We start from the raw sequence: 72,089 nt of genomic DNA, 5'->3' as shown, positions 1-72,089 counted from the left end.
ATTATTTTTCTCAGAACCAGTAGTTATCATATCTTCCCATCAATTTTCTTGATAAAAACCAATATTTCCTATAGATTCATCTTTCAAGGCATCAACATTCATGGCAGCAAGGTATTTGTTTTGTATAAAGTTGTCAATCAAATTATCTTCATTCAATTGTCTGTTGATAATTGTTGTTTATAATGCACATATAGGGTAGTGTGATGATAGACAAAGGTCTTCTTGTTATTATTATTCTTCTTCTTCTACCCAAATAGGAGAATCATGTTGAATGAGGGACTAAGAAATTGGATATAATACAAGCTATTTTTTAGGTTTCCCATTAGTTATAGTCATATTTCCATCCCTTTAGATGATGTAAGCATTAATAGTGGTTAACCAAGGTTGTACTAAGATAAGAGGTTATCCATTAAACTTGGTTTTGGGCTGAAGGACAAGGAAATATATGGGATGCTCCCAAGAATCAATGCAGGCCATAAAATCTTCAATGATTCATTCTGGCGCTACTATGAATCTATTAGCAAGTTATAACACTATGGTGGTGTTCCTTGGAGATCCCTAGATGTTGAGTTTGAGCATAGTCTACTTAGTCATGAAATTTATTTCAAATCCTAAGTCAATAAGGGTGCTCCCAGGATATAAGTACTTTGGGATGATAATTGTCCCAAGCATAAGATCAGCTAGCTACCCTATGACATTGATAATAGGGGCATCTCTTTTTCTCCTCCCCGGCCTTCTAAGACATTCCTCTTTGAAAAACTTATTTTAGATAGGAAGATGATCATTTATGGCTTGAAGGAGATGGCTATTCACACAAATATTTTTCAATTATACTAGAAGTTCAACTTCTTTTAAGGTGTGTGCTTTATGAGTGGTCAACCTTTTAGGATAGGGAGGCTTAGTCTGGGTCACATGAGGTGTGGGATCTTCCTTCTCATCTTCTATATTTTCTATTTGAGAGTTTGGGTGAGTATAAGAAAAGACCTTTCCATACCTAATGTTGATATCTTGAATATCTACAACATATGTTGAATAGGCATATTATCCATTGTAAACAAGTTGAGCATACTTATTTTTAGGATTTGGGTTCGATTTGGTAGGAATTTGAGGTTGTGTTGGAGGATTATTTTTGAGTACTTGTGGTTGAGAAGGAGGAGGCATCAAGGTAGGTGGTTGATCTACCTAAGTCCTCCATCCAGAATATGGATTACCCCATTCAGGAGGTTGGTGTGGGTATGGTTGAAAATGAGGAATGAATTTTTGGGGAGGATAAGGCCATGGAGTGGGAATAGACCAGGGTGAAGTGTTAGGAGGACAACAAGGTTGAAAATTGTGAATCGTAATTTATATTAAAAGGAGAGGGTTGGTTCATACATTTTTGAAATTTCTTTGGTTCTTGTGGCCTCTTTTGATTGACAAAGCATAGCTACTCCATGCTCCCTTTTTCTCCTTGGTATACAACATTCAAACCGAGAAAAGATGGACATTTTTCCCTGGAGTGATTTTCTTCACATATATAACATATCTTTATGAAATCTAGAGGACTCTCATTCATAGGATGTATTATAGTGCATTTAGGAAACGATATAGCTAATTCCCTTTCTACTTATTCTTGTTTCCTCTTCATCTATAGTGTATCCATATGCATAGAAAAGGTGTGTAAGAAATAAATTTTTAGGCCCTTTATCATACCTCCTATATCCTTCTTAGTAATTGTGGAGGAGGAAGAGGGACTTAACAAGCCTTTGGTTTCTCTAACTCTTTTCCTAGCAACTCTAGAATGATTTTTGAATATTTGTTTTGATATCATCATAGTTGAGTTGATAAACATATCCATTGGCAAAAAGTTTGAGTGTTTCCATCAATTATTCACTAAATCCTCATAGTTAGACTAACTTTAAGGAATATATATCAAGGGTGTATCTATGCACTCTTATGTAACTCCACTAAACTATTTCCTTGAAATCTTCCAAAGATTCATATAACCCTTGATTCATTATGAATATCTCATCTATGGTGTCTCTTGCTTTGTAATAATCTTGGTACTTGGTGCTAAAATATTCTTGCATCAACTCCCATGGTGTGATGTTATCCCCCTATAGGCTTGTGAACCAGCAAATGACTGCATCCTTAAGAGTGGAAGGGAATAGTTTGAGCTTCTTCTCATCTGTTGTGTAATCATAAGTTTTGTAAAAGACAACAAATTCAAACATGAAAGTGTCAAAATATTTAGTAGTTAGCCCATAGAACTATGGAAAGACATATGGATTGATTTTTTTCATCTTGGCTTCTCGATATGTTTCTCAATTAGCAAATATGAATACTTTAGGTTGCCTATGTTTAGCCATGGTATTAGTGGGTTGTGAAGGTCTTACAAGCTCCTCAAAGATCCTCGCTTACTCACCTAAAGAGGCCTCAATATTCCCTGTGGATAGGGTAGGAGGTTCACAGTTAGAAAAAATAGGTTGGTTTCTTGTGGAAGTGGGGTTTTTTTATAAGAAAATTCCTTATTTATCCCTAACTCTTCGAGGCATAAAAGAAAACAATAATGTTTTTCTATCTTTATAATTTTTTTAGAATGAAAATGCAATGCAATTATTTTTTGAAACTGAGGAACTCCTAATGTAAGTTTTTTTTTTTTGTAGAATATGATATGAAAGAAGGAGTATATCAACCATGGAATAAGATAGTACCTACTTTGACATGCCCCTAGAAATGGTGCCAAAAAGTGATGGCCCTTAGTATTGTAGCAATAATACTACAACTCCCAATTGTCTCAGCTTTAATTGTCAACCTGGGGTTTGTAGAAAATTAAGAGGGGTCAAGACTATGTGTTATATGGGTGAAAAAACTGGGATGAGATCTAGCTACTTAGAGACCATACTAATTGCTCCATGTCACATGAAAAATTTAGAATTATAAAAAAAAAAAAACAAAAACAAAAAAAACAAAAGAAAACAAAAAAACAAAAACAAAAAAACAAAAAGCTATGATAGGTGAAAGAAAAGAAGGAAAACCATATGAAATATTATTAAATAAAATAATTTATATTATACTATGCAATGAAATCAAAATCACAACTTAAATAAAGCATGTAAATAACAAACCCTCATTCTGCAGGAAAAAGACAATTTCTACAACAAACTAGTTCAAGGAACCTAGTTGACCTTTGGGCTTTCAAATTTCATATTAAAGGTTCCAAGGACATTATAATATATTAATGAAGGTTAAACATGAGTTGTATGCGAGTTTTGATGAGTTTTAAAAGAAAAATATGAACTATTGCAGGTCTTGAGTCCCCGTTTTGCTACAAGAGATAGTCTAGCGAGCAGTGAATGTGATAAGGACGTGGTGTGAAAGAAAATGGAGGCTAATGAAAGCTAAGTAATGATATAGTAATCGTTTACATGTCATAATGTCAGTGGTAGAATGGTTTATTGAGTAAATGAGTGACTATAGGGTCTCTTGTTGCTCTACAAAATAGGGACTATACAATTACAACACATCGTAATGATAAAAGCAATTAATTACAAGCATACAAAGTGGACTCAATGCATAAAAATAAATTCCAAATAAGAAATATAATCATTGCTAAATCTACCATAGAGTGCTTAAGAAGAAACTGTTTAAAAACGATCTATTATGCAAAGTTGAAGGTGATGGAAAAATTTGCAAGTAAAATTCTGTGTATTTTAGGAAATGGATCACTTTGCAAAACACATAAAATAATGATTTTAAAATTTAGTTATTATCATAAAATAGAGACAAATATACAATATCAGAAACACATGAAAAAAAAATGATAAAGGTGTTCAGACCTCTCCTAGACCACATCTCCTGGTCCAGCTTCCAATGTTGGGCCTCTTTCATTAAGTGCTCAAATTTGTGTTTACATGGATTTACATTGATCAAAATGTAAAACTTATGTCTCAAATGGCTCCAGAGCAGTAAAAAACTCCCAGCTGGGCTCTTGTGGGGCTTAGTTTTGTGAAAAGATGAAGAAGTTATGCTCTCTAGCAATTTTTCTGCTAACTGCTCTACAAACTACACTGGCCTGCTAACCATTCTATGAATTCTCCTTTTCTAGAACCGCAAAGCGACAATTTTTCCCGACACTGGAAAGATTCTGACCGAATTTGGTGCAATTTATTTCCTCGTTTAAATGCCTAATGACCCCCATGAGCAGGAAAGATTGGGCCACGTGCCCTCTTGTCCATCTTTGGATCCGAGTTTGGTATAACTCTACACCAACCATTATAACTCCACTCCATACTGTGGGTTGGTTATCATGCCACCTAGATGTACTTAACCACGCTATAACTAGGGTTGTGTTTATATGCAACTAGGGTGTATTAATCCTCCTCGAACCGTGGTAAGATGATATGCTACCCGAGCCCTCAACTCCCTTACTTGCAGTCTCATGGGCGTGGGGTGGTCGGGGACTAGGGCTTAACCCCGACCCCATCCCCAAAACGTCAACCTTGGAAACTTTAAAACAAATCTTTGAACTATAGTGGTTAAGATCCACTTGACAGTAGAATGGTACGGGTTTGTGCAACCACTCCATAAGTCTCGCGTTCGATTCACTCGGAGGCTCTTTCAACCATAACAAAATTTTACAAGCCAATTGGGAGGCCACGTGGCTTCCCACAATTTGCCCACGTGGCTCCCATCCATTGGGCAAACAAATCACAAATTTGACCAATCAAAAACACAAAAAATTTGACCCATTCACATGAGGCCACTTGGAAGCCTACCATTGGCCCACGAGGCATAATCAACCTACTTAGTCACCCTACCCAATCAACATACGAACTACCAATTCAGTAGTCGTGCATCTAATCTACAAATTTTTTACCTGTTTGGGAAAATTATCAGAATGCAATATTGGGAGCATATGATATCTTTTTTGAGTGATTCAAGTTTTGTTGGATTCAAGTCGTTGAGATCTACACTTCAGCACAGGTTTCAAGGACTTTTGAACAATTTGAATACTGAGCACTTTACTAATCCCTTCGATCACTCCTCTCCACTAGAAGCATTTGGACCTCCAAAATACTACTTTCAGTCAACAAACAGAGGAGAGTACAATTCCATCACCCTTATAATCTCAATCAATTTGTCTTTTCTTGGATTTGTGAGTTTGAGTCCCACATGAAGGTACTCCACGTTCCCTCTTTTTGAAGTTCTTGTTTTTCTATCAAGGATAGTGTCTTGCTAAAATTATTCAATAAATTCAGGAGTTAAATCTTCTATTGAAGGAATATGAACATGATCTCCTTGATCTTCAATCAAAGGAGGCTCATATAATCTCAAATTCTCAACATTAAAAACTCCATACATTTTCATATATGGAGGAAAATCCAATTGGAAGGAATTATTACCAATCTTTTCTAAAATCTTAAAAGGTCCATACCTTATTGGTTTCAGTTTTTTTCCTTCTCCTTTAAGCCTCTCTTTGCTAATGTAAATCTAAACTTCATCTCCAACCTGAAAACTATGGTCAACACGATGCTTATCATGCCTCATCTTATACTTGGCTTGATTCTTTTCCAATTATTCTTGAACCATCTTATGCACCAATTAAACTTGTTCAATGAATCACTTGGCCTTGTTAATTTCACTATGTCCATAAATAGAAACACCTTTCCCAAAGATAAAACCTAAAGGATATTTTGGTAAGTATCTAAAGCGTGCCTCAATTAGAGATGTTTGAGTCGATGAATGCTTTGCCTAGTTGTAAGCATGTTGAATGTAGTGTAAGTGTTCATCCCAAAGCTTAGGATGTTTACTGCAATAACCATGAAGAAGATGTACTACTATTTAGTTCACCACTTCAGGATGACCATCGGTTTGTGGATGGAACGTTGTGCTCTTTTTCAACTTGGTTTCCAAGAGTCCCCATAAGATTGACCGAAATTTCTTGAAAAATCGAGAATATTGATCAGAAATAATATATTTGGGCAACCTAAAATGCACCCATACATTTTGAAAGAACATTTGGGTGGTTTTTTCAGCTGTAACCTGCTTCTTACAAGGCATCAAAATACAAATCTTGCTGAAACAATCTACCAAAAGATAAAGATAATCATTATTTTTTTTATACATAAGCAAGCCTCCTACAAAGTCCATATAAACACTTTCATAAGGATGGAGGAACTGAAAGTGGAGTATACAATCCTAACTCTATATTGCTAGGCTTACTAGTAGCACATAAAGAACATCCTCTTACATATCGTGACATACTTTCATTCATACGAGGCCAATAACAATACCTTTGTAATTGTGCCACTATCTTGCCTGCACCAAAATGGCCAACAATAAGAGAAGTATGTGCTTCCCTTATGATGTTTACTCTTTCACCCTATGGAATGCATAAATTTCCAAGATGATACAAAAATTTATCATGAACATGGTAATCTAATTCCTCTACTCGGCTGCCTTGACAAAAAGTTGCATATACATCTTTAAAATCACCATCTAAAGCATATTGTTCAACATAGTTCTCATGCATGATAGAATTACGCTTAAGAATAAATGGATCACTAACAATTGGTTTAGAAAACATGTCAACAACTTTTTTATAGATACCTTTCTTATACCCTATCACCTAGTGGAATTTCTGCAAGAAACCCATCCGTGTAAAATACCTCACTTGTAGCTTGGTTTATGGTTGCAAGTATTGAAATGGTTGATGATCAGTGTGAATGATAGCTTCCTTTCCCATCAAATAGTGTTTCCATTTTTTCACACTTTTCACCAATGCATACAATTCTTTGTCATATGTAGGATAGTTAACTACTGCACCATTAAAAGTTTCTGAACGGTAACAAATGGGCTTAAAATATTACATCAAGGCTGCTCCCATGGAATAGTCACTTGCATCGCTTTGTATCTCAAATGGTTGTCTTAAATCAAGAAGTGCAAGAACTGGAGATATACTGATTCTCTCTTTCGATGTATTGAAATTCTTCTGCTACTTTCCTCCCCACTAAAAAACCTATTTCAAACTTGTCAGAGCATGTAATGGAGCTGCAATTGATGAGAATTTATAAATGAACTTTCTCCAATATTGAGTTACTCCCAAAAAGCTCCTAACCTTTGTTACATTATTGGCTTTAGGCCAATCTACAATGAATTTGACCTTTGAGGGATCTATCTTCAATTCACCCCCTCCAACAATATGCCCCAAATACACTAATGAGGTCTTTCCAAATTCACAATTAGACATCTTTAGAAACATTGTTTCCTTCTTCAAGACATCTAAGACTTGCCTAACATGCCTAACACGTTCTTCACGAGTTTTTATGAAAATAAATATGTCATCTACGTAGACAATCACAAAGTCATCAAGAAAATGCCTTAAGACATCATTCATAACTCTCATGAATGTTGTAGGAGCATTACACAACCCAAATGGCATAACCAACCATTCCAAAACTTGCTTTGTTTTTAAAGTTGTCTTCCATATGTCTCCTTTAGCAATCCTAATCTGATGATAGCCACTTCTCAAGTCCAACTTAGTGAAATACATATCATATTTTAACTGATCAAGTAAATCATCAATTCGAGGAAGAGGGTAATGATTCGTTACCATAATCTTGTTCAAGGCTCTGAAATCCACACACATGTGCCATGTACCATCTTTATTTGGTACTAAAACAATTGGTGACCCAAATGGCGATGTGCTTAGTCTAATTACCCCTTTATCGAGAAACTCTTGGATTTTTTTCTTGATTTCTACATTCTCCATGATTGACATCCTATACATGCCAATGTTTGGAAGAGGATAATCTTGTTGCAATTGGATCTTCAGTTGGATTCCTCTTTTAGGAGGCAATCCTTTGGGTTCCTGAAACATCTCATCATAGGTGTTAACAACCTCAATCAAATCATATTTTAATCTTGCATCACATCCTTGGAAGGCTTCATTTTCAACATTCTCTTTTTGTTTGATCATCAAGAGTACAAAATTATTACTAGCATTAACAAGCCTCTTCATTTTTCCAACATTCACAAGTGATAAATTCAACTTCTTTCTATGTGCTCTAACAATGTACTCAATCCCATCTTTAAACAAGTGATATTTTTTCTCATGGTGATGAAAGATGGCTCTCCTATCATATAGATATGGTATTCCTAAAACAATACCACAAATGTCAAGTGGAATTACATCAAGCTCTACCTCATCTATAAAGTTTACAGTGATGGACTATCTCAATTTACATCTTTTTGTCACATGCAATTTTGCATTGTCACATATCCAACCTAAAGGATAAGGTTTAGGATGAGGAGTGGTTTCCAAATTTAATTTCTTAACAATGTCTTGTAAAATAAGGTTTGATTTTGATCCACTATCAAGCAAGGTATATATCTTGGTATGTTTTGAAATGACTCTAATGTGGAAAAGCTCTATTCTTTCTTTTTCATGTTCAGTTTCATTGAGGCTGCTTGAAGAACTAGTACTTGCAATAGAGTCCTTGCCATTAAATCCCATGACTGTGATCTTTGTTTCATCCCCGAAATAGGATCCTAAATCATGTTATGTAGTTGAAACAATCTTTTGTTTCTCTTTGTTGTTAAAAAAATTGGGTCTCATCTTAGGATGAAGTTTCCAACGGTGGTTTTCATCATGGCCTTCTTTTGAACAGTGTTTAAATGTGATTTTTTATCCCTCCTTCTTGACTAAAGAATTCTTCTTCGATTTTCCTTTGAATTTCCCATTTCCTTTGTCTCCACTCTTGAATGGATTTTTTCTTCCCTGTTGAGGAATATTCCTCCCTTTTGCTTCTAAATCAGTTGCATGTACACAAACTTCATTTAGTTTTGTAGGGTTAAACATGAGCATTGTGTGTCTCAAATAACTATGCAAACCTCCAATTTATTTGAGTAGAGTATCTTGAGAGGATAAATCAATACCAAAAATCAAATCTCTTTTCCAAAATTCTTGAGTATAGCTTTGCACATTTTGAGCCTTATCTTGCCTAAAGTTTTTCCAATCCATTATAGTTTTTTGCATGTATGCTAATGGAAAAAATTGTCTTCTTATTGCAACATCAAAATCATTCCAAGAGGATAAAACCTTACCAATTTTCTTCATGTCCTCTTGAGTTTTGGCCTCCCACCAAATAAGTGCTACACTTTCCAACCTAAGAGAAGCAAGATTAATTTTGGTTTCATCATCCTTGATTCTTTGTATCCCGCAATACACTTCAATCTGATGAACCCAATTATACAATTTCTCAACATTTACCTCTCCATTGTACATGATAGGAAATTCAAACTTTACGTCAAGCTTTAACAAAGGAGTTTTACCATGTCCCTTTGGAGAATTGAAGGAGTATAAGAAGATGATGATGAAGATGAGGATGAGAATGGAGGTGAAGTTGGTGGATTGTAACCATCCCCTCCATTCCCTTATGGAGGTTTGTCTCCTTTTCCTCCATCTCCTTATGGAGGTTTTGAGCTCTGTCCTTGTAAACTTCAGTTCTGCTCCTCATAAAGAACTTTCACCATTTCAAAGAAATATTTTTTGAAATTCCTCTCATTTTCAGACATCCCTTAAGCACCTTCTTCATGTACCATGACTAGTGAAACTTGATAAATGTGTGTTCTCCTTGAAACAATTTGAGACCTTGGCTCCACAAGTTCTCCTTCTCCTCTTTTGAGCTTCAACCTTGTAAGCATCAGAACATACTTGAAAACAAAAGAAAACCTTCAAAATAACCTTGAGCTCTAATACCAAACTAATCTGTTATGCAAACTTGAAGGTGATGGAAAATTTTGCAAGTAAACTTTTATGTATTTTAGGTAATGGATCACTTTGAAAAACACAAAAAATAATGATTTTAAAACTTAGTTAACAACATAAAATAGAGACAAATATACCATATCGAAAACACATGACAACAAAAATGATAAAGGAGTTCACCCCTCCCTTGGGATACATCTCTTGGTCCAACTTCCAATGTTGGGACTCTTTTATTAAGTGCTAAAATTTGTGTTTACATGGATTTATAATGCTTATAATGTAAAAATTATGTCTCCAATGGCTCCAAAATAGTAAAAAACCCCTATATGGGATCTTGTTGGGCTAAATTTGGGCAAAAGCTGAAGAAGTTATGCTCTCTAGAAGTTTTTATGCTAATTGCACTGACCTGCTAACTATTCTACGAATATTCCCTTTCCAAAATTGCCAAGTAACAATTTCGCCTGACTTCAGCAAGATTTGTGTCGAATTAGGTGCAATTTGTTGCCTTGTTTAAATTCCCAATGATCCCTACGAGTAGGAAAGATTGGGCCACTTTCCCTCCTATCCGTTGTTGGACCCGGGTTTTGTATAAATTTGCACCAACCATTATAACTCTACTCTGCATCATGGTTTCGTTATCATACCACCGAGATGGACTTAACCGTGCTTCGACTGGGGTTGTGTTTACATGCCACAAGGGTGTATTAACCCTCCTCGAACCATGATAAGGTGATATTATACTCAGGCTTTGGGTCATGTTTAAGCCCAAGCCCTAAGCTCCCATTCCTGTGGTATCGTGGGTGTGGGGTGATCGGGGACTAGGGCTTAACCTCGGCCTCGTCCCCCAAATGCCAACCTTGGAAAAAAAATTTATTCTTTTTGGAACTATAGTGGTAAAGATCCACTCGACAGCGGAGTGGTAGGGCTTTATGCTTCCATTCCATATGTCTCACATTCGATTCACCCAGAGGCTCGTTTGGCCATAACAAAATTTTGCAAGCCCATTGGGAATCCACGTGGCTTCCCACCATTGGGCGATGTGGCTCCCATCCATTGGGCCAAAAAACCACAAATTCGACCAATAAAAAACACAGTAAATTCGAACCAATCACATGAGGCCACTTAGAAGCCTGCCATTGGCCCATGAGGTACAGTCAGCCTACCTAGTGAGTAGTCTTGCATCCAATCTATAATTTTTTTACCTGCTTGGGAAAATGATCACAACGTGATATCAGGAGCATATGATATTGGTTTTGAGCGATTTAAGTTGAGTTGGAGTTAGGTCATTTAGATCTACGCCTTGGCATAGGTTTCGAACAGTTCTAAACACTTTGAATTTTGAGTACTTTATTGATCCCTTGGATCAAAAAATAAACTAATTAACCCTACATAAAAATAATGTTCATAAATAAATTTGCAGAAAATTAACAAGTGCATAAAAGATAATAATTTAAAAGGGGTCTAGAGCATTGGGGCTGGGCCCTAAAAAGGAAAATTGGTCTAAGAAATAAAGATGTCTTTCAATAATCAAAAAATTACGTGTTCATAAAAAGTTGTGGAATTAAAAAAAACCTAAGCTCTTAAGCTCCTACTCCTTTCTCTAAACTTAACTATCTATTAGCTACCTAATGGGCTACTTGATCTCTAATGTCCTCGTTCACTTAGGAGACATAAGGGGGTGATTCCACAAGCCTAATTAGGTTCTCCTATGGTAGGGAAGGAAAATCAATCAAGGAAACACAATTTGCCTAGGAGAAAACCTTTAAAATCTAAAGGGAGGAAAGGGGACATCAGTCCTAGGCTAAGGAAAAGTCACTTCTAAATTATAAAGTGAGAAAAAGCACTAAAGTGACTTTATTAAAATAAAAGGGTAAAAGGGTGGAAAAATATTCAAGTGAGTTACAAAAAGGGGAAAATGAGGACTCTCCTCTCATTCTTGCATTTGTTCACTTGAAAAATAGAATTTTGGAGATTTATTGGGAGGGAGACTAGGGATTTGGAAACCCGCATTTTGGTTGCTAGTTTCAGTGTTGAAACTATACATCATAGCTAGTATTGGAGTAAAATCACTCACATTTCATCTTTGTACTTCATTGTTGACAAAGATAAAGACATTGGATGAAATGGAGAAGATATGAAGGTGTTATCAGTTGATTTTATCACCTGTCTTTTGGTATTCTTCATGCTCTTTATAGGATGAGTTTCCATTATCTTTGTTGGAGTATTGGCTAGGATTATTTCTATTTGGGTTGGTTAAGTTATGAGTTCTGTTGGGGTGAGATTGTAACCCTCAAAGAGGAAAATTTTCTCTCTCACATCAGACTAAGATTTCTTCTTTTGATGGACAAGTTTCTTATCAAAAATATCATCTATTTGTGGGTCGAGTTGCCTCCTATTGTTGGTTGTACAAGCTAAATGTAGGTTTTAACCCCGTACAAAAATTACCTACATACGAATTCTAAAACAAAGAAAATAAACAATGTGAGAGCATAACACATAAAACACATATACACAGAGATTTTCCCCTGGATCCCAAAACCGGGACTACTAGCTTGATTTTTCATTATGTTCCTTTCAATGTTACAATACATGTTTATACATGCCGAAGCATCCAATACCATGGACCGAAAATCATCACATCCAAAACCATGGACTGAAAACCATCACGTCCAAAACCATGTGCGAAAACCATGCACAAAAGAATAGGTAGGTCCGCCCAACATAATATAGGGTCCAAAAGAAATTTCCCACTTTTTGGCTAGTCATAGAAAGAATATAACACTACCCAACATTCTCCCACTTGTTATCTTATTTCCATAGGGGGGCACAGGAAATATTATTCATTTATCGAGCCTTGTAATTCCCATTGTTTCTCTACACCAAGAGAACATCTCAGAGCTCACAAATTTTGTCAATGCATTTGCAGTATTCTTCAAAGTGTCCACCTTTACCAGCAACACCTTTTTGTCTTTTGTCATATCCCTCAACAAGTGATACTGAACATCAATGCTATTTGTCTTTAAATGGTAAGCAGGGTTCTTTGCTAAGAAAGTTGCACTTAGGTTGTCATAGTCTATCCTTATAGCTCCCTGTACTAACCCCATACTTGAACACAATCTCTACAACCAAGTCACTTGCTTTCTTGCATGAGTGGCTGCCATGTATTCCGCCTGTGTAGTTGATAGTGCCACTACAGACTGTTTCTTACTCATCCAACTGACTACACCTACAAATAGGTTAAACACATACCCACTTGTAGATCTTCTCTAATCTAGATCTCTAACCCAGTCTGCATCAACAAAGCCACAAATATCCAAAACTCTATCCGATCCTAGTCTTCCTTGGTCGCACAAACCATAATCACTAGTTCCACACAAATACTTGAAGACCCGCTTCGTTGTTGTCCAATGCTCCTTCCCTGGTTTTGATATAAACATGCTCAATACTCCCATTGCATGTGCAATGTCTGGTCTATTATAGACCATCACATACATCAGGCTACTGACTACACTTGCATATGGAACATGGGACATGTCCTTTTCCTCTTCTTGTGTCTTGGGACACAGTTCAGCAGATAAATTTACACCTACAGGAATAGGAACCTTCACTGGATTACTATCCTACATATTAAACCTCTGTAGTATTGCCTCGACATACTTCCTCTGGTTTAACTAGAGCTTCCTCTTAACCCGATCTCTTTTAATTTCCATGAGCAAAACATAGTTTGCAGCACCAAGATCTTTCATGTCGAATTTGGAGGACAATTGGGTCTTCAAATCCTGGATAATTTCTTTGTCATTTCCAACCAGCAACATATCATCCACATACAAGACCAGATAGATAACACGGTCACTAATTAATTTAAATACACACAGTGATCTTCTTTTCTTTTGGTGAAGCCAAGTCCTCGTATAAATGTATGAAATTTCTGATACCACAAAATTGGTGACTATTTTAACCCATACAGAGATTTCTTTAACCTACATACCAGTTCTTTCTTACCCTTCACCGCAATGCCTTCAGGTTTCTTCATGTACATCTCCTCTTCCAAATCCCTGTGAAGAAAGGTTTTCTTCACATCCATCTATTCTACCTCAAAATCAAAAGCAGCAACAATAGATAACAATAATCTAATAGAATCTACCTTGGAAATAGGAGAAAAAATATCACCAAAATCAATTCCCAACACCTGGGAATAACCTTTTGATACCAACCAAGATTTGTATTTCTCCACCTTTCCTTTTGCGTTTGTATTCTTCTTGAACACCCATTTGCTGCCAATGGGTTTCCTTCCAGCCGTCAACTCCATCAAATCCCAAGCCTCATTTTTGTGCAAAGATGCCATTTAATCAACCATGTCCTCTTTCTAGAGTTTTCCATCCTCTGAATCTACTGCTTCCTTCACAGTTCTTGGATCATCATTAGTAATAGATAAAGAAAAATTTGAACAGAAATCATATGGACTATATCTTTCTGGTTGCCTTCTTTCTCGAACTGATCTTCTCACACTCAGAGTTTGTGGCTCTTCATCCTCTAATTCCTCTTCTGCTGTAAAGTCTGATTCTTCCTCGTTAAACTCAAACTCTATCTTCTCATGTTCCTTTTGTTGGACTTCATGTTTAATAACATCTTTCACCTCTCTGAACACCACATCTCGGCTATACACAACCTTCCTTGTTACTAGGTTCCAAATCTTATAACCCTTTAAACCATCCTTATACCCAATAAAGATGCACTTTTCAGATTTACTATCTAACTTGGTTCTTTTCTCCTTCGGAACATGTACATATGAATCACATCAAAATACCCTCAGATGTGAAAGAGAGGGCTTCTTTCCAGTCCATACCTCTTGTGGAGTCTTATCCTCCAACACCGATGAAGGTGATCTATTGACTAGGTAACATGTTGTCTCCACTGTCGCTGCTTAGAATTCTTGTCCTAACCCGACACCATTGAGCATGCTTCTTGCCCTTTCCATCAACGTCTTGTTCATTCTTTCTACAAGTCCATTTTTCTCAAGTTTGTATGGAGTAGTCTTCTGTCATGCTATACCACACATCTTACACAATTCTTCAAATTCCTTGCTGCAAAACTCTCCACCGTTATCTGACCTCAACATCTTTATCTTCTTCTCTATCTTGTTTTCCACCAGAGCCTTAAATTCTTTAAACCTGTCAAAGACTTCAAATTTCTTCTTAAGGAAATATGTCCATGTATTCCTTGAGAATTCATCTATAAATGATACATAGTACACAGACTTACCCAGTGATGGAACCTTCACAGGTCCAAACACATCACTGTGCAGAAGCTCTAATATCTGTTTCACCCTCTTACCACCAGAGGGGAAACTCACCTGATTTTGCTTCCCATATACACATTTTTCACAGAAATCAAAATCTAGAGAGCTATTACTCATACCTTCTACCATACCTTTACCATGAAGTATTCAAAGGCCCTTCTCTCCAATATTTCCAAGCCTTTGACGCCACAGCATGTTCTTCTCTCCAGAGACCACTAGATTTTCTACTACACTTTCAGGAACCATAGAACTGTTGCATGCATAAAAAACAATGCTACCTTGCAGCTTGTATAGAGTTCCAATCTAAACTCCCCACACCAATACCAATGTTCCCCAAACCATCTTGCAGGTATCTTTCTTGAACACTGCTTTTACACCTGTATCATCTAGCTTGCTTACGGAAATCAAATTTTTGGCCAATGTATGAATATGTAGAACACTCGGAAGTGTTCTAACCCTTCCACCTTGGAAATTCAACTTTACTTTTCCGCGACCAACAATTCTAGCCTTCCTGTCATCCCCCAAGAAGACATCACTACCATCGTATTTCTCATACGCGCAGAACCACTCTTTATGGCAAGTGAAGTGAAAGGATGCACCTGAGTCAATCAACCATGCCTCATGATCTACATGTGTACTTGAAGAAGCCAAGTACACATCCCCACCTTCATTTGAGGTGGTTTTCACCTCTGCAGAATGAGCATCATCGTATCCCTTTCCTTTATCAGGAGCTTTAGATTTATAGTCCCTTTTGTAGTGCCCTTCCTTTCCGCATTTCTAGCACACCACATTTATATGTTTTCCTGGAGATTTAGATCTCCCTCTAGATTTAGGTCTCCCACTCGATGACTTATTTTTGTTTCTATTCTGGGACCGTCCTCGTACAAACAAGGCATCACCATTCTGGCTCTCCATATTTTTCTGCCTCATCTCCTCCGTCAACAAGGATGAGATTATTTCATTGCTACCTATTGCAATAACCAGCCTATCCCATGAATATGGTAGAGAACACAACAAACTGATGCACTTATCTTCATCTGAAATTTTAATATCAACAGATAATAACTAGATTACCACAGTATTAAATGCGTTCAAACACATTGTCATCAAGTCTCCATATTTCATTCTCAATTTATACAGCTTTTTCCATAGGAACAATTTATTCACCAGAGACTTAGATTGGTACAAAGTCCCTAACTCGTCCCACAGAGCCTTAGCCGTAGCTTCCCCTGATACATTCAACAATACTGAATCTAAGACACACAATCATATTGTTCTCATTGCCTTCTGATACAACTTATTCCATTCTTCATCGGACACTCTCGTTGGTTTAGTACCTGGATCTATCGTGATCCACTGATCTTTATCCACCAATAGATCCTCCATCTTGAGTTTCCACAACTAAAAACTCTGACTATTAAATTTCTCAATCTCTATCTTTCCACTGCTCGCCATCTTCTTTCACCACCAGAATCGATCCCACAGATCTCCCACTGAACAGGATCTACCACAGGCCCAAGTGAAACCCCTCAGCAACAAAGGCATCCCCTTGAAGCCAAAACAACTCTGATACCAAATGTAGGTTTTAACCCCGTACAGAGATTACCTGCATACAAATTCTAAAACACATAAAATAAATAATGCAAGAGCATAACACATAAAACACATATGCACAAAGATTTTCCCCCGGATCCCAAAACTAGGACTACCAGCTTTATTTTTCATTATGTTACTTTCAATGCTACAATACATATTTATACATGTTGAAGCATCCAATACCATGGATTGAAAACCATCGCATCCAAAACCATGTGCGAAAACCATGCACAAAACCATAGGTAGGTCCTCCCAACCTAATATAGGGTCCAAAAAAAAATTTCCCCAGGGCACTTCCCCGGACATTGTAAAGGTGGCCTACCCACCCGCCCGCTACACAATGAAGGGGGTGCTCTGCAACCCCTCTAATCCCCCAGTTAACTATGTGGGCTAATCATGGAAAGAATATAACACAACCCAACAAGGATATTTATGAAAGTTGAGTCTTCCATTTTCATAGGTTGAGATTAGTATATTGAAGAGGCTAAGTATTATTTCTTTTTGGTTGAGTACTATCAACTAGAAATAAAGTCAAGTTATGTACTTTCCAAGGACTAAATTACAGTAAAACTTTGTGGGCATTCGAGTGGTTGTTTTAAAGATGGATGGGTTTAAATTTAGAGAGAAAAGTTATGTGTCTCAGGGACTGAATGTTATTTTGTGTATGAAGGATAAATTTGTGAGTTGTAAACTCTATATTTGAAGGTTGAACTATATTTTCATCCATCCTGAAGATATTTATCCACTGTAGGTACATTTCTGGGTTACTTCTCAATAAGAAATTAGAGTCATATAAGTATTGCTAGCATCTTACTTGAGGTATGTAAAGTTCTAAGTCTAATACAAATCATATACCATTGTTTTGAGGTGATTTAATGGTGTTAGTTGGTATTGTGTATGTTTTATTTAAATAAAATAAAAATAAATGCACCCACATCCATATGCATGAAATTCTTTTAACAAAACATCATACTAGTGACAAAACCAATAAATTTAGAATTTTTTTGTGGGAAATTTTGAGATGTTCCGAGGAGGGTATCTTAAAGTGGTATCAGAGCATGGTATTGGTAAAATGTGTGGTTTGAAGGGAAATTTATAACATCATTTTGATGAGTTTCATAGACCACTGATACATTACCTTTAAAAGAAGTTAGAAATTTATAGAACACACTCCAATTTGGGAGGTAGAAGAAATTCCTAAAGTGGAAAAGAGGAGGAAGTACAAACTAAAAAAGGTTGGACAGTCATGGAATATATGCAGAAATAAATATTTAATATCTTTATTAGCATCGTAAATTATTTTTCTAAGGGAAAGAAAGGGATGGTGGGGTTGATGGAGAAATTAGCCAATAACAGAGGTTCTACTAAGATCCCATTGGGGGAGTAGTAGAAGAATGACCTCATTAATGGTGAAGGATCTAATATTGGAGAAGGAAACCATGCATGCACAACCATGCAAAGCCACCCACACATATACAACAAGTCATCTAGACCCACTATGCCACAATTTTTAAATGAGATAACAATTGGCCAAGTGGAGCAGGTTGATCAGGATGAGACTTTTGGGGCATATTTGGAGGAATATAGGAGGCAGGGATGAGAATTTCAAGCTTCCATGACTTTCACAGACTTCTGCAACATAAAGATGAGAAACAAACCTAAAGGAAGTTAGAGGGATATGATGAAAAACTAATATCTTTAGAATACATCGGGGAAAGTGACCATCCCATGTTTTGATGAATCCTCGAAATGTTCAGCCAGAACATGGGATCAAAAGTTGGACACATATCTCCAAATCCATCAAATGATAGAGGAAAATTCCATTAAGTTGGCTACTTTACATTTGGATGGTGAGTCCCATGATTGGTGGTACCATGGTTTAGTGACCTTGGTTCATGATAGTTTAACCTCATACTATGATTTTACATTGAGGCTCATTGAACGCTTTGACGAGGACCCAAAGGTTCATTTCATAGAGTTGTCATGACTCAATTAGACCCCTAATCTAGAGCCATATATCTCATATTTTCAGAGAATGGTAGTGATGGTCACCAATATATCCAAGGCATGGTTGGTGATGTTTTTTGTTGAGGTATTATCTGAGCCTCTACGAGGTTGGGTTAAGTATTACAAACCTACCACTCTATAGGATGTAGTTAGTAGATATAGAGACATGCTAGATGTTGTTCCTAAAATCATATTTCCTCCTAAATCATCCTTCCTCCAAAATAACAAAGAAGTTAAACCCTTTCAAAAGGAGTGGAAAGGAAACCAAAGATGGATGAGAAGATCTAGAAAGAAATGAGGAAGAACAAGGAAAGGAAGGAAAAGGAAAGAAAATCTCATTACATTGTGGTTTATTCAAACAATGATAGTGATGAGGAGGATGAGGAGTCAGTATGGGAATAGGGACACCACATATCTTGTGAGGAGATATCACAAGTTGAGGCTAAAGTCCTTGCTATTTCATCCATGTCAGGACTTCCTAGATACCACACATTTAGAGTAAGGGGGGTTCTATTGGGACATAAGGTGACAATGTTGACTAATAGCGAGGCATCCCAAAACTTTATAGACATGACTATAGTAGATCAGAGGGAGATTCTGAAATAGGATTTTGAGGGCTTTGTAGTTACTAGGTGGTCATTAGATGGAGTACACTAGGTGGATTTCAAATCTGAAAATAATGATGGGATATTACGCATTGACAGATGATTTTTTGTGGTGGATGTACTAGATACCAATGTGGTAATGATAATTGAGCGGATTATTCCATTAGGAGGTAAACTATAGATCATATGAGGATGGAGATGGATTTCATAGACCATGATTGAAAAAATAATTGGTTTTATGATTCATGCATTACTATCTGCCCAAGATAGTATCATCTCATAACATGGAGAAAGTGTTGCAGCATGGAGATATAGAATGCGTAGTTGAGTGTTATATTTTTTACAGAAATCCACCAGATCATCTTTGACATTATCTAGAGGATATCTAGGAATTTCTCTAATAGAATCTAAATGTATTTGGTGATATTCCTCCAGGTCAACCACCAAATAAAGGATTTGAGCTTATCATAAAGTTATAGATGGGGGTTAAGGTAATGATAACTAGCCCCTGTCACCACCCCAAGGTATACAAGGGGGATATTGAAAGAACCATCAAATAATTGTTGAGGTTAGGCCACATTCATCCTAGTTCTATTCCCTTTTCTTATTTTATTGTGTTGGCAAAGATGAAATATGGCGCCTTGAAGATGTGTATCAATTATTGGACACTTAATAAGAAAACAATCAAGAACTGGTACCTGATTTCGAGAATTGATGAGTTGATGGATGAATTGAAGGGAGCCAAATACTTCTTGAAGACATGCATTTTATTTCGCTACCATCAAGTCAGAGTTTGGGAATAGGATATCCTAAAGACCACTTTCTAGTGCCATTATGTGCACTGTAAGTTTTTTGTTATGCCATTTGGACTAACCAATACCCCTGCTACATTTCAGTCCTACATGAACCATGTGTTAAATAAACAATTGTAGAAGTATAGGTTTTATTTCTTTGATGACATACTCTTTTAAAACAAGACTTGGAGTGATTTTATCAGGCATTCGGATGAGGTGTTGGGAATTCTAGAAGGACAACATATCTATGCCAAAGAGTCCAAATTTGAGCTTGGTATGACTAAGATACTTTATTTAGGGCGCATGATTGGGTATAATAGGGTCTAGGTACACCAAGAGAAAATTAGGACAATCATCTAGTGTCTTACCCCAAAGAATGTGACAGAACTAAAAGGCTTCCTAGGCCTTTACACATATTATTGTAAGTTTTTTAAGGAGTACTCATAGCTAACAACACCTCTTACATACCTTACTAATAAGGGAGATTTTTTTTGGACAAAGAATGAACATGAAACCTTTGAGAATATGAAACAGGTGATGAGTTCATGTCCAGTGTTAGTGTTACCAAACTTCACTGAGTCATTTGTGCTTGAGTGTGATGCATCAAGGACAGGGATATGATCTATGTTGATATAGAATAACCATACCATTCCTTTTGAGAGTCGCGAACACAGGGAATATGAGTGACATTATTTGATATATGATGAAAATAATTTGGCCATCATGCATGCAATATCCAAATTCATACAGTACTTGGTGGGGAACAATTTTAAGGTGAAAACATATCACAACAACTTAAGGTTCCTCATGGAGAAGAAAGAGTTGAGTGAGTGTTAGCATAAATGGATTAGTGTGCTTCAATATTATGATTTTGAGATTGAGTATGTTAAGGGAAAAAAAATGTGGTAGTCAATTCCCTTTCCAGAATGCCACCCACTCTCTCTCTCTCATGGAGATTTCCGCTGAGTGGAAATCTCTTCTGCTAGTTGAGTATTCCAAGAAAAAATTTACTTGTGAGATCATTGATGATCTTATTTAGGATGATAGGTACCATCATTGTTGATTTGTGTAGCTTCGAAGGTACTCCAACACTATAGGGTATTGGGTTTGGGAGAATTTTGACCCACGTGGGATTTCTAGGAAATGTACCCAAGTAATGGGTTTTACACCCAAAGTTGTGGACATGAAACAAGGTAAATATTTTGATGGTTTGTTCATTGTGGGCATGTGGGGCACCCTTAATAAGATAAGGGGAACCTAAGGAATCAATGGTGTGGCATTGGTTGGATGAAAAGAGTTTTTGTTTGATGTCTTAAGGAGTTTAAAAATATTCTTTTAGGATGGCTTGGAGTTATGTGATGACCCTTGTTGGCTAAGGGAAACCCACTAAGAACTCTATAAATATAAGACAAAGTTTAACTCATTCCACATCCATCCAAGTGCATCTCATCAAGGAGAAAGACATTTAATTTGGGCACAAACCTATAGGAGAAAATATAAGTTGAAGATATGGACGATTTGGAGTCTTTTCACATGTTTGGATAAGGCCGAGTTAGGGCAGTTTCTGGTTGAGTTGGAGAGTCATATTTGTGGGAACAAGTTCATGGTATATACTTTGTGTTCTAGGCTACAAGCTGTTCTATTCATAAGTAGAGGGCTAAGCCCTTATACCAACTAATTTGGAGGGTCATAAGGCCTAATATGTAGGTTTGAGAGGTCTGGAAAGGAGTTAAAACAAAGCCATGTCTCTTGAATATAGACCATAGGGATTTCAAGCCTTGAAGTGAGCTCTTTTCACTGTTCTAGAGGATTGTTTGAATGAATTAATGGAATTCCTATGGACATTATAGGAATCCCTAGAAGGAGGGTAAAAACCTCAATGATTTGTGCACAGAGTTGTGGAGTATAGTGTTGTTAATGACATCCTACAAAGTTATGTACTTGTCATTGTATGTTTTTGGATGTAAGGGATGGTAGGGTTGTTGTAGGATTATTTTAAACAATAGATTGAAGAAACCTATGTACATTGTTTTGGAGGGATATTAGTGGCTAACTTGTATCCCTAAGTATTATGGATGAGCAGTAGACTTGTCACGATAAGTGTGGTATACATAGTGGCATATTTCATAGATCTCAAAGGTGAAGAATTGATTATAAGAGAGCTTATTTTTTGAGCCCTAGTTATATGATTTATAGTGGGTTAAATTGTATATAAGAGGGTAGCCTCCAAGCCCTAATTATAGTCTTCTTTGGAGTAGTAGAGAGACAAGAAGTGGGAAGTAGTGAAGTCCCTATGTGCTGGTGTCTTTGAGGAGCAAAGGACAACTAGTGTGCAATAGTTGTGACAAACTTATGTCAGTGATATTTTGGAGTGGAAAAAGACATTATAGAGGGAAACCTATGTTTAGTCATATTCGATGAGTCAAGAGTGATTGATTGACATGGTTGAGGAGTTGGAGGTGTTATATTTCTAAATTGGTATAAGTTTCAGTGTTCAACATATGGGGAGGCAAAGTACTTGCTAGATGTGTTCAAGGTACATGGACTAAAAGGGTTCTAGAAGCACCACATCAGCAAGTAGGTCAAGTGTACTTTATTTAGCGAAATATTAGAAGCCATAGTTGTCGAATCTAAGACCTAGTTGTGTCCTAGTTGATCCAGGTGGCTCTAGGGACACACACAAGACAAAGAGGGCTTATGGAAGCTCAAAAGTCAAAGTGATCAGAATGCTTTCAAACTAAGACCAGAGCGTAGATCTTGTCATCCTGATTGTAGTGGTGTGAACGGTTCATCAACCCGAGCTCATATGAGGTAGAACGAGCCAGTAAAAGTTTTGGTCAAAGTTGGACTGTCGGTGAGGTTTAAGTGTCCTACAATTTGACCGACCCCGAGGCATGAAATATAGCTCTCCAAAGCGGGTGAATTTGTTGGATCGTTAATTTGTCTAATATCCCCTATATTAGACAAATTCGAAAAAATGTGTTTGATTCTATAAAAATAAAAATAAAAAATATTTTATGGGGTGGCGGGCCACCAACCATACCACCCCCCAACAACCAACATAACAAATATTAAATTAAAATATGGCCGACGGGCCATGACCCCCATCGGGCCCCAGCCAACCACCAACATTAAACAATATTAAAAAGGGGTGGGCAGGCCACCTCTGGTGGACCCAACCCATGCCCCAACCCACCATACCATATATGCCCGTAATCAAAAGCGAGGCCAATGGGGATTGAACCCACCTGGCCCACGTGGGCCATCCCCCACTGGGCAGCCCCATAATACAACCACACATCAATATATTTAATGTGCCCCCTCCAACACCGCATGTCACCGCACGCCTTTCCAAATAAAAAAAATGTAACAATTTTCGCAGCGCGTCATTTTTAATTAAAATCAAAATGGTTGAAATTAATTTTGGTAGGAGTCAGGAATTGATCCCTTGACCTACCCTCCTCTAGTGATCTACCTAAACAACAATCCAACCATGGCTCTTGTAAACTCTGCTAGTGAAATTATACTTAAGCCTTATGCACTCATTTGCATGTAGAGGAGAACGGAGGTGGATTTGAGGAATGGAGGAATGAAACCCTATTATGTAGAGAAGAACAGAGGCCGAAGGTGTGGCATAGAAACCGAGACATGTATTTTCAATTGTTTTGTAGGTGGAACCATGAACATAGGAAAAGAGTAGGTAGAACCATGATTGAGCCAAATTCTCAAGAGGGAGAAATTTTGCGAGTGTCCAAATTGGACAAACTTTATGTCGATCCTACACCTCTCAGGGACACGAACATGATGGCATTGTCAGAATTTTGATCTGAGAAACATATCTTCAGATGACCCAGAGGAGGGAATACTTGAGGAATCTAGGGGGAATCTAAAAGATAACTCTATCCCTAGATTTCCACTTTCTCAGAATTCAGAAATTTGACAGTGGGTTTTACACTATTCGACGCCACAAATTTGATGGTGCATTCATATTTTCCATTTTATCATTTCATTATTCAGCCACTTTTCAAAGTGAAGTTCAGGTGTCAGCATTCATGTATGAACAACCATCTCCATGAGATTTGACGCCGCGAGATTCATGGTATGGCCAGCTTCAGTTGTTTGACATCCTTTTCTTCAGATGGCCCCAGGATGTGAGGTATATGCAGTGTGTTCATGTACTTATTTTTCTATGAGATGCATTGTGCTGCATAGATCCTTGTTTGATTTTTGATGTGGGATCTTGTTTTCTTACTTGTTTCATGATTCCTGCTTGATGTGACGTGGAATCATATGTGTGATGTACTTGTTGCCATGATTCGTCATGGTTTGTTTGAGATCCCTTTGTTGTCATGTTGATGGGATACTCATGTTGTCGCCATGTATGTTTGACTTGAGATCCCTTTGATGCCATGTTGGCGGGATGCTCATTATTGTCATATGTGAAATTATATCATACTGATAGGAGTCATTTTTGAATGAGAGTTCCTACAGTGGAACATCGCTTGGAGCCACTCCTATGTGAGGGTATATTCCTTGTATGATAGAGAAAACACATGCATGTACATCATCACTCTTTCTAGAACTTAATGAAGTGGCCTACACAATCTTAACACCGAGGCCCAGAGATGTAGTACCTCCTGGATGAACTCCGTTATCAACGTCTTGTGTTTTATGTTGCCGATTCTTGTCATGTTCCTTATTCTTTACAACATGAATATATGTTCCTTTATGCTATTTTAAATGCAATTCTAATCACATCATGAAAGTAAAATATCTTGGTTAAATATGGGAGTTGAGTCAAATCGAATAAAGTTTGGTATCAGAGTGGTCTTTGCGTGGATGTGAATTGCAAGTGTGACCAATGTAACCTGCAGTGACAGAGGATGAAAAACGATGTACGAGACCATGCTAAAAATTTCCCAAAGGGTGGAAATAATGTATGATGCTCTACAAAAAGAGACAGAGGAAAATGAACGATTGCAACTTCAGTTGTAAGCCACAAAAGAGGCCCTGGAATAACTAAAGCACAACAACCAGAATATTCAAGAAGAGAACACTGAATTGAAGATGCTTTTACATGAAGAGAAAGAGGAAAAACAGAGTTTGCTACAACAGTTGCAAGCTAAGGACGAGGCCTTAAAAAATCTGCAGCATGACCCGTGTGAGGTAAAAGTAGTTCTCTAAATTCATGTACGTGTCCTGATGATGATTTCGCTATTTTTGAGAATCACACCACAGGAATTGGGTCCAAATTGTTGAAGAAAATGGGGTATGAAGGAAAAGGCTTAGGGATTAAAGGCTAAGGCATTGTCAACCCCATCAAAGTAGAGGAATTACCTCGTCAGACAGGACTTGGGTATGTCATAAAGAAAGTTGGGGAATGCGATGAGACAACTAGCAAACCAACAACAACAGATGATGAGAAGCCCTCATTAGTTCTTTCCAACTCGACAGGGAAGGTAAAAAATGTTGATTTCCTTTCAATTTCATCTCCACATAGCATGATTTCTATTGGAGATTTGGAGATCCCAATTACAGGGACAAACATGAGGCTCCTTACCAAGACGAGCCACGAGGAGGAAGAAGAACTTGGTTCTAATAACCAAGGCATAACTCAACCATTGGAGGTTGTGTAGAGACCTCGATTTGCAAGCTTGGGATACACCGAAGGAGAATTATCGAAGGTGTCAGATTCTTTTGAGACATTGTTGAAATTGTCGAGGAAAGAGAATGATGGGAACACATCCCCATCATCCCATGACAGTGCCCATTGAAGGGAAAGAGCTGAGGCAAGCTCTCATCGCCATACTTACACTAGAGACGACAAGGAAAGGCATAACTCGTCTCGATATTTGAATGTTCATTTCGACTATAATCATGTTGTTAAAGATGGACATAAATCAAGGAATCAATAAACATGTACCTTTTGTGGATTACATAGCCATACATTTTCTGAGTGTTGGAAAAGAATAGTGGAACACAAAAGGAGGAGGTGTGAACAACCCTCTCAACAATAGGTAAAGAAACATGTTAAGCAGATCTGGAGGAAGAATATGTATTGCAGTCATTGCAAGAGAGGTGGCCATCAAAGGGCCACATGTTGGAGGGTCCATCCAAAGTAGCACCTTAAAGACAAAGTGTCGATGCATGAACCAGGTGAAACAATTGTTTGACAAGCAAAACCACCATAGGAGGGTGACCGATGCACAGTGATAAGTGAAAAATGGTTTCTAGATATGTTAGCTTCTCATGGTCATGATTTTGTAAATCATTTGTTGCATTTTAAGATGTAAAAGTGATGATGTGTGTTCCATCACTTCTTAAGCAACAATGATGTCTGGTCTTATTTTGTGTTGCATTTTACACTTTGAAGGTGATGTTGTGTTTCCATCACTTGTCAAAGAAAAAATAGTGTTTGGCCTTATATTTGTAAATCATGTGTTGTAGTGATGATGTGTTTTTCATCACTTGTTGGAGCAATAATGATATGTTGGCCTTGTTTTTATAACTAGCGTATGGTTTCCATCTTGATGTAAACTTGACCACCGAGTATGTGTTATAAACTCGTGGCAAGTATGGGATGCTTGGGTCATTATTTGGTCATGTAAGACAAGCATGTAATTTGAAAAACAATGTACTATAGGTTCCAGAGGTTGCAGGTGTCGGCTGATCGCTTAAGGCTCCGAAGAACAAAGGTGAAGGAGATGGAAATGAGAACATTTCAGGACGCTTGTGATGTAGACAAGGTACAGAGAAGTTACAGATTATTTTTCATGCTTTTGGAGGACCAAAAGCTCCTCAGTGGGGAGGATTGATCTAGGTGGCTCTAGGGACACACACAAGACAAAGAGGGCTTATGGAAGCTCAAAAATAAAAGTGACCAGACTACTTTTGAACTGGGACCAGAGCATAGATCTTGTCGTCCTGATCACAGTGGTGTGAATGGTTCGTCAATCTGAGCTCGTATGAGGGAGAACGAGACAGTCAAAGTTTTGATCAAAGTTGCTCTATGGGCCAGGTTTAAGTGTCCTACAATTTGACCAACTCCGGGGCATGAAACCTAGATCCCGAAAGCAGGAAAATTTGTTGGATCATTAATTTGTCTAATATCCCCTACATTAGACAAATTTGAAAAAAATGTGTTTGATTTTGTAAAAATGAAAATTATATATATTTTATGGGGTGGCAAGCCACCAATCCTATCACCCCCCAATGACCAACATAAAAAATATTAAATTAAAATATGGTCGATGGGCCATGACCCCCGTCAGCCCCCAACCAACCACCAACATTAAACAATATTAAAAAAGGGTGGGTGGGCACCTCCAATGGACCTGGCCCACACCCCAACCCACCATACCATATATGCCCGTAATCAAAAGCGAGGCCAGCAAGGATTGAACCCGCCCAACCCACATGGACCATCCCCCACTGGGTAGCCCCATAATACAACCACACATGAATACATTTAATGCTCACCCACCAACACTTTATGCCACCACGCGCCTGTCCAAATAAAAAAAATGTAACGGTTATAACAACGCGCCATTTTGAATGAAAATCAAAATGGTTGCAAGTAATTTTGGAAGGAGTCAAGAATTGATCCCTTGACCTACCCTCCTCTAGTGCTCTACCTAACCATCAAGCCAACTGTGGCTCTTGTAAACTCCACCCAACGAAATTATACTTAAGCCTTATGCCCTCATTTGCATGTAGAGGAGAACGAAGGCAGATTTGAGGAACGGAGGAAAAAAACCTCGTTATGTAGAGAAGAACGGAGGCTGAAGGCATGGCATGGAAACCAAGACATTTATTTTTTAATTGTTTTTTAGGTGGAACCATGAACCTGGGAAAAGAGCAGGCGGAACCATGATTGAGCCAAATTCTTAAGAGGGCGAAATTTTGCCGGTGTCCAAATTGGAGAAACTTTATGTTGATCCTACACCTCTTAGGGACATGAACATGATGGTGCAGTTATAATTTTGATCTGAGTAGCAGATCTTAAGATGAAATACACAAGGGAATCTTTGAGGAATCTAGGGGGAATCTAAAAGATTCATGGAGCCCCAAATTTCCACTTTCTCATAATTCAAAAATTTGACAGTCGATTTTACACTATTCGACACCGCAAATGTGATGGTGTATTCAGATTTTCCATTTGATCATTTCATTGTTCAACCAATTTTCAAAGTGGAGTGTAGGTGTTAGCATTCATGTGTGAACAACCAAATCCATGAGATTCGATGCTACAAGATTGATGATACGACCAGCTTCAACATTTTTACATCCTTTTCTTTAGATGGCCCCAGGATGTGGGGTATATGCAATGTGTTCATGTACTTCCTTTTTCTATGAGATGCATTGTGCTGCATAGATCCCCATTTGATGTTTGATGTGGGATCTTGTTTTCTTACTTGTTTCATGATTCTTGCTTGATGTGAATCAGAATCATCTGTGTGATGTACTTGATGCCATGATTCATCATGTTTTGTTTGAGATCCCTTTGTCGTCATGTTGATGGGATACTCATGTTGTCACCATGTATGTTTGAATTGAGATCCCTTTGATGCCATGTTGGTGGGATGCTCATTATTGTGATATGCGAAATTAGGTCATACTAATAGGAGTCCTTTTTGAACAAGAGTTCCTGCAACAGAAGATCTCTTGGAGCCACTCTTGTGTGAGGGAATATTCCTTGTATGATAGAGAAAACACATGCATGTACATCATCACTCTTTCCAGCACTTAATGCAACAACCTACACCATCTTGACACCAAGGCCTGGGAACGTAGTCCCTCCTGGACGAACTCTGTTATCAACGTCTTTTGTTTTATGTTGTTGATTCTTGTCATGTTCCTTCTTCTTTACAGCATGCATATATGTTCCTTTATGCTATTTTAAATTCAATTCTAATCACATCACGAAAGTAAAAGATCTTGGTTAAATTTGGGAGTTGAGTCAACTCAGATCACTTGTATTAGAGCTACTTTGATGGAGTAGTGGATCAGAGTGTGCACAATAAAGCAACTTAGAGGGAGCTAAGATATTGTCTAGATCATGGAGCGTAAATTTCAACTAAGAACATGGAGATGTGGTTTCAATTGGCTAGGTGGCAAGATAGGCTGGGAGTTATGTTGTATTTAAGGAGAGCCCAGTGAACAATAATTTTTGTGTGGTAGGTTGTAGACCATGGAATTTCGATGACTTGTCATGGATTATTGGGACTGCTCATGGGGTGCTTTGGCATGGACAATTTGGCTCTATGTGAAGAGGAAGTTAATGGAAGGTGAGTTTCTTCATTGGGTTGTGATGTTAAACATTTTAGATTGGAGCCATCTGCATATGTGGTGTTTGATCCAGGAGGATGAGATTTCCTATTGTGCTCGGTTTTGGTGGTGATGTGGCCTTTGTTTGACTGCAACTTAGACTAACCTTGTAGGATACAAGTTCAATAATAGTGTGAACCAGTGGTGATTTTCTAGACTTGGGGGGATTCTATATTCAAGGGAGATGCCCTATGGAAGTTAAAAATTTTAGGTTCTAATGAGATGAGGTAGAGACACTACGGAGATAAATGTGGTTCATTCTATAAGTTATGCTATATAGGTGAACTCCATATTGGGCTAGTGTCACTGATGATGTTGATGGTTACTTCTGTGCAGTGGAAGTACCTCTCTCACTGAGAGCGAGTGTTGATTTGTGTAGATTGGGATGTACTCCCACAACTTAGGGTACTAGGTTTGGGAGAAGTTTGACCAACATGGGATTTGTGGGCAGTGTACCCAAGTAGTGGGTTTTGCACCCAAAGTTGTGGGTGCAAAACCATGTGGAGATTTAGATGGTTTGTTCATTGAGGACATGTGGAGCACCCTTAAGGAGCTAAGGGAATCTAAGGAACCATTGATGTGGTCTTAGTTAGATGAAATAATTTTTTTCATATGTATTATGGAGTTTAAAACATATTTTTTTAGGTTGGCCTGGAGTTATGTGATGACCCTTGGTGGCTAAGGGAAACCCATCAAGAACTATGTAAATGGATAAAAAAGGTTAGCTCAGTCCACATCCATCCAAGTGCATATCATTAAGGAGAAAGACATATGATCTAGCTACATATCTATAGGATCCAATACAAATTGAATAAAGGGATGAGTTGACATATTTTTCTGTGTTTGGATTGGGCCGGATTAGGGAAGATGTTGGCCGAGTTGGATAGGTAGATTTCTAGGCACAATTTCCTGCTATATACTTTATGTTCTAAGCCATAGACTGGTCTGTTCAGGAGAAGTGGTATCATCCATTGTACCAACTAGTTTGGAGGGTCGTAAGGCATATTTTGGAGGGTCAAGAGGCCTTGAAAGGATCTGAAGGAAGACCACATCACTTGAAGATACTATTGTTGGTCGCTCTAATTGTTTTCACAATTCGAGCTCCACATAAATTGTCAACCCGAGAAGGTCTTTTTATTCCAAAGGTAATAGCGCACTGGATATGCTCAATTTCAAAAAGCAGTTCAATGTCGTAGTAAAAGAAAGTCACACACATTTGTTAAATTCATCAATCTATCAATTCACAGTCTACTTAATTAAAGCTGAAGTCAATTAACTTATAGCAGACACGATTTCTCTATTACAGCAAAGGGAAATAGATGTATAAGAAAAGAAATCATTCAACCATAGCAGGAACAGGACCCTATTCCTTGGTGGGAACTTCAGCACCTGCTGCCTGGCACTAATCACACTGTAAAAGAAGTAACCTCAAGAGGTCAAGACCCTATTCCCAGGAACAGGAATCTTCAGCACTTGGCCTCTTGTTTCTAATCACACTGCAAGTAAAAGAAAGCAATCAATGGGAGCAAGACCCTATCCCTCTGTACAGGGATCTTCAGCACATGCTCTCATCATCCACTCGTGCAATCAATACATGTAGCGCTAAGAAACAGAGTATCACAAACCATGCAACTAGTGTTTCAGCAACATAATCAAATATAATGCAAATACATAAGAAATAAACAACTACAGGAATAAAGGGGTGGATCTTGTGAGGAAGGCGGGCCCTTTCCTTCTCACAAGATTCCCCAAGAGAAAGAATTAAACTAGAATGCTCAAAACAGGTCTTTATTCATCTGTCAAGAAACTGATACAGTACAAAAAGGGAGGCTAGCTCCTGTCTCTCACAATAATGTTCTGTGAATTACCATTCGATCCCCTCTAATGATGATGTCCCCTCTTTTTTAAAGAGGAGACATCATTTACAATTTTACACAAGAGCGAAGATCTCGATTCTGTTCTAAACAAAACTATTCTGTTCTTCCTTAAAAAGAGATACTGTTACAACCGAGACAACAAAAATGCTATCTTCAAGATGATCCAGGTAACCGTATCTTCTGGCTGCTGCTATTATCCACAAAAAGTTCTTCCAGAATCGCAAAAAACGCATAGCGGGAGTTGCGTGCTTTGACGGCTGTTTTAGCAACTGCGTTAGCTGTTTCAGCATCGGGACCAGCTGTTTCAGCAACGGGACCAGTTGTTTCAGCAACGGGACCAGCTGTTTCAGCAACGGAGTTGGCTGTTTCAGCAATGAAGTTCAGCTGTTTCAGCAACGACCGCTCGTTCCCAACAAGGCATATATTATCTGCGATCTTTGACTTGTGTTAGCAACAATGCACTTCAATAATTGATAAAATATAAGAGTATTATGGAATTAAATGTAAGACAGATTAACCATATAATAAAGAAGAGGTTTCCATATACCTTGGGATAAAGTGAATGAAAAAGACATTGAGGTTCATGGTTCTAAGGGTAAAGTGATGTCAAAATATATAACAAAAATGGTACATATTGGAGTCCTAACATCCCCCCCAGCTAAAAATGTTGCATGTCCTCAGGCAACCCCTTCGTCTGAATCAGAGTCTGAGTACTGGGACTGGCAATGCAAATTACTCAAGCAGTAGCTGGAGAAGGTGGCGTCTGTAGGAGCTCGGAACCCGCTGTTGGTCTGCAACTGTTGCCATGCCGAGGCTTCCTCTTCGTCAGTCAACTGGTAATGACTTTGATATTTTTCTGAAGGCAGCCATAAGATTGGAAAACGGAAATGATACCCAATCCAGTTGACACCACAATGCTGAATGCAATCAATATACTTAGGGACTCTATACAATGCAGCGTGAAAATTGAGAGGGTTAAAAGGATGATAATCCTGTCTTTCCTTATCTGATTGCTGCCAAAAGAGATCATTGGCCTTCAGTGCAGCAGGACCCTTCATTCGAATATGCTCTTGACAATTAAAAAGGACTGAAGCCTGTAATTGCTCTATGTGCTCGTTCATACCTGGCTTCTGCAAGAATTCATAGTACTGTGCTATAAACATGGCTGGGCTTACCGGCTCTGGTCTAATCCACAGGAGTTTATTCTCCTCATTATGACTGCTTGCATTGAACGCAGTCTGCCAAGTGAGCTGATTAGACAAAAATGAAGCAAATGCCCTAATTTGTATATCACCTGCAATTGGAATAAGATTAACTCTTCTTTCTTCAGGAATGGCTTCATTATGAAGGTAGAGTTCGCACAGCAGATGCTGGTCGCTTTCAGGGGCCTCCTTAAAGGTCTCAACAAACTTTTCTGAAGTCAGTACTTCATGTGGTCTACCATGTGCTATTGATTTAATTTGAAAATAAACTAGTCGTTCAGCAAGAAAAAGAGCGTAGTTTACAGAAGGTTTACGTGTAACCATCAACTTCCGCACCAATGAAAACATCAAGGCTATCCGTTCCTTAGACTGTCTGGCTTCGTTCTTATATTCCCTGTGCTCTAGCAGTAATTGCTCCCAGTTCTCCCAGTTAGTGTATACATAGTTTTGCCATTGCAACTTATGCTGTTGTAATACTATATCCTGTTTCTCAGCATGTTCCTTCTTCCATCTGTTGAATTGTTCCAATGGGTCCCATAGCCGAGTCTGTGTCTGTTTAACAAAAGTAGTAGGTTTGGACACTATTCCCTCTGTCTGTATGGCTGCCTCAGAGGGAATGCATTGGGGCATTATTTCTTCTGTCGGGATACTTGCACCAGTAGTGTGCTGAGGCAGTGTCTCTTCTGCCGAAATAGCTGTATCAGTAGTAGTGTGCTCTGGCGATGTTTCCTCAGCCGGAATATCTGCATCAGTAATCATGTGCTCTGGCAATGTTTCTTCTGCCGGGATAGCTGCATCAGTCCCCAAAGGATGAGATATCTCTTGTTCGATTTCTTCTTCTTCTTGCATCATAGGGGGTCCTACTGGTTCTTGTGGAGCAGTGGGGCATTCCTCTTGTGTTCCCTCTGTCATAATTGTCTCAGGGAGTGGAATTTCAACTACTTTATAGCCTGCATTCTTATAAATGGTGCCACACTCTTTGCACATATATTCTATACATGTCTCCCTGTTTTGCATTGAGGCTACTTGTGCTAATGTATGGAGATTGAGTTCTTTTTCAAAAGCCTCTCGAGCCATGGCTAACTCAGCTTTGTAAGCTTCTATTTCAGACTTCAGGAACTTATTTTCCTGCAGTAGAGATGTCATCGTATGTGGGCCTTGTATGCTGCTTGTTTCTGCTGGAATATTTTGCTGATGCACAGTGGTAGCTGGTTGTTGCACCACAATGGGTGCCTCTTGTGTTTCATCCATTGTGCCAGGAATGGATTCTTGTTCTCCAGTAACTAGATCAGATACCATAGTAAGTGGTCCTTGTGTCCCATCAGGAATAAGTTCTTGTTCCTCAGTGACTAGTTCTGATACCACAGTAAATAGTCCTCGTGCTCTATCAGGAATAAATCCTTGTTCCTCAGCAACTAGTTCTGATACCACGGTGAGTGGTGCTTGTATTTCCTCTATCGGACCAGTCATGAATTCTTGCTTCTCAGTGACTAATGCTGGTACCACAGTGGGTGGTTCTTGTGTTTCATCCACCGGGTTAGGAATGGATTCCTGTGTTTCGGTCTCCAGTTCTGGTACCACAGTGGGTGGTTCTTGTGTTTCATCCACCGGGTTAGGAATGGATTCCTGTACTTCAATCTCCAATTCTGGTATTTCAGTCTCCAGTTCTGGTATTTCAGTCTCTAGTTCCGGTATTTCAGTTTCTAGGCATTTCCCACTATCATCTTGCTTGTTGTGTTCCTGTGCCTCAGTGACTAGTTCTTGTGGAACAGTCACTGGGCATTCTTCAGTATTGACCTGCTCTGTAAATTCTTGTGCCTCAGTGACTGGTTCTTGTGGAACAGTCACTAGGCATTCTTCACTAACAACCTGCTCTGTAAATTCTTCTGCCTCAGTGACTGGTTCTTGTGGAACAGTCACTGGGCATTTCCCATTATCGACCTGCTTGGTGTATTCTTCTTCCTCAGTGACTGGTTCTTGTGTTGCAGTCACTGGGCAAGTGACTGGTTCTTGTGGAGGAGTCACTCCTTGATCCATAACCAATGTCGTATTATCCCGAGGCACTGATTTTTGTGTGACAGTGTCTTCGGACGAGACCGGCTGGGGAGTTCGGGATGGGGATAAGGGTTGCAATACAATAGTGGCAGGGTTAGGGAAAATGGAAGTGGATTCTGCCTCAACAGTCTTTGTCCTCTTTCTTTTTGGTAGGAAGGCAGCAAAATCGCTGCCTTTCCTTTTCCTTGAACGGGAGGGCTTTTTCTTCGGGACAGGGTTTTCCGGAGGGGTAGGAATTTTGGATGTGGACCTTGTCCGTGGTCTAGAACTTGTGACTGCTGGGGTTTTCCTCTTTTTCTTAATGGGTGAAGAAGGGGGTGTTGGAGAATCGTCACTAGGGACAGGAATAGTAGAGGGTGTTAGCTCTGCTAACTGAGGCGAGCTCGGGGTTGGGTTGACGGGAGAATTCAGGGTTTCCTCCTGTTGTTCTTTATGAGAATTTTCAGACGGTTGGGACGTTTTCTCTTGCTGAGGAGTTTCGGGTGGGGCTTGCAAAGGGACTTCAGGTGGTTGGGGAATTTCTGGTGGGGCTTGCAGAGGGACTTCAGGTGGGGCCTGCGGGGGAATTTCAGGTAGGGCCTGCAAAGGGGGATTTTGCTGAGCAAAACCCCTCTGTATTAGCAGCTGGCATAAGCGGTGATGGGTAAGGGATGACATTGGAGATTTGGCTCGCTTACAATAATACGACATGTTTTTAATACAACCAAGCAGATAATAAGGGATATTAATCAATCTTCCATTCCTCAAATGATTCAGCAGAACAAAGTCATGATTGTACACTACCTGATAACGCCCTTCGCATGTTAGGTAGTGTTTGACGAATTCTGCCACTGATGGCCATGGTTGAGGAAGTGAATGCAGACTGACCCCGCGGCCTCTAGGTTCCACTTGCTCGTCCGGGCGCAAAAAGTCTTGCTGCGCGTTAAGAACGACCTGCTTCCTGCTAAACCAGCGAATGCCCTCAGCTGGCAACCCTGATACCTGAACTATGTCATCCTCTGTCACTGAAATGCGAACCCCTCGGACCACTGAGAAATTGTCTTCAAAGTTCTGTGCAAACTCTAATACTTCTTCTGCGTTAAAATCTCCCAACCTTTCAAAATATGCTGTCCACCCTGCTTGTTGGAAGATTTGATACACTTCAGGAAAGAGCTGTAGAAGACTTATGGAGCCGGGCTCATTTCTAATGGCCGCCTTTCCCATGGCTAAAGCTCTGAGTTTTTCCGCAGAGGCACAATTCAGTATTCTCAGACCCTGATCAGACTAGTTGTTGCAACAACGGCTGCGTAGTCTAAATGACGGCAAAAATGGATATGATAACAGGCGGCAGGTTGGTTCATGCGAAATAATCATTCCATTTTTGGAATTCCGCCCCCCCCTACGTATGGTGTAATAATGATTGGACGTGGGGAGATATGCAATCATTATGAAATGAAATCCTCTCTTTTAATACGATTTAACCGAATTACATTAAAACCATATACCTTATACTTTACCTTTAATTAATAATTCGAAGTGTCGGCTGCAATAGCCTTGAATGATCATAGAAGGGTCTGTGTAATTGATTCTGGTATATGCCAAATAATTTTCACCAAAAGGATCTGAAGTATGATCGTGAAGGACCAGAAAGCTTATATGTCGACAAAGAGAGATGCTGCTTTGATAATAACAAGTTGCTGAGACTGATGTTTGAGCAACTGACAAATGAACGATACATTGCTGAAGCAGGTGTTTCATCAATCGGGGGAAATTGATAATGTATTGCTGAAACAGGTGTTTCAGCAATGGGTAGAATCAATGATATGTTGCTGAAACAGGTGTTTCAGCAACGGAAAAAGTTGGTGTTACGTTGCTGAAACAGGTGTTTCAGCAACGGGAAAAATTGGTATTACGTTGCTGAAACAGGAGTTTTAGCAACGGGAAAAATCAGAAAATTGTGATAACTGACTTAGGTCTGTGAATGATAAGGGATTATTTTCAGCAGTAAGGGATGGGTAACACAGACTGAAGGAAGATATTTCGGGAGTGGTGGGAATGATAGAAATAATGGAGGGATATTACTTTAGGGGAGAGGGTAAAATGATGGGAGGAAGCTTCTTGATTTAAAGCTTCAGATCTTCTCATGATGAATCTGTCCTCCTTATTGCCTTTCCAGAATCTGCAAAATTCAATTGTAACATGCCAATCCTTGACAGGGATTATTAGTGCTAAATCTAATCTACTTCTAAAAATATAGTGCAGAAAATTAAGTGCTGGGAGGAGCAGAAGACTCCCCTGGAAAAAGATAATGAATATCAGTCATGCAAGCAGTCTTGAAATCTTCTTTAGAAACAGGGCGCTCATATAAACGGAGCCTATGGCCATTGACTAGTAGAGGTGTTTTAGCATCATCAATTGTTACAAGTCTTACCGTTCCGTTTGGAAAGACATCTTCTACTTCATACGGTCCAAGCCAACGTGTACGTAGCTTTCCCTGAAAATTTTCAAACCGAGAATCATACAGCAAGGCCCAATTACCTTTTTGGAACTGCTTGTGTTTGATAATTTTGTCATGCCATTTCATCCTTTGTTGCTGAATCATGTTTGTTTGGTGAATGGCATCCAATCTCTTTTCATCCAACTCCAAAAGTTGCTGCAATCTAGCTGTCTGCACATCATTCAAATCAAGATTAACAGCTAAGGCAGTCTTTAAAGTTTTAATTTCAAATTCCACAGGAAAAATAGCATTTTTACCATAAACCAATTCATAGGGAGAAAAACCGGTAGTGTTTCTCCAAGTAGTCCTGTAAGCCCATAATGCCTCAGGGAGCCTTTGGGACCAATCCTTTCGGTTGTCCTTCACTGTTTTAGTTAGAATGGCCTCTAAAACTTTGTTTGTGCTTTCCACCTGCCCATTGGCCTGGGGGTGGTATGGTGTAGTCATTCTATGTTGAATATGATATTTGTGAAGGGTAGATTTAAAACCATGAGAACTGAATGGAGGTCCCCCATCCGTGACTAGCTCTCTGGGGATTCCAAATCTAGTGAAAATATCTTCAAATAAGAAGGCCAAGACAGCCTCTTCATTGGCTCTAATAAGTGCTTTGGCTTCCACCCACTTAGTCATATAGTCTGTGCAGACTAATATATAGGTTCTTTGATTGGATGGAGGATTAATGGGTCCTATGAAGTCCAAGGCCCATCTTTCAAATGGTTCAGAAACTACCTGGGGGTTTAGTGGCATTTGGTCTCTATGATTGGGTTGACCCATTCTCTGGCAGCTATCACAAGCCCTTACATACTTCTTTGCATCCTTAAATAATGAGGGCCAATAGTAACCCATCCTCAGGATTTTATGCGCTGTTCTTTTATCAGCAAAATGGCCTCCACAAGGGCCATCATGACAAGCTTTCAATATGTCATACACTTCATCTTCTCTAGTGCATCTTCGGATCTCCTGATCAAGCCCAGTATAGAAGAGACATCCGCTGATCCAGCTATACCTGGCACTTTGTTGAACAATTATTCTCTTTTCCCTATATGACAGGTGTGCTGGTAGTTTTCCTGCAACCAAGTAATTAGCAATATCTGCATACCATGGAGAATGAGCAGAAACTGCAAACAAATATTCGTCAGGAAAACTATCATCTACTGGAATATCATTATCAGTTTTTAACCGTGAAAGAAAATCAGCCACCACATTTTCCTTACCAGGCCGATCTACAATTGTAATATCAAATTCCTGCAATAGTAACAGCCATCTGGTAACTCTAGCATTTGTGACAGATTTGTTCATTAAGTATTTAATAGCTGAATGATCAGTGTGCACAAAAGTAGGGTACCCAGTAATATAGTGTCTGAATTTATTAATGGCATAGATTACTGCAAGGAACTCTTTCTCGGTAACTGTATAGTTAAGCTCAGCAGAGGTCATATTCTTACTGATAAAGTATATAGCATAAGGAAGATGATTTTCCTCTTGTCCTAGGACTGCTCCAATAGCCACATCTGAAGCATCAGAGGATATGTGAAACGGAAGATTCCAGTCAGGCCCCCTCAAAATAGGAGCAGTAGACAGCTGATGCTTCAATTCTTCAAAAGCTTTTTGACAAGAACTAGTCCACTTGAATTCAGCATTTTTCATAAGCAATACAAACAATGGAGAAGCTATTTTAGAGAAATCTTTAATAAATCTCCTATAATAACCAGCATGTCCTAAAAAACTTCTCACATCAGTTTGAGTTTTAGGAACAGAAAGATTCTGAATGACTAATATTTTAGATGGATCTACCTGAATACCTAGAGATGAAATAAAATGTCCAAGCACTATTCCCTCACTCATCATCATGTGGCATTTTTCGGTACTTAAGGAAAGGTGGGCTTGAATACATCTTTTAAGTACTTTCTCAAGGTTTTGTAATCCCTCTTCAAAAGACACACCATAGGGGGTAAAATCATCCATAAATATTTCCATACAGTCATTCAGCATATCTGAAAAAATTCCTATAACAGCTCTTTGAAAGGTTGCTGGTGCATTGCATAATCCAAATGGGAGGACTCTATAGGCGAAAGTTCCCCAAGGACTGGTGAAAGTGGTCTTGTCTTGATCCTGGGGTGCAATTTTTATCTGATTATAACCACTGAATCCATCTAGAAAAGAGAAGAATTTCTTCCCTGCAAGACTGTCCAACACCTGATCAATGAAAGGTAAGGGAAAATGATCCTTTTGGGTAGCTTTGTTTAAAGCTCTATAGTCAACACATACCCTCCATTTCCCGTTTTTCTTAGGGACAATTACTAACGGGGAAACCCATTCACTGTCAGATATGGGGTATATAAACCCTGCATTAAGCAATTTTTGAAGTTCTTCTTTAACAATTTCTCGTAAATTAGGATTCATTCGCCTTTGGGGTTGACAAACAGGTCGGCATCCCTCTTTAATGTAAATTCTGTGAGTACATAATTCAGACGAAATACCTTTCATGTCCGTGTAATCCCAGGCAAATGACTCCTTATATTCGTGTAATAACTTCATTAACTGCTGTGTTTCAGCATCTGTTAGATCAGGATTTATGTTTAATGTCTTACCAGGTTCAATTTCAACTGTTACGCTCTTAGATGGGGATCGTTTTTAAAGTTTGAGATGAATCTTCAGGTTCAATCTTTTCTTGTATATCAGTTTCAAAAATTGCAGTTAATTGATTGTGTGTTTCAGCAATAACAGAAGAAGGTTCACAAATAAAATTATTGATTATTTCATCTTCTGTATTGTCTTTAAGAGTTAAAGCTTGTCCTATAGTTAGAATCGGCTGAACAGCATTATCATCATAATCCATCCATATAGAATCTTCATTATTAACTACTGGCGTAGCGTGAGGATAAAGAGTTAATTGTTTTGTTTCATAACCATTAGAAATTGTCATTGAACCAGATCTGCAACTTATAAATGCATCAGCTGTGGCCAACCATGGCCTTCCTAGAATTAAGGGATGTCCCCCCAGCTTTGTTTTAGTTTGCAATACAACAAAATCAGCTGGATATTTCCAGGATTCAACTGAAATGAGCAGGTCTTCAACAACCCCTTCTGGCTTAATTGTGGAACGGTCAGCTAACTCTAAAATGGTGGGTGTATCTCTGATTGTGTTATTCAGCTGTAACAATTGTGAAGTTTCCAGAGTCATTATATTAATTGCTGCACCTAAATCTACCAAAACGCGGGGGATTACTGCTTTACCAATCTGAACTGTGACAGTAGGATGGCCAGGATCACCATATTTTACAGGAGGGGCTTTTCCGGACATTAATGCAGACAAGTCTCCCATCACATGTACTGTAAGGGGATCCTTGGTTTTCCTACCAGGTTTCTTCACACAAATATCCCTTAATGTTTTGGCATAAATTGGTACATCTTTTAATGCTTGTAAAAGTGGAATTTTAATATACAAATTTTGCAATTCCCCCATAAAATTAAAAGCAGGTGTTTCAGCTGTTTTGGTTAAAACCAAACGCTCGGGGAATGGAGGTTCTGTTAATTCAGCATTTTTGTTAGAAGGTGGTTGAGCTTCTTTTTGCTTTTCGGTTTCATTTTTATCTGAATCAGTTATATCATCAATAATAGGCTCTACTACTCTTCCAGATCTCAAGTGAATATCATTACATTGCATAGTAGGAAATATAGACTGATTCTGAATATCAATGACTTGCACAGCTTTATTATTGGGGTTAGGATTTGGTTGCGCAGGTAGTTGGGGTCTCATTTGGTTGTTTGGTGGGGCATTTGATGGCAGAGAGAGTGATTGTTGGAATTGAGGCATCTGATTTGGGTATGGAAGTGATTGATTATTCCAACTTGGGTTCCAAGGATTGAAAGGCGGTGGTTGCTGTGGAGGCCAAGGAGTCCACATTGAAGGGTCAACAAAGGGAGGGTTTTGCATTTGCATGGGTGGGAAATTCATTTGACTGAAAAGTGGATATTGCATTTGGTTGAAGGGGGGGTAGCTTGTTTGGCCAAAAGCAGAATAATTGTTCCAACGATTAAATGGCATACCAGAGTTCGTACCTTGCCCTTTAGGTTGCCATTGTCTTCTTTGAGTTAACAGGTAGACTGCTTCAGCTTCTTCCTCTGTTGGCTGCATCGCTGCTTTTATCCCTGGTAGAGATGGACATTGTTCTGTCTCATGATCTTTCTCACAAAGGGTGCAAACTGGTACTTTATCTCTTGGACACTCCCTTAGTGGATGTTTATCTCTACATTTCGGGCAGTAGACAGCCAGAGTTGCTTCTGCCTCAGCCTGCTTCTTCTTAACCTGCAAAGTGTCAATCTGTGAAGCAAAAGAACTTAGCATTTCGGTTTTAAATTCTTCAAGCAAATTACCTATCTCTGCTCTTGTTGCTCCTCCATTGGCTGATTTCTGTACCCTTGAATAGGTGGAATCTCTTATTCTGTTTCTTGCAGCTCCCCTAGAACATCTTTTAGCAAGTTCACAAATCTCATCATATGATTCTTTAGATATATCTCCCTTAGCAAGCATATTTAACATATTTAAACAATCATCCCTTAAACCTCTAAGTAATATTGTTTTACGAATTTCCTTACTTATATCTGGATGATCGGATCTCTGTATGTTGTATTGCAATCTTTCGATGTAGTCCTCCAAGCTTTCATCCGATTTTTGTGCCATATTGAATAATTCATCCTTCTTCTCTCTTATCCGGCAGTAGTCCTGATATTTAAGCAGAAATTTTTGTTTCATTTGCTCCCATGTTGTGATTACCTGACTCCCAAGGCTCATGAACCATCTCAAGGCATTCCCTTTTAAGGTGGCTGGAAACAGTTTCAACTTTTGAGCATTAGTAACATAATCATAGCTTCTGCATAAAATATCAAATTCAAAAAGAAACTCGTCAGGATCCTCAGTAGATAAACCATGAAAGTTAGGTAGGGCAGACAATGGGATATTTTTCATTGTTCCTGCAGGAAGATCACTGATGGGAAATCCCAAGGTAGAAAGAGAATTTTCATCCCTTCTTTCTTCTTCAGGACCTATACGTCCTCCTCCAAAGAGGAAATTATCATTGTTGTCTTCCATTGTTGGTCCTCCTACTGCACTTTCTCGATCGTCAGAATCCTCTATTGGTTCTTCAATGTTTCCTACCGGTCGTCCAGCGCTTTCTACTATCTCCTCGATATGTTCTTCTATTCTGCTACTTTCCTCTGACTCTTCAGCGCTGACTGCTGGTTCTTCTGTATTTTCAGGACCCACAACTTCTTCTGTTCTGTAATCTGACTGAGGGGAACGCTGAAGTTTTGACTTCCGAGAACTCAATCTTTGTGATGATTCAGCCTTTGATACAATCTCGTCAATAAACGTTTTTCGTCCTCCCCAGCCCTTGCCACCTGCGCGGTTATTTTTCTTCTGGTTTCCTCGTCCTCTCATACAATCTGCACATTAGGAAAAATAGATAAATGCTTTTTGAAATCTATAATTACCTTCCCCGGCAACGGCGCCAAAATGTTGGTCGCTCTAATTGTTTTCACAATTCGAGCTCCACATAAATTGTCAACCCGAGAAGGTCTTTTTATTCCAAAGGTAATAGCGCACTGGATATGCTCAATTTCAAAAAGCAGTTCAATGTTGTAGTAAAAGAAAGTCACACACATTTGTTAAATTCATCAATCTATCAATTCACAGTCTACTTAATTAAAGCTGAAGTCAATTAACTTATAGCAGACACGATTTCTCTGTTACAGCAAAGGGAAATAGATGTATAAGAAAAGAAATCATTCAACCATAGCAGGAACAGGACCCTATTCCTTGGTGGGAACTTCAGCACCTGCTGCCTGGCACTAATCACACTGTAAAAGAAGTAACCTCAAGAGGTCAAGACCCTATTCCCAGGAACAGGAATCTTCAGCACTTGGCCTCTTGTTTCTAATCACACTGCAAGTAAAAGAAAGCAATCAATGGGAGCAAGACCCTATCCCTCTGTACAGGGATCTTCAGCACATGCTCTCATCATCCACTCGTGCAATCAATACATGTAGTGCTAAGAAACAGAGTATCACAAACCATGCAACTAGTGTTTCAGCAACAGAATCAAATATAATGCAAATACATAAGAAATAAACAACTACAGGAATAAAGGGGTGGATCTTGTGAGGAAGGCGGGCCCTTTCCTTCTCACAAGATTCCCCAAGAGAAAGAATTAAACTAGAATGCTCAAAACAGGTCTTTATTCATCTGTCAAGAAACTGATACAGTACAAAAAGGGAGGCTAGCTCCTGTCTCTCACAATAATGTTCTGTGAATTACCATTCGATCCCCTCTAATGATGATGTCCCCTCTTTTTTAAAGAGGAGACATCATTTACAATTTTACACAAGAGCGAAGATCTCGATTCTGTTCTAAATAAAACTATTCTGTTCTTCCTTAAAAAGAGATACTGTTACAACCGAGACAACAGAAATGCTATCTTCAAGATGATCCAGGTAACCGTATCTTCTGGCTGCTGCTATTATCCACAAAAAGTTCTTCCAGAATCGCAAAAAACGCATAGCGGGAGTTGAGTGCTTTGACGGCTGTTTCAGCAACTGCGTTAGCTGTTTCAGCATCGGGACCAGCTGTTTCAGCAACGGGACCAGCTGTTTCAGCAACGGGACCAGCTGTTTCAGCAACGGAGTTGGCTGTTTCAGCAATGAAGTTCAGCTGTTTCAGCAACGACCGCTCGTTCCCAACAAGGCATATATTATCTGCGATCTTTGACTTGTGTTAGCAACAATGCACTTCAATAATTGATAAAATATAAGAGTATTATGGAATTAAATGTAAGACAGATTAACCATATAATAAAGAAGAGGTTTCCATATACCTTGGGATAAAGTGAATGAAAAAGACATTGAGGTTCATGGTTCTAAGGGTAAAGTGATGTCAAAATATATAACAAAAATGGTACATATTGGAGTCCTAACAACTATGCAAGGATTTCAAGCCTTTAAGTGAAGGTTTACCACTATTTTGGAGGACTATTTACCCAAGTTAGCAACAATCTTGTGGATTTTATAGGAAGACATTAAAGGAGGGAAAAAACCTCAATGATCTCTTCATAGGGCTATGGAGTATAGGGCTATTAAAGAAGTCTTACAAAAGTATGTATTTGTCTTTCTATGTTGTTGGATGCAAGGAATGGTAGGGTCGTTATAGAGTTGTTTTTAATAGCGGATTGAAGCAACCTATGTATAGTGTTTTGGAGGGTTATTAGTGCTTGAATTGTGACCCTAAGTATTGTGGATAAGTGGAAAAATTGTCACAATAAGTGGTTTGTGCATAGTTCCCTAGTTTAGATTTCTGAAGGGTGAAGAATCAATGATAAGAGGATTGATGGGTTGAGCCCTAGTTCTATGATTTATAGTGGGTTAAATCAGAGATAAGAGGGAAACCTCCAAGCCCTAAGTCTTGACTTATTTGGAGTAGCAGAGAGACAAGAATACGGAAGTAGTGAAGTCCCTATATGTTGGTGTCTTTGAGGAGCAAAGGACAACTAGTGGGCAGTAGTAGTGATGAAATTATGACAGTGATATTTTGGAGTGGAAAAAGACATTATAGAGGGAAACCTATGTTTAGTCATATTGGATGAGTCAAGAGTGATTGATTGACATGGTTGAGGAGTTTGAGGTGTTATATTTCTAAAGTGGTATAAGTTTTAGTGTTCAACATATGGGGAGGCAAAGTACCCGCTAGATGTGTTCAAGGTACATGGACTAAAAGGGTTGTGGAAGCGCCACATCAACAAGTAAGTCAAGTGTAGTTTATTCAGGGAAAGATTAGAAGTCATAGTTGTCAAATATAACACCTAGTTGTGTCCTGGTATTAGAGCTACTTTGAAGGAGCGGTGGATGTTATAGACATTTTTGTGCCTTACAGCTCTAAGCATGAAATGTCCATAAACCAAGGGATCCTAAGTCCCTAAAAGTGTTGTTCTGGCCCCTAAAGGAACAAGGTCAACAAATTACAGCTTCTCCCAGAAGTTCTCCACCAGAAATTGCTCAGAACCAGTCAAATCAGGATCATTTTAGCTGCTCCACTAGCTAGTTGCGTTGCATAGCACCCAAGTACACTAGCTAGGTGCATTGCAACGCACCTAAATGCACTACCAGGGTGCGTTGAGCGGGAAATGACAAATGGCAGTGTCATTCCATGAGGTGGACAGACAATGGAAGCTTCCAGAATCTTCCCCAATGACACTTGCCTCACTGAGTTCAACCAAGGATGAGTAAGAGGCTCTCAGTCTCCAAGTGGAAGCAAGAACTGACAGAGAGAAGCCACTAGTCAAATTATAAGCTGACTCATCCTCTTTGCATACATCTATATATGGATCCCTCATCCCAGAGATCCAGAGGCTGGAATTTTGGACATTGCAGAGAATTGCTATTGGTTTTGAGATAGATATCAGATTATTGGGTGATTTATGCTTTGTTGGAGGTGAAGAGGGGATTCCTTTGCTGGGAGGTTGATGCTGGATCAGGAATCATCGGTTGTAACTCCTCCTGGATCTTCTTGTTATATCAATAAAACTATTTGAGTTTCTCCTACATGCTTGTGTTTCATTGATGTTTGTTACATTTGTATGTTTAGCTTAAATCTGATCCTAAGCTATTTATGAATATAAATCCATGTCTTTGTGTAGTTTTCTTCTTCTTTGATCTTACAGGAACTTGGTGAAGCTAGGCAAGTAAGAGAGCAGGTAGCTGGAAGCTGTCAAAGAGGAGAGAGATTGGATCAAAGGACTAGCGCAAGACACAGGTTGGTTCATCCTATTCCTCTTTGTTTATAGTTCATAAAGAAGAATACGAAAGTAGTTTTCCTTGTTTGTTTCTAAGGCCACTGTCACACCTTAGTGGGATAGGGACGTTCTGAGTAGACACTTTTCCCATTAACAAAATGGCGACTCCGCTGGGGATCGTATCTAGTTAGTTTGTTTGTGTTTCTCTTGTTGTTTGTTTCATAAACATAGAAGTAGCAATCGAACTGCATTTGCCATTATCAAATGCAAAGTAGACATCTGCTACTTCAATCCATTCACTAGATTTGTTTATGATTTGAACAGCTGATTCACAAATGATCTGATTACCCTTTGTGATAGCTCTTAGACCTATTTTAAATCTACCCTCTGATTGTGCATTACTGATTGCTTTTACTCGGCCAAAAACCATAGATTAAACTGCAAACCATGACCCAGAACCCGGATAGAATTCTCGTTTCTGCCCCAGCGCAGGCTCTGTGAAGAGATTCTGAATTTCAACGCAGTTCCCGAGAGGGCTACCTGCGCTGCAATCCAGTTTCTCTATGTAACAGGTGCGCTGATCAGCCTAGCCCTGTGCAGCTAAGGTTCTTTGCTTCATTTTTTCAGTTTTGTCTCTGATTTTTGCAGCCTGTGATCAGTGTGTGTCTGTTTAAAAACCCCTTTTCTTTGCCTTAATTCCGCCTCCTTTGTACAAAAGGATTGTATATGTTCTTTGTGTGTTTGTTACATCATTTACAGTTTTCCACTGAAAAAGTAGAATAGTCATATTGTTGTCCTTTGATTTAGATCTGTCGTAAGTGTCGATTTTGATCTTAGGAGAAAGTTTATTTGTTGTTGACAGTCGATTATGCTTTTACTTTTGCCTTTGGTTTGAATTTGTGACTTTCTAGTGTCGAAACGAGTGTTTATTTCAAAATCATAAAGTGTCGTAATCATCTCTACCTTTTGATTTCGAAAAGAAGCTTGTTTGTGTTTGTCACTTGAAAGAAAATTCAAATTTGTACATCAACTTTCTTTTTAGGCATCAATATTAAGAAAGTGAAAACAAATACATGCACATGTGCATTTGCATATTGATAGTCTGTTTGGCTTGATTTAGGAAAAGTGCATTTACAGTGTGCTCTTTGCTCTTTGAGAAAAGATTGTGTCTTTCTTTTCCCCTTGTAGCTAGGATTTTCATTGCTGAAAAGAGATAAAAGTTTGCTTAACATCTTTAGATTGCATTTTAGGAATTACATCTACATCTCGTGGTGATCCCAAAAGGCAAACTTCTAAGAAATATCAACTTAAAATAAATTGAATGAATCTAACAACGCATTGGAACTTAACGCACAACATTTAGAGGTCTAGGATAGAGACGTATTCCGGCGTCGTAAAGCCTGGTAACTGTTGTCCTCACTGATGGTTGGGTGATTCCTCCACTTTGAGACGATAAGTGCCAGTACGGACTTGTGCTCCCACGTACCGTCGAGTATATATTAGGAGACCCCTATAGGTTTAAAACCTTTTATCCATAGGAAGTCGTGTCGGCCGCCCTACTGATCACAATGCACCGAACACAGCATTTGGGAAGATTGACTGCCGTACCGTAAAAAGTATTCTGCAGTTTTGCGATTGGTTTGGTACTCCCTCTACCTAGATCTCCAGAGCAGTCCCTTTCGTTCCTTTTCAGACTCCTTAACGAAAAAGGTCCATCTGAGCACTTGTCACTTCAGGCTCATTAAAAATCGAAGGAGACTAGAGTCATCTTTTGTTTTTTCTCGACTCTTAAAAACTGAAAAAACAAGTTGTGTCAAAGCGTCTAAAAATTTATTTTAAACAGAATATTCATACCCTTTTCCTACGTTGATCTTTAGGTTGAGAAAATGGAGTCTACCAACCAAGGAATTCCCCTTGGTGGAAATCCTAGTCCCTTCTCCTCTTGGGGACATGTTGGTGCACCCCATATGGCCACATTGTCGCTTCCAGGACTGACAATTGGCTTGCCAGTATGGCTCTTCTCAACCAATGTCGTTCAAAACACCACTATTCCTGAACAATCGAATCAGCAATTAGACGAATCCAGAGTTACCCACCAACCTTCTACTTCCTATAATTCTTCCTCTCCTCCTTCCTCTTCGCTTGATGGGGCTGGCAAAGCCAAAATTCAAGTTCCTAAGGAGGAGAAGGAAAAGAAGAAGAAAGAGAAGAAGAAGAAGGAGCCAAAGGCGAATGGGGGAAAACGAGTGTCGTCTAACGAAAATCCACACACTGCACCGACCAGGCCTAAATCTCCATGTGTCATTTGCAAAGGAGACCACTTTCACAGAGATTTTCCTTGCATCCCTCGGATACTAAGGGACTGGTCTCCTCGTTCGCGCAATCCGGTGTCATCAACCTCTGATGATCATGTTGAAAGCACACCGTCAACTAGCGAAATTGAAGCCCCAGGACAAAAAGGGAAAGCTAGATTTCCTTGTAAACTGTGCGCAGGCAATCATGTCGTCCACCGTTGTCCCTTCTTAGACTAAGCGAAAAGAGTTTTGGATGATCGTCCGGTTTCACTGTTACGACTTCCTCCTGGATATAAAAAACTCTTGCCGAGTCCGTCGCTAGTTGAGAATCCAGCTAGCTCGCTCAAGTGGTTGGCTGAAACGCCTATCATCGAAGATAAACCATCTGAATCCATACCAGACGAAAGTCAAAAGGTCGAGGCAGCAGTTGACCCGGTCTTGCCTTTAGAGGTTTTATCTTCGGATGATACAGTCACTGAAGAGAACAAGGATGACACCATCCAAATTCTCTTCATCAACACAGACTCTGATGAACATGGGGGCAATCTACCCATTCCCTTACTGCAGGAGGGAAGTTCGTCAGAGCCATACTCGGCCGTCTACTCGGTCCCACCTCCAAGCAACCTAGTTGTCTCCTTCGACTGGAATCAACTAGGTAGACCCCGTTTACCAGCAAGCATACCATTCCGAATTACCGTTCAAATATATAGAATGGTCATGGCTGGTACCATCATAGATGAGGGGGCTTCTGTGAGTATCCTTTCCTCTACTGCTTGGAAAGCGCTTGGTTCGCCATCGCTTTTGCCTGAGATGAGAAATATGACAGGCTTTGATAAAGGAACCAGTCGACCTTTAGGGATCCTTCCCGATGTGCCCATAACATTGAGAAGGAAGACAGTTCAAATGAACGTAATGGTTGTTCAAGGACCCTTGGATTATAACCTACTCCTTGGACGAGACTATATTTATTGCATGGGAGCCATCGTCTCCTCACTCTTTAGAGTAATGTGTTTTCCGCACGAAGGAAGAGTGGTCAAGCTCGTGGACCAGCTTTCATTTCCCGGATCACGCATAGCAAATAGTCATATACCATCCCTAAATGGTATCTTCACGCAAGAAATATCTCAATCTCCAGTCCGTCCTCCCGATGAGAGCGAGTAATTCGGAGGGATATGACTGAAACCCAGGGGGCATGCATCCTATTCTGCTTCGGCAGGAAAAATTCGGGTATAGGGTAGGTTTCCGTGGGAGAATATGACTAGTCTGTACCCCGTCTGTGATTGGAAGAGGGGTTATTCTAGATTAAGATTCTTTTGTCAAAGTTATGTGAGTGGCGGGCATCATTGCTCACCTTTGTTTATCTCAGTAGACATCGCTAAAGAAGTGTTTTGTTTACACCGTAAATAGAACAATCTTTGGGTAACCTGTAAGAGGTAGTACCCTTCCTGATAAAATGAATGTTTTGTCAGCTCGAATAAAGGGTGACCCTTCCTGATAAAACGAATGTTTTTTTAGCTCGAATAGAGGGAGACCTCGAAACTCTGTTTTATACCTGGGGGCATGCAAACCTTTTGGAGTGCAAGCAAGGGGCAACTATTTATTTTTTAAATTTTTAGGACCTCTAACCCTTTAAACTCGTAGGATTAGTCGTCACCTAACTTGCATAAAGAAAGGATGTGGGGCAAAAATCTAAAAATTTCCGTTTTATACGAGACATTCTTATCATATGACTGGATTAATCAAGCAGTTTTAGCACATAGTTCAAGCTCGTTAAAAAATAAACATAAGACATGAGCAAATGTTTCCATCCGCGTTTAAGCTCATTAAAAAATGAACTATTCCCCGGTAAATAATCACCGTGAATGAAGCATTTCAGCCATTAAAGCCTTGGTCATGTTTGCACCATCACCTCCACTTTTCCATTGGCCGATCATTCACCTCCATTTGATTGTTTACCCATTTTGAGGAACAGCTGCGAAGAGTGATTTAACTAGCCATCCTTGTGACACTGTCGTGATTGGAAAATTCCAAACCTTACCTGGAATCAGCTGCTACCCATTTTATCACTCGTTCCTCAAAAGACGAGTCTTCTTTAAGCTCTTTTCAACTGACTCGTAAAATATGAAAATATTGTCGAGTTTTGGCCTTCCAGATCGTTAAAGCGACCGGAAGTGCTATCCCTCCTCTAGATTTTAATCTTTTTGGACCTAAGGGATTATTGCACAAAAAGATCGAGCGCTTGTTTTGTTCGGCTCGTTAAAACTATCGAAAATTCATCCCTTCTGTATTGTTTTATACTTTTTCGGACTTAAGGGATTAGATGACGAAAAAGGAATTTTGGAGTTACCTTTACGTACCTTTTTAGACTCTCTAAAAATGAAAAGGACCGAGTTATCTTTGTCGTTAAACTCGTTAAAAATATTAATAGCGACAAACTTGTCTTTAGACGAGAACGAGTTTCACTATCGCTAGGTTCGTTAAAACATAGCGATGGGTTTGCCCAAAGGGCAAATTATAGAACAAGCATATGTTATCCTCCTCAAGCTTGACAAAAATAAAGAGGTACTGGTCAGCAATGACTGGGGAAAAATTGGGAAGAAACTCAAAGAATCTTTATTGGTAGCAAGTCGCTCTTGAACATGACACTTCCACTCCGTGCCTGAGTCGGGTTGGGTTGTTTCATTCACCGGTCACATCACCATGGTCACGCCATACCATCCACCTTTGGGGTAAATGCTACCAGTCCATCACATAAGTGTCGCCGACATGTTCAAGAGAAGTCATCCAGAGAAGTCACCCGTGTCCCATCCACTACCATACATTATACTTCATTCTTTCATGACCGCCATCCTGAACCATATATCATCAGATCGTTTTCACCTCCATCAAAATCATTTGCTCCGTTCCGTGTCATTGATGTGGGACTCATTAAGGCCCTCCTTTGACGGATCGCTTCTTGTGGACATCAGCTCATTATCCAAGAAGTTGATCTAGGAACACCCCCTTCAGTACTTTCAAGCTTGCATGCCTCAATGGCAAGTTTCTCACTTCCGGCGACAGGTATACATCAATGACCTTCGACCGAAAGATTTTGCGTGGTGTTCGACGCCAAATCCTTTATTCACACCACGTGAATTGTACTGCAGTACCTTGAGGGTCATCATCATTATCGGTGATTCCTCTCGCACTTGTTAACAGTTTACATCATTGACTGGTAATCAAGCGATGTCTTTCCATGTTCGACTTCAAAACATTTCTCACATGGATCGACTTGTACTTCGAGTGAAGATCGGACGAGATTGAAGACCCCGGATCTAGTTTCATCCATCCGGGCTGCGATATATATTCAGGAGAATAAAGATATTGAAATGTACAGCATTGTAGCACAGATAATCATCCTACCAAAAGGATGATGGCTCTATCAGAATCATCAGTCTACCATCAGACGATTGTCTGTCCTATGTACATGAAAATGAATTTATAAAGCTGAGCATGGGAATGCCCGCCTCAGCTAGATCATGAAAACAGGATGAAGATAATGTATTGTATTGTATCTTATTACAGGTCTCCTCTCAGCATTGAAAGAACTTCGGATCCTCCTAATAAAGCATTTCACTCGATAAACGGCCTCATACTTTAGGGGGCAACTGTTATAGACATTTTTGTGCCTTACAGCTCTAAGCATGAAATGTCCATAAACCAAGGGATCCTAAGTCCCTAAAAGTGTTGTTCAGGCCCCTAAAGGAACAAGGTCAACAAATTACAGCTTCTCCCAGAAGTTCTCCACCAGAAACTGCTTAGAATCAGTCAAATCAGGATCATTTCAGCTGCTCCACTAGCTAGCTGCGTTGCATTGCACCCAAGTACACTAGCTAGGTGCGTTGCAACGCACCTAAATGCACTACCAGGGTGCGTTGAGCAGGAAATGACAAATGGCAGTGTCATTCCGTGAGGTGGACAAACAATGGAAGCTTCCAAAATCTTCCCCAATGACACTTGCCTCACTGAGTTCGACCAAGGATGAGTAAGAGGCTCTCAGTCTCCAAGTGGAAGCAAGAACTGACATAGAGAAGCCACTAGTCAAATTATAAGCTGACTCATCCTCTTTGCATACATATATATATGGATCCCTCATCCCAGAGATCCAGAGGCTGGAATTTTGGACATTGCAGAGAATTGCTGTTGGTTTTGAGATAGATATCAGAGTATTGGGTGATTTATGCTTTGTTGGAGGTGAAGAGGGGATTCCTTTGCTGGGAGGTTGATGCTGGATCAGGAATCATCGGTTGTAACTCCTCTTGGATCTTCTTGTTATATCAATAAAACTATTTGAGTTTCTCCTACATGCTTGTGTTTCATTAATGTTTGTTACATTTGTATGTTTAGCTTAAATCTGATCCTAAGCTATTTATGAATATAAATCCATGTCTTTGTGTAGTTTTCTTCTTCTTTGATCTTACAGGAACTTGGTGAAGCTGGGCAAGTAAGGGAGCAGGTAGCTGGAAGCTGTCAAAGAGGAGAGAGATTGGATCAAAGGACTAGCGCAAGACACAGGTTGGTTCATCCTATTCCTCTTCGTTTATAGTTCATAAAGAAGAATATGAAAGTAGTTTTCCTTGTTTGTTTCTAAGGCCACTGTCACACCTTAGTGGGATAGGGTCGTTCTGAGTAGACACTTTTCCCGTTAACAGTGGATTAGAGTGTGCACAACAAAGAAACTTAGAGGGAGCTAAGATAGTGTCTAGATCATGGAGTAGAAAATCAACTGAGAACATGGAGATGTGGTTTCGATTGGCTAGGTGGCGAGGTAGGCTAGGAGTTATATTGTATTTAAGGGGAACCTAGTGCACAATAAATTTTTTTGTGGTAGGTTGAATACCATGGAATTTCGATGACTTGTCATGGATTGTTGGGACTGCTCGTGGGGTGCTTTTGCATGGACGAATTGGCTCCATGTGAAGAGGAAGCTAATGGTAGGTGAGTTTGTTCATTGGGTTGTGATGTTTCACATTTGAGATCAGAGCCATATACATATGTGGTGTTTGAGCTAGGAGGATGAGATTGCCTATTGTGCTTGGTTGTGGCAGTGATGTGGCCTATGTTTGACCGCAACTCAGATTGGCCTTATAGGCTACAAGTTCAATAATAGTGTGAACCAATGGTGGTTTTTAGACTCGGGGGGATTCTAGATTCAGAGCGAGATTCCCTATGGAAGTTCAAAATTTTAGGTTCTAACGAGATGAGGTAGAGACACTATGGAGATAAGTGTGGTTCATTCTATAGGTTATGCTATATAAGTGCAGTCTAGATTGGGCTAGTGTAGCCAATGATGATGATGGCTACTTCTGTGCAGTGGAAGTACCTCTCTCACTAAGAGGGAGTGTTGATTTGTGTAGATTGGGAGGTACTCCCACACCTTAGGGTACTAGGTTTTGGAGAAGTTTGACCCACATGGGATTTGTGGGTAGTGTACCCAAGTAGTGGGTTTTGCACCCAAAGTTGTGGGTGCAAAACCAACTGGAAATTTTGATGTTTTTTCATTGAGGGCATGTGGAGCACCCTTAAGGAGCTAATAGGAACTGAAGGAACCATTGATGTGGTGCTAGTTGGATGAAAATAATTTTTTTCATATGTATTATGTAGTTTAAACATATGTGTTTAGGTTGGCTTGGAGTTATGTGATGACCCTTGGTGGCTAAGGGAAACCCATCAAGAACTCTGTAAATAGATAAAAAAAAAAGGGTTAGCTCAGTCCACATCCATCCAAGTGCATATCATTAAGGAGAAAGACAAAATTATCTGCCTACATATCTATAGGATCCAATCCAATTTGAAGTAAGGGATGAGTTTCCATATTTTTGTATGTTTGGATAGGGCCGGATTAGGGAAGATGTTGGTCGAGTTGGATAGGTAGATTTCTAGGGACAATTTCATCATATATACTTTATGTTCTAAGCCATAGGTTGGCCTGTTTATGAGAAGAGGTATGATCCATTGCACCAACTAGTTTGGAGGGCCGTAAGGCATATTTTAGAGGGTCAAGAGGCTTGGAAAGGATCTGAAGGAAGGCCACATCTCTTGAAGATACTATGCAAGGATTTCAAGCCTTTAAGTGAAGGATTTTCACTGTTTTGGAGGACTATTTAGACAAGTTAGCGACAATCGGGTGGATTTTACAGGAAGACATTAAAGGAGGGTCAAAACATCAATGATCTCTTCATAGAGCTATATAGTATAGGGCTATTAAAGAAGTCCTACAAAGGTATGTATTTGTATTTCTACGTTGTTGGATGCAAGGAATGGTAGGGTTGTTATAGAGTTGTTTTTAATAGCAGATTGAAGTAGCCTATGTATAGATTTTTGGAGGGTTATTAGTGGTTGACTTGTGGCCCTAAGTTTTGTGGATAATTGGAAAACTTGTCACAATAAGTGGTTTGTGCATAGTTCCCTAGTTTAGAGATCTGAAGCGTGAAGAATCAATGCTAAGAGGGTTGATGGGTTGAGCCCTAGTTATGTGATTTATAGTGGGTTAAATTAGAGATAAGAGGGCATCCTTTAAGCTCTAGGTATTGACTTCTTTGGAGTAGTAGAGAGACAAGAAGAGGGTAGTATTTATGTCCCTATGTGTTGGTTTCTTTGAGGAGAAAAGGATAGTTAGTGAACAATAGTTGTGAAGACATTATGACAGTGACCTTTTCGAGCAATAAAATACATTGTAGAAAGTAGCTTATGTTCATTCATATTGTAGAAGTCAAGAGCGGTTGATAGAGGCGGTTGAGGAGTTGGAGATGCAAGATTTCTGAAGTGGCAAAAGTTGTAGTGATTAGTAGATGGGCAGGAAAAGAAACCGCTAGATGTTTTCAAGGTACATGCATTGAAAGGGTTGTGGAAGTGCCACATCAACAAGTAGGTCAAGTGTACTTTGTTTATGAAATATTGGAAGTCATAGTTGTTGACTCCAAGCCTATTTGTGTCTTACTACCAGAGCTACTTTGAACGGCCAATGGATCAGAGTATGAATAGTAAAGCGACTCAGATGGAGTTGAGAATTTTTCTAGATCACGGAGCAGAATTTTCAGTTGATGACATGGAGAGGTGGTATTGACTAGCTAGGTAGAGAGATAAGCTTGGAGTTTTGGTGGATTGGTGGAGAAGTTGGTGAACAATAGTTTTTTGTGTGGTAGGTTGCAAACCATGGATTTCTGATGAATTTACATGGATTATGGGTGTTGAAAAATCAACTTGCTTATAAATTAGGGTTGATTTCTCTTACTTGATAATTACTTGTGATTTTTTGTTGGATTTTATTTCTTTTATTATGTTCTCTTCATAAATAAATTACCAAAAATGAAAAACATGAAGATCACAAGAAACAAATAACACAAATGTATAGGATGCAAGTAAGGGAATGACCACACAAGGGGGGAAGCCTAAGAAATCCTCTTCTTATAGAATCATATCAAAGTGAGATATCCAAGACCCAAAAACCAAGATCAAGACTACCAAAAAGACCCAAGAAATCCCTCCTCAAAAATATCCTTAAATCAAGTCAATGTAAACAAAATCAATGTTGATTAACCTTCATTGAAATCTAGTCAAACCTCAAAAAATTCAGACCTACAGTAGATGGTCAAAATTAAACCCTTTAACAACTCTAAAAAATTGTAGAAAAATTTGCACGTGTGGACGAATTAAGGAAAAAAATAGAAGATTATCTCTCCTTTGACTTTGTTCTCTATATCCTTTGAATTTGACTTAAGTTATTCTTCTTCTTAAACATAAATTGATATGTGTGAGTGAGTGATAAAATGAGGTCAAGCCATCTTGTATTTATACATGTCCAGGACATGAAATAGCTACATTTTCTAGGCCAACTTGTGCAAGAGGGTTGACTTGGTATGTGGAGGACCTTTTGACTCTTTTTAACTCAAAATTAATTTTTATTTTTCTTACAAGAAGGTCAAATGGGAATTTGACTCAATTACATTTATTTGAATCACATCAAATTTTATTTTGACTCAATAAACCCTAAAAGCATGAAGAACATTATTTGACTAGAAATAAAAAATAATAATAATGAATGTAATAAAAGAATACAATACATACATCAATGATACATTTGTATTACATCATGAAGACCGACACTAGTTACATTTTTAGCACTCCCTCTTAACTAGGGAGGTATTCATAATGACACAACATGATACTCTCAAATTGAAATAGTCTCATAAATAGGGATTCAAATGGATAAGCATCATCCTAACAAGAATTGTCAACAATAGCAAGGACTTGACTAGCAAGCTCTATCTCTCCACTAGATTAGGGGACAATGCAGGGAGGCATTAATTTGGACACCACCACCTCTCAACAAACATACCTCATCCATATGTTCTCTAAGTATATCCTCATAGTAATATTCTTATCTTTGATACCCTATCCTCAAAGAATATTTGTCCTTGGGACTATTCTTATCTTAGATCCAAATCCTAAAATAATATTGACCAAAGATGCTTATCCAATTCACCATTCTCCCTATCGGTTCCTTCACTAGGCTTGTGACTAATAGTCTTAGCCATAGTGCATGACACATGGAGAATACAGTATCCACCTTCACTCCTTATCAACGAGGGAGGAGATCCTCACTCCTCAAACAAGGGGGAATAACCACAAGCCTAGCTCGCATCAAAGTACTAATTAATGCATGAGCTACTTGTTCATCCATGTAGATCAATTGTAGCTTCTCGGCTTCTCTTTGCATCATACTATCAAATATTATAGTACCTAGGCATTCCCTTCTACTATAGCAATCTTCATGTAGCTTCAATATGTCATCAAGTAGTCAAACACCTTATGAAGCCAAACTTCTACACAACTTGTTGTATACGCCTTCACATCTTCTTTCTTCTTATAGAATTCAGTTTCACATTTTTCCAAGAAATCATATCAGTGCCTAATCATCAATAGTACTTTATCAGTAACAAAACCTATCAAATAAATTAATGTAGAACCAATTATAGCTCCCTCTTTATTAATAAGGTTGGTGAACCTTTTCTAAATCCACCATATCATCAAGTGATCAGCAAATTGTCTCATGAATTCTTGCTTCTTCTTTTGCCTCTATAGTGTACACACTTCTACTATATATTCTTCTTGGAAGCCATACCATATCCCAAACATTATTGATTTCATTCCTCATTATTGGAGTTTTCAAAAGTAATTGATATATATCCTTGAATCAAGTTGTAGGATTCTATATGTCAATCCTTATTGTTGGCTCCCTATGAAGTATTTTTAGCTTCACATTAAGTATTAACCAATCATAAATTCTACCAATTATTTGTTTTTCTGCCATATGTCAAACAACCATATAGAAGAGTCAGGACTTTCTTTTTCAACTAATTTTCCAATATAGACTATGTTGTTTGCAATTAATTTTTTAGCCCAAGTATAATTCTAATCTAAGTGCATCATGTTCTTCCTTTAACTCCCTCTGAAGATATGAGTCCTTTTTGGAGATAACTATTTACAAGATGTTTATTTAAACTTCTTTTAAGATAAGTGTACTTCTTCCTTCCAAGCTATCATTGAAATTCTTCTTTGATCTTTCTTGATGATGTCCATGAGATGTATAATGGTGAGATTCCTTCCTTTTGATAAGAGTAACTATATTTATGCTTCTATCCTACTTTTATATTTTCTTCAATGTAGATTTATAAGATTCCTGCCCTTCTTATAGAATAGAATTTGACTATGTTTCTTTGATTCTTTCATTCAAATGTTAAGCTCTGGTGGTATAATTGAATTGGTGCTTGAAACAATATATCATTCTCGAGAGACTTCGATGATGCTGCATAATGATCCTCACTCCTCTATAGTTCTTGTTTCTATTAAGAATCTTGTAGTCCTTACTTGATAAATGAATTCTTCATAATATTTATGATGAAACTAACTACTTTGTTTATTGTAGAATACTTATGGCTATGGAATGATGCAATGACTCATTATGTGTTGGGTTCGGAATCCCCCCAAGGCATGTTTTTGGGCTTAAAGCCCAAGTTTTGACCAAGCCCATTGTAAAGGCTCCGTGATTTGTGGGCGCAGAGCGTGAAGTCATAATAAAGTCACAGGGCTTTCTGCCCTTGTTTTTGTAATGTAATGTCAGTTTGATAGACCTACGCATGGTCCGCAGACCATGGGATTGTATAAATAGAGCGAGGCTCTAAGTGTAGAAAAGGAGAAAAAATATGGAAGCATGATAAGTCTAAGAAAATGAGTCAAAGTGGAGATTGTATCCTTGGGTCGTAGAGTAGGAGAAAGCTCTGCAGCTATGTGTGCGGAGGCCTAGTAGTCTATAGCTAAGTGCGCAGGGCAGGTCGAGTCTGTAACTGTTGGATGCAATAACAAAGAGAAGTTTTATCATATTTCTGTGTATCTTTTCCTGTTTTATGTATTATTGGGTATAAATTTCAAGTTTACTGTTTATTTATTGCATGAAGTCATATGAATGTGTTGTATAAATAAATATAATGTAAGGCATCCATTTACACGAAGATAACTAACTGGTGTACGAATATAAGTAAGATCTCAGGTGGGACTTAGGGAAATAGTGCAGAGCACTACTCCAATAGCTTGGAAGCCCCACAGCCTCTGGTTAGGGTTGTGCGAAGGCAAGTATATCAGGGCGCAAGGGACAGGGAAGTGCGCGATGTAACCTGTGCGAAGGGACTAATGGTTGGACCCCATCAAACCCTCAGAAATCTCAAGGGTGTGGAAACCTAGTTCCGGCACCCCCCCATACTACTTCAGGTGAGACCTCAGTCCGCGCTCTGTGGAATGTTGCCGAAAGGGCCAGTAGTATAGGGATTTGTTTGGCTAATTATTCCAAATCTGGGTCAGGCTCCAACAAGCCAACAAATGGTTCAGTTGCCGGGATTGGGATTTGCATAGAGATGTCTGATGTCATATAACTGGAATCCAACTAAGAAAGGAATTAAGGATTGGTTGGATAGGAACATTCACGAGTTTGCGGCGCAGGAGAACAGGGATCTGTGACTATCAAAAGAAGAGTGGTTAGACTGCTACTTATACACAGAGATGCATAAAATTTTCTTTGCATCCTTCCCTACTAAGTTGTACGAGTGGATTGTGAAGCTAGAAGATAGCCAAGGAAGGTGCAAGCTCGACAGACCTATTGTGTGGACACCAAAGTTGGTGCGTAGATTAGAAGCATCGGAGGATAATATCATGCACACTGTTGATCACTAGCTCAATAGAATTATAGGAGGATTCATCACTGAGTTCGCAGTAGATACTTCAGTCAGCTATAGCGAGGCAGAGAGACGCTTCCTCAAAGGACCGCGAGGTAAGTACATTAAGTATATGAACACTAGGATTAAAATTCTACGGTGTGAAAAGCAGGTTATGTGAATAAATTGATGTTTGGGGCTACGCGAAGTGGGAGAATCTATAGAAGCGAAGGTAGTGTAGAAGTGGAAACTAGCCCCTTGGTTTCACCTCCACGAGGGGACAGGGAAGAGCTCACGAATGTCTAACCAAGAAGTACGATCAATTTGATAAGGCAAAGGATTCCATGCATACCACCCCCACCCACACTATCGCCCCCATATTCACCCATAACACTTCCACCACCATCGTGAGTCAGTATGGCGAGCGTGATAAAGTTTTGAGTGCTCAAGGCAGTAGGGAATGAAGATCCGAACCGATTTTGGTTCATGATAAAAGTTGTATGGGAAGCGCAGGGAGTTATGGATGACAATATAAAGAAAGCAACATTGGTTAGTGCTCTACAGGATTGCGCACTGACCTAGTACATTAAGCATTCCAACGACAATCCAAATGCAAGGATTGTGGTTATCAAAACTGTGCTAAACAAAGAATTTAGCGAGTCGAAGTTAGAGGCGCAGTTGATCATTGGGCTCAAAGAAATCACAATGCTACAAGACGAGACCCCTTGGGAGTTGGATCAGAGACTGAAGTGCACAATTCATGAATCTAGCATGTCGTTGATGGATGGACAACACCGTGAATGGTTTGTAGCATCGTTAACACCGCATCTAAGGAACGCGTTGTCAGAACAGAGGCTGACAGCTCAAGCCAAGGCCTTGGAGGTCGTGATGAGATTACACAAGACCCCGATACAAGATCCCAACCTTGGAGTTTAGCAGATTCACACACAGTTGAAAACCTGTGCCTTGAGATGCAGAGTTTGAAGCAAGACAGGACAGCTCACCCAGAAGTGTGCGACGAGGTATGGTGCATAAAGTACAAGGGTCAGGGGCATGACAAGGACCACTGCTCAGTGTTCACGAATTACCTTGCGGGAGGAGGACCAATGCCATCGAGACCAGAGGCACAAGCAGGACCTAGCACATCACCTGCGTTGTGGTGCACGATTTGTCAAATAAGAGGAAAGCATGCTATAGATAATAGCCATTTATTATAGAAAGTGCACGCAAAATTCATAGAAGTTGTTCTGTAATTTTTGTAGGTCAGTGGGACATGATGAGTGCACCTGTAGAAGTTATGAGCTGATGATGGATCAGACTTATACCTACAGAGTTCAGGCTTAAACGTGGCCCCTTGACCAGAATGCAAGAATGGCGCGAACCAGATTTCAGGGGCACGGACGAGGCCGAGGTGGAGGAGGACCTGGAAGAGGTCACAGACAACTGATATGTTACAATTGGGGAGGGCCAGGACATTATTCTCGTGATTGTATGAATCCAACGCATCCATCATTCTTGTATTGTACATTGTTTGATCATGAGATGGAGGATCGTCCCACACTAATAGCGCAGCTACGCGATAAAGGAGTGATCCAACCTCCCTCAATTCAGAACTTGCAGATGATGAGGTCTGAGCCAAGAGAGGAAGAAGCTAATGTGAATAAGGTGCTTTGAAGTAGAATCACGACAAGGGATGACAAAGGCAATCAGCCTAAAGAGAGTAATTGTGTTCGCAAGGCTCCAACAAAATAACCAGAGTTTGATTTGGAGTGCGCTAAGGAAACCTTCATGAAAGCCAAGAAGAGCTTCGCCGATGCCTCCACTTTAGGAAGCAAAGATAGACCAGAGCCAGAAATGGACCCATCGAGGCTCACAACGTTCTTGGAAACATGCATGAGCTTTCTGCATGATGGCAAGGCTGTAAAGGGGCCGTAGGAACTCATAAATAGATGCACTGGGACTGTGCCAAGAGAACCGCGCATAGTCTGGAAGCTCAGAAAGAACACAACATGAACAGGAGGGGAAATGAGATTGACCGTACAGATTGGAGAATATGAGATGGACCAAGTGATTCTAGATCTAGGATCGGGAAGCAGACATGGGAGCACATGGGAAGGCCTACACTACAATGGTCTCCTATTCAATTGTGAATGACGAACCAGAAAAGGATCTTACCTATGGGGAGATTGCAGGGAATCACAGTGGATATCGAAGGAGAAAGCACGCTAGCAGACTTTGAAGTAATAGAGATTGTTGATGACAGAAATCCCTACCCCACACTATTAGGAATAGATTGTGCCACTGACATGAATGGGGTGATAAATCTAAAGAAGCACAAGATGATTTTTGAGAAAAAGTCTCTGCACGTAGTTGTACCTATTAGAAATAATACTGAGAGGGGGCGTGAATCAGTATTATCAGATCAATAATTTTATTTCCCAAACATATTTTTATATGCTACTTCAACTAAGTGAACTAGCGTGTACACGCGACTGTACTTAAAGCAACTAGCATATATGCAGAGAACTTTTGATTTAGCCAATTTATCATGCATTGAACTTTAACCAGTATATTAAAGATTTATTAGACAGTGCTGTAAAAGCAGAATAAAGTATCACACATAAGAAAGACACACGAACACCAAGACATAAGGTGGAAACCCAATGTGGGTAAAAACCACCTGCTGCTGTCGTCTCTGTCTTCTTTTAATAATAAGAAAATCTGTTTACAATCTTGTACTGGTGTAGAATCATACCAGTAAGTTAGCTTCTACCTCCAGAAGGTTACAACCTTCTCTCATTCTCCAAATTCTACTCAAAGGGAGCTACAACCCCCTAGCTCTTGTACTAGCTCATATGTTTACCAATACGTAGGCAGGGACCTACAGAAGGCTACAACCTTCTTTCTTCCTCCAAGGACCATGTTTCATAAATTTTCAAACTGAATCCATCACAACATCATAACTGCAATACAATCATCAAATACATATGCATCAACCAATCACTAAAACTCAATCATCACTTTCTGAATCAACCACAACTGAATCAATAAATCACTTTGACAATCCATCGTCATTGAAACAAATCACAATCAATCTGATCATTCAGAATACTGTCACTAGAATACAGTCACCAGAATCCAGAATAGAACCCAGAACTCTGCAACAGCAAACAGAAACAACTGAAACATACTTTATAAGGTATACGTTACTTCCATGTGTCGAACCAGTGTGTATACCGCTTTTATCAAAGCCAACCAATGTACACATCTGCAAATATTATATCATAATTCTGCAACTATTCCGGACTTCAGTTATACCCAGATCATAATATTTGCAGAATAACACATGTTAGTATTCAGATCTAGACTATACATGATCAAACCACATAATGATATTTCATTTCAAGCCAAAATATGCCGATCCATCATTAGATCTTATCCCTCATCAACCGCTAAGGTTCATCCTTGGTTCAGATCAGGCACAACACCATAAGCCAATAACCTGCATACTAGATCTCACACTTTTTCAGATATTCGATACTTGCACCTTGGACTAATGATCCTCTCCTCCTTATATAGTTTTAGGCCTTTGTCAATACCATGGACCAAAACCACTTAGGACCAATACCTTGGACCAAATACTTAGGGTCAATACCTCTGACCAAATACCTTGGAGCAAAATACCTTGGACCAAATACCTCAGACCAAAAGCTTATTTTTCCAAGATATATGCACTTTTCCTTCTGTGAAAGTGCGTGTGTACATATACGCTACTTGTGTTCAGTGAACCTGCATGTATACATAGCTTGGTCAAGGTGAACTTGCGTATACCTCTATTTCTTCATTTTTCGTAGTCTGATATGTAATTCTTTATTGTTGACATGATGTACTGCGATCTTTCATTTGAGTGAGTTGCCATCAAGGACAACACCTGTATCATAATGCCAACAATATCCCCCTTTGGACTTGATGGCAACAACAACACCAAGTCACTCTCCCCCTTTGACATCAAGGGCAAAGGGTGGATCAAGATAATTTCCCCCTTTGACATACATTATGTTGGTCATGCTACCCCTGAGTACATGTTGAATTCTCTGATTGAGCTTCCCTTTTGTACATGCTGAGATGCACTGAAATCATGCCTGCTCTTCCTGAGCACAAGCAGAGTCTGTAAAAAAAATTATTTTCTAAAAGAATAACATGACTCTTTAACTCAACTATGTGAGGATGACCTTCCTATCACCAAGGACTCATACATACATCCATCTCCCATCCAAGTGGGGATATAACAAATTTATACATGACAGAAACAAGAAATATTACATCATCCATCCCATGTAAGGTGGGGATACAAATTACATCATTTGTCCAAGAGGACTCATTCAAGACATATCACACCCTAGACTTTTACATAACTTGAGCAAAAAATGGTAGAAATATCTGAAGTCATAGTTGGACTCAGCAACCATAATTCCAACAATGTTGAATGTATGTGAAGGCTAATGCTCCCCCTGAACCTATGCTACCTATATCAGAGCCTGCTCCACTAGTTTTTTTTCTTGCCTGAAACACGTATACGCTCCTTGACCCACAGAAACCCGTGTGTGTATGTGACTATACAGTGTATAATAACTTTTCTCTGAAAAATTGGATTTAACAGCATGATGATGTAATAACTACTCCCAACTTTTGTCTTAGATATTCAAATGTCTCTCTAGGCAATGATTTAGTGAATATATCATCAACCTATTCTTTGGAGGGAACATACTCCAATTTGACCTTTTGTTCAAGCACTTGTTCACGTAGAAAATGGTATTTGATGGGTATGTGCTTGGTCTTGGAGTGCATGACTGGATTCTTTGAAATACTGATGGCACTTGTATTATCACATAGAATGGAGATGGGCGGAGTAAATGTGATCTGAATGTCTTGCAAGGTTTGCATCATCTAAAGTAGTTGTGTGCAGCAAGATGTAGCAGCCACATATTCTGCTTCAGATATAGATAATGCAATTTAACTTTGTTTCTTGTTGAACCATGATACTAACCTAGAACCCATGTAGAATGCACCACCACTAGTGTTTTTTCTGTCATCAACACTTCCTACCCAATCTGCATCATTATATGCATGAAGAGTGAGATCTGTATCTCTAGGATACCATAAACCAAAGTTTTGTGTTCCTTGAAGATATTCGAAAATTCTTTTGACTGCCAAAAGGTGTGATTCCTTTGGATTTGCTTGGAATCTTCCAACTATTCCTACTGCATGCATGATGTCAGGTCAGGTACCTATTAGATAAAGCAAACTACCAATCATGGATCTATAAGTTGGTTGATGTACTACTGTTGATTCATCATTTGAGCTGAGACCTCGTCCTCTTACCATTGGGCTATATACAGGTTTATAATCTTCCATGCCATACCTTTTCAAGATCTATTTGAGATATTTGGTTTGTGAAAGAAAAATACCATCTTTATTTTGTTGAACTTGTAGACCAAGAAAATAGGTAAGTTCACCATGCAAGAACATTTCAAATTCTTGCTGCATTATGAAGCAAAATTCCAACTCATGGATTCTTCATTGCTACCAAAAATGATATCACCAACATAAGCAACAATAATTAGCATTTATCAATGTCAATCTTTGTATATAGATTGCTATCTGCTGAACCTTTTGAAAAACCTTGTTGGTGTAGATATTTTTCAAGGCAGTAATACCAGGCCCTTGGAGCCTGTTTCAGACCATAGAGAACCTTTTTGAGTCTGCATACAAGTTTTGCATCATTTCCAAGAATGAATCCTTCTGGTTGTTCAATATAAACTTCTTCTTCTAAATCTCCATTAAGGAATGCATATTTTACATCCATTTGGTATACTTTGAATTTCTGAAAGCTAGAAAGAGCAAGAAACATCCTTATGGCTTCAAGTCTAGCAACAGGTGCAAAATTTTCTTCAAAATCTATACCTTCCTGTTGAGCATTACCTTTACAAACAAGTCTAGCCTTGTTTCTAATCACTTCTCCATTTTCATTCAGCTTGTTTTTGAATATCCATTTAGTTCCTATAATATTTTTATCATGAGGTCTAGGAAGTAATTCCCAAGTATTATTCTTTTCAATTTTCTCAAGTTCTTCATTCATGGCCTTGACCCAACATTCATCTTTGCATGCTTCACTTACATTTTGAGGTTCGGTGGAACATAGTGATGCTAGATAGCTTGAGGTTTATGTAATAGTTCTTCTTGTCTGTACACCTGCCTCTTTTTCCCCTAAAATTTGAGTTTCTGGATATTTTTTTTGAACATATCTGGACGGAGTCTTTTCTTCTACCACTATCTCTTCTTTTGGTTCTTCATTGGTTTCTTCTTCAATATCAGTGTGATTTGATGTGGGAAAATACTCCCCATCTTCTTCATTGTCGTAATCTTTTTTTTTTTTTTTTTGGATTTTTGCATGCTTCATCAACTACAACATCAATACTTTCAATAATTTTCCCAAGTATTTTATTATAACATTTATATCCTTTACTTCGGGAAGAGTAACCAAGAAGAATACCTTCATCTGCTCTGGGCTCAAACTAAGTTTTTCATTAGTCCTTTCGATATAACATTTTCTTCCAAAAACTTTAAATTATTTTACAGTAGGAGTCTTACCATACCAAAGTTAATGTGGAGTTCGAGTCTTGTTTACCCAAACATTTGCTTGGTTGAGAATATTTACGGTGGTGAATGCAACTTCAACCCAGAAGGTTGCAGGAGTTCCAGATTCATCTAGCATAGCTCGATCCATTTGTTGAATAGTTCTATTCATTCTTTCTACCACTCCATTTTGTTGAGGATTCCTTATGGTGGAGAACTACCTTTTTATTCCATGTTGTTCACAAAAGTCAAAGAATTCATCCAAGGTAAATTCCCCTCCTTGATTAGATCTGAGGCATTTGATTTTGTGATCTGATTCATTTTCAACCAAAGCTTTGAAGGCTTGGAACTTTTCAAATGCTTCATCTTTATGCTTTAGAAGACCTATCCAACACATTCTGGAAAAATCATCAATGAACAAAATAAAGTATTCTTCTCCACGAGGTGAATTTTTCCTTGATGGTGCACATAAATTAGTATGGAAAAGTTCAAGAGGCTTACTAGCTGACCCTTCTTTTTCAATGAAGTGAGCTCTGGTTTTCTTACCGAATTGACATGGTTTGCATATTGTATTTTTAGGGATGCTGATTTCTGGAAGATCACGAACAACCTTGAATCTGCATGTTTTTCTTATTTGATAAAATCTTAGATGTCCCAATCTTCTATGCCACAGCTAGTTTTCATCATTTTTTCTTACATAGCACTGTTGTTGTCCTCCCTTGAGTATGTATAAGTTGTTTGGAGTTCTTGTACCTTTGATCATGGCTTCTCCTATCTCAAGCTCACAAACAACACATCTGTTTGATCGAAACACCACTTCACTTCCTTGATCACACATTTGACTGACACTCAACAAGTTATGCTTTAGACCATTTACATACATAACATTCCCAGCTTTAACCTTTTCTTTCAAGAAAATAGATCCTTTACCTTTTATGACAGTAGGAGTGTCGTTTCCAAATGAGACATTCTTTTCCTTTTCTAAGGCATTATATGAGTGAAGTTTTTCTTTGTCACCTATCATGTGTTTTGAGCATCCATTGTCAATGTACCACTGATTTTCTTGTCCTTTTGCATACAAGGTTATACCACATCTTTCTGTTTGAGATTATTTCCTTCTCCATATCTTTGGATTTAATGGAGTTTGCTCCTTTTGATATGTTTGCCTAAATTTTCTCCTGCATTCAGATTCTTCATGGCCAATGTTGTTACAGATTGAGCATTATATTTCATTTTCAAGAATATAAAAGTTATTATAGGAAATTTTCTTGATCCCTGTCACATTCCTTTGATATTGTGCTTCTCTAGTCATGATGGTTTTGTAAGCAACACATTGAGAATATTTGTTTCCAAAATTATGACATGAGAAACATTGCCCATTAAATAAGTTCCTGTGACTATCGAATCTATTGACCTAGTGATTGTAGTTTCTATTGATATTCATCTTTGGAGAAAATCGAGTATGATTTACCTGAGGTTGGTTGTGGCTTATATTCATCCTTGAAGCAAACTGAGTCTGATTTACCTGGTGATTTGCTTTACTCCTTTGTTGATGATTGTCATACTATTCATTGTTCTTTGTTGCATCAAGATAGCTTTTAGTGGAGATTGACGGCTTCTGTCATTGAGATGCTTCTTTAGTATATCCAAGACCTGTCTTTATTAGAGGAGAACACTGCACTTTGCTAATTTCATTGGTTTCTGATCCTTTAGAAAATCTAAGATTGAGAGATTTCGTTTTCTCAAGATCCTTTCTTAGACCCACAATTTCACATTCTAGTTTTTCATTGTGTTTTTCTTTTTCAGCAAGTTGGTATGTCAAGGTATCTATAATCATATAACAGATTTTTAGTTTAGAGATTTATTCATGAAGGTGATATTCTTCTAAAGCATCCCAAAAATTATCATCGTCATAAGCCATTAGAAGTCTATAGTCATTACTATTTTCATCTTCATCACTATTTGATAAACCATTGCTATCCTCCTGAGTATAGTAATTGCTTTTATCTACAACATGTTTTCTATTCCATTTTGCATAGTCCTTCCCTTTTTCATATTTATCTTTATGAGGACATTTCACAGCATAATGACCAACTCTACCACAGACAAAGCATTTGAAGGGTAGCTTACCTCTAAATCTTCTGGAACCCCGTTGAAGCTTCTTGACAAAGTTTACTTCATATTCTTCTTCTAAAATATATCCCGATTCATTTTGTTCTCCCTTTCCTTTTGTTGAAGCTTTAAATGTGGCTTCTCTCATATCTGATGGACCTCCTTTTCTCATCTCAAAGGTAGTTAAGACTCCGTGAAGCTGTGTTATAGTGATTTTCTGCAGATCCTATTTTTCTTCTATGGCAAACATTTTTTATTCAAATTTAGCAGACAAGGATCTCAAAACTTTCTCAACTAAGGTAACTTCCTTTATATCTTCACCCAGATTCTTCATACAATTAACAACCTCATCTATACGTAAGAAGTAACTAGCTATACTTTCATCATTGTGCATCTTAAGAGTTTCATACTGAATTATGAGAGTTTGAAGTTTAGCACATTTTACCTGAGGTCTCCTTCGTAGCTCAGAATGATTTTGTCCCATATTTCTTTGGCTGATTTGAACTGCATGACTTTGACAAATTATGATTGTGACAGAATTCCCAATAAAGTATTGATATCCCTGGCATGTTTCATATTGCTTTTTACCTATCGTATCTGTAGGAATTGTTGTTGGAAATGTATATCCTCCTTCCACAATTTACCAGACATCCATTCCAAGTGATTGTAGATAGGCTGTGGTTCTTATTTTCCAATAAAAAAAGTTGCTCACATCAAAGATTAACGGTCTGATGGATCCCGCGCTTTCTTGATTACTCATGATGATGGATCTCCCTTCAAGCGATCAAGCTTCTTCTAAAGGACCTGCTCTGATACCAATTGTTGAAAATAATATTGAGAGGGGGGCTGAATCAATATTATTAGATCAATAATTTTATTTCCCAAACAGATTTGTATACGCTACTTTGACTAAGTGCACTAACGTGTACACGCGATTGTACTTAAAGCAACCAATGTATATGCAAAGAACTTTTGATTTAACCAATTTATCATGCATTGAACTTTAACCAGTATATCAGAGATTTTTTAGACAGTGTAGTAAAAGAAAAATAAAGCATCACACATAAGCAACACACATGAACACAAAGATATAAGGTGGAAACCCAATGTGGGTAAAAACCACCTACTGTTGTTGTCTCTGTCTTCTTTTAATAATAAGAAAACCTATTTACAATCTTGTACTGGTGCAAACTCATACCATTACGCAGGCTTCTACCTGTAGAAGGTTACAACCTTCTCTCATTCTCTAGCTTCTACTGGAAGGGAGATACAACCCTTCAGCTCTTTTAATAGCCGATATGTTTACTAGTACATAGGTGGCGACCTACACAAGGCTACGACCTTCTTTCTTCCTCCAAGGACCACGTTTCATAAATTTTCAAACTGGATCCATAAACAACATCATAACTACAATACAATCATCAAAGACATATACATCAACCAATCACTGAAACTCAATCATCACTTTCTTAATTAACCACAACTGAATCAATCAATCACTTTGACAACCCATTGTCACTAAAAAAAATCACAATCAATCTAATCATTCAGAATACTGTCACCAGAATCCAGAACAGAACCTATAACTCTGCAACAGCAAACAGAAACAACTGAAATATACTTTATAAGGTATATGCTACTTCCATGTGTCGAACCAGTGTGTATACGCACTTTTATCAAAGCCAACCAGTATACACATCTGCAAATATTAATTCATAATTCTGTAGTTATTCCAGACTTCAGTTATACCCAGATCATAATATTAACATAATAACACATGCGTCAGTATTCAGATCTAGACTACACATGATCAAACCACATAATGATAATTCATTTCAAGCCTAAAGATCCCAATCCATCATTAGACCTTACCCCTCATCAACCACTAAGGTTCATCCTTGGTTCAGATCAAGCACAACACCATAAGCCAATAACCTGCATACTATATCTCACACTTCAGCAGATATTCGATACTTGCACCTTGGCCTAATGATCTTCTCCTCCTTATATAGTTTTAGGCCTTTCTCAATACCATGGACCAAAACCACTTAGGAACAATACCTTGGACCAATTATCTAGGGTAAATACCTCGGACCAAATACCTTAGACCAATACCTTGGATCAAAATACCTTGGATCAAAATACCTTGGACCAAATACCTCGGACCAAAAACTTAGTTTTCCAAGATATACACGCTTTTCCTTCTATGAAAGTATGTGTGTACATATATGCTACTTGTGTTCAGTGAACCTGAGTGTATACACAGCTTGGTCAAGGTGAAGCTACGTATGCCTCTCTTTCTTCATTCTCTATAGTTTGATCTGTAATTCTTTGTTGTTGACATGTTGCACTATGATCTTTCATCTGAGTGAGTTGCCATCAAGGACAACACATGTATCATAATGCCAACAATACCCTTTGACCCTGTAGAAGGATTGCGCTACAAAGAGCCAATGCGCGACTATGATAGCGATGACGATTTTGACTACATCTACAAGATAACCACATGAGAACAAGACTGGGTGAATCTAACCACAGATGGACGAATATAATTGGAGCGCGAAAGCTCCTGCACATTGGATTCTGACAAGGAGATAGAACGATGGTAGAACCGGTTACACGAGGTAACCACGCTGAACTATAACATGATGACAAGATCGTTGTGCTACGTATCAACGGAGGTAAGGGATCTGCCTACGTATGATGGGTTAAGTGAGGTGGATGACTTCTTGAATAGATTTGAAAGAGAGGTGTCAGAACATCAATGTTTCGAAGCTTTGAAATGGGTAATGTGTGCTACGCCCACGAGGTGGTGGGGTGAGCACCAATGAATCTTTGAGGACTGGCACGAATGTAGGAGGATGATGCACATGTGGTTTGGGAAGCCTCAAATGCGATTAAAAGACAAGTATGACAAATGGGATGATCTGCACACGTACCTCGACAAATGGGCAAAGGTCTATGGGGAAGAGCCACAACGTGAGTGGGTGCTCCTATTTTGTCATACCTTGGATATTATACCCATGAACTGGTATATAGAGACAGATCTCTGCCATGGAACGAGTGAATGGGATATCTTGTGTGAAGGATTCTTGTCAACCTTCATGTTTGAGGATCATTGGTGGGATATTGTTGATGATGCGCTACAAGTAGTAAAAGCATCTATCTTTAGAATACCCCAGGAGCCATTAGAAATGATTTTAGCCTGAATGGCCGACCCAGCTGAGCTGTGCACTGGAGTGTTACAATGTGAATATTGAAGGAGACGACGAAGATCCATGAAAAGTTAACATTCTAGAAACTGAAGGCTAACGTGAGGTTCAAGGGCCATTGATTGAAGACCCTAACATAACCTCACCGGTAAATACAAAGTAGGTAAACAGTGGTACGGAGGCTAAACCTAAGTATTCAACACTCGGTGACTACTAGGATGATGTGATGGTGGATAAGGTCACTGAGTTACTCCGCGAGTACTAGGACTTATTCCTGACCAAGATCACAAACGTAAAGGGAATTGTTGGTGATTTAGGGATGATGAAGGTCACCTTAAAACCCGACATGAAGTCAGTTAAGTAGAGGAATTACCGGTTGAATCTGAAGCACAAGGAAAAGGTCCACATAGAACTAGACAAAATGCTCATAGCTGGAATCATTGAGCCAGTGGAAGAATCTGATTGGTTAAGCCCTATGGTAGTGCAGGATAAGATGCAGAAGGGTGAGATAAGAATATGCATGAACCTCAGGAAATTGAATGATGCATGTGTGCACAACCCATTCCGAACTCCATTCACAGATGAAGTATTGGAAAATGTCGGTGGGCAAGAAGCATATTCTTTTACTAATGGGTTCTCAGGGTACCACCAGATCAAAATTGTGCCAGAAGACAGGAGCAAGATCACCTTTGCAACTGAGTGGGGCTGCTTTCAATACACCGTTATGTCGTTTGGGTTGAAGAATGCACCGACCATCTTTTCGTGCATAGTTGTTGCAGCATTAAAAGAATATATCCACAAATTCCTGGAGATCTAT

Source organism: Pinus tabuliformis, chromosome 5_1, assembly GCF_031772625.1.
Source record: "Pinus tabuliformis cultivar Carrire ecotype Pingquan chromosome 5_1, CPIR1, whole genome shotgun sequence".
In the NCBI taxonomy this organism is placed as follows: domain Eukaryota; kingdom Viridiplantae; phylum Streptophyta; class Pinopsida; order Pinales; family Pinaceae; genus Pinus; species Pinus tabuliformis.
Note: the sequence above shows the minus strand (reverse complement) of the source record.